General features: G+C 42.8%; 1 protein-coding gene across 1 annotated transcript; it reads left to right on the top strand.

Annotated features, from left to right (window-relative positions):
- The first annotated feature begins 22,162 nt into the window (after window positions 1-22,162).
- On the top strand, window positions 22,163-67,420 carry LOC145346462 (cytosolic non-specific dipeptidase-like). Its single transcript, XM_080193764.1, has 11 exons — window positions 22,163-22,283; window positions 26,482-26,625; window positions 27,637-27,799; window positions 47,043-47,131; window positions 49,684-49,884; window positions 50,571-50,655; window positions 51,378-51,538; window positions 53,786-53,950; window positions 57,096-57,237; window positions 63,683-63,830; window positions 66,171-67,420. The coding sequence occupies exons 1-11, from the start codon at window positions 22,224-22,226 to the stop codon at window positions 66,235-66,237; spliced, it is 1,425 nt and encodes a 474-aa protein (XP_080049890.1). The 5' UTR covers window positions 22,163-22,223; the 3' UTR covers window positions 66,238-67,420.
- Window positions 67,421-72,089: the final 4,669 nt, after the last annotated feature.

Below are 72,089 nucleotides of genomic sequence, written 5' to 3'. Positions count from 1 at the left end.
AACTTGCTTTTCCACTTACGTTTGTGTCATCTGCAAATTTGGCGACAGTATTTGTTTCTTTCCTCCAAGTCAGTGATATATATTGTAAACAGTTATGGTCGCAGCACTGCTCCCTGTGGAATCTCACTGGTTACAGGCTGCCAATCTGGGAAATAATCCTTCATAGAAATCCTATGGTGCAGAAAGAAGCCATCTGGCCCATCGAGTCTGCACCGACCACAATCCCACCCAGGCTCTAGCCCCATATCCCTACATATCCCGCCAATCTCTCTAACCTATGCATCTCAAGACACTAAGGGGCAATTTTAGCAGGGGCAATTTTAGCACGGCCAATCAACCTAACCCGCACATCTTTGGACAGTGGGAGGAAACTGGAGCACCTGGCGGAAACCCACGCAGACATGAGGAGAATGTGCAAACTCCACACAGACAGTGACCTAGCCAGAAATCGAACCCAGGTGCCTGGAGCTGTGAAGCAGCAGTGCTAACCACTGTGCTACTGTGCTTGTCTCCACTCACTATTTCCTGCCCATTAGCCAATTTTCCATTCCATTATACTACCTGTAACATCATGGGCTCTTATCTTATGACTTAACCTTTAGTGAAGTCCCTTGTTAAACATTTTAGGTGGATAGGTCAGCTATCAATTGTGACATTTTATAACATTGTGTTTTGTTATTTAAAGGAAATTATTCTCTTCTGAACTTCGAAAGCAAAACCATTTAAACATTGAGATAAGTATGTACATCCGCTCCAGAACGTGAAAGCATTTGTCCTAATACATGATGTGCAGTTTGATCACAATCTTACAATAATAGGCAGAGTGATTTTGACCTGTAGAACTGTCAAAAGAAAGAGATGAATGGGTTAAGGAGAATTCAAATGATCCAATTATGATCACAAAAAGCAGAGAGGCAAAAAACGGATAACTATAGGCCAATTGGAAGTCCATTTACAACACATCAACTACTTCCCCTCTAACCACTCTGGTGCGATTTCCTCAAAAACACAAATAAATTAGTCAAACATGATTTTCCTTTCACAAAACCATGCTGACTTTGCTTGATTAAATTATGATTATCCAAATGTGCCGCTATTACTTCCTTAGCGATTAGTAATCGATTCCAACGTTTTTTCAATCATAGATTTCGGGCCAATTGGCCTATAGTTATCTGTTTTTTGCCTCTCTGCTTTTTGTGATCATAATTGGATCATTTGAATTCTCCTTAACCCATTCATCTCTTTCTTTTGACAGTTCTACAGGTCAAAATCACTCTGCCTATTATTGTAAGATTGTGATCAAACTGCACATCATGTATTAGGACAAATGCTTTCACGTTCTGGAGCGGATGTACATACTTATCTCAATGTTTAAATGGTTTTGCTTTCGAAGTTCAGAAGAGAATAATTTCCTTTAAATAACAAAACACAGTGTTATAAAATGTCACAATTGATAGCTGACCTATCCACCTAAAATGTCAATCCATATTTCTATCAGACCATTTGTTCACAACAAGTTTAGTGTTTGCTTACTCGTAAAGGATCTTTGCTGAACACGGAGCAAAATTCAGGTTTAGAAACAAAGTATGACATGATTGGGGAATGAAATTGCACTTACAAGATTTCTTATTTAATGTTATTCCAATGTAATGTAGAATCTTGATGCTGGATTCAGGCTTAATTTACTCTTAAACACTAGCGTTTTTCCAAGTGAACACATTTTCCAGTATTGAGAACTCCTTGTTATAGATTAGTTATATTTTGCTAACAACACAAATGATGCATAAAGAGATTGAATGCATGCCAGTGAAATTAAATATCGTAGAATTCTGCATAACTTAGAAGTTGAGTAACTGCGTACATTGTATCTCTAACCATGTCTCCAACTATTTCTCCTGGCACAAGCGCACAGTGGTTAGCGCTGCTGCCTCACAGCGCCAAGGATCCAAGTTCAATTCCAGCCTTGGGTGACTGTGTGGAGTCTGCATGTTCTCCCCATGTCTGCGTGGGTTTACTCCGGGTGCTTTGGTTTCCTCACACAGTCCAAAGATTTGATTGATTGGCCGCACTAAATTGCCCCTTAGAGTCAGAGGGACTAGCGTTACGGGGATAGGCCCTGGGTGGGATTGTTGTCAGTGCATGCTCGATGGGCTGAATGGCCTCCTTCTGCACTATTGGGATTCAATGTCTGGCAGAGTACAACAGCTTGGGAAAGGGTGCTTATGTGGGCATCTTCTGTCAGCAACGGAACTAGTAATACTTGAAATCACACAATCCTACTGGTTGAGGTGATGTGTATTTTGAAAACTTGGACCAAGCAGATTCAATCAGCCAGTTAGCACGGCACTCAACAAAGAATTAGGGCCAGATTCTCTGACCTCGCTCGCAGGTAAAATTCCCTAGCCCCGCAGCCGTGAATGCAGATTTTACTGAGTGTCATATTCTCCATTCCCATTGATGCAAGAACGGAAAGTTCAGGTCTATGTATCCAGCTGTGAGTTAGGCCCTGCACCAGTGCTATTTAAGGGACCAGCGACCAAGCTGCAGTCAGATACTATTAATGTGCTATTCAGGTGAATTTGTTATAGCACTGTCTATGTAGTGCTGGTGCTTATAGTCAGGGAAGTTAGAGGAATACCTAACTAACAACAGTTCACTTTAATCAACCTTCTCAATTTTGACACTAGATGATGTCCCTATCCCAGAAGGAGCACTGCTACCATCAGGTGGCCATTCAGCCCATTGATATAACTTTGTGATGATGGAATTGTAGGTTTCCCCCAATTCCTTCTGTCGGTGCTCATCTTCATTCTTTTACAGCAGTCTGGTTTTGTCTAGCCAGCTGATAACTTCATTACATTTGTCCAGAATCGTCTGCTTATCATCATCCCAGCTTTTCCCTTTAGTTTTTCCTTAGTTGTTGTCTTCATATTAAAAACATAAGATTCCAAAGTACTCTGAGATGGTGGCTGTGGTGGTCGTTCCTCATGGTCTGCAACATGACTGAGAAATGAAGCTGAGGAAGCAAACAGTAGAAGCTCTAAGAGGGGGAGCTGTATCCACCAAGGACGTTTCGAGAGATATCCTCGTACCTGCATCTCACCTGAGGCGACAAAGGTTCAACAAAATTCAACTGACCTCAACAGGGTGAAAATGGCTCTGCTATAGTGGCCAGTAACTTGACTGCTGCACTCAATATTTTCGCTTCAGGGTCCTTGCAAGCAGAAGTGGGAGTTGTCATCAAATTTTTCCAGTACACCGTCCATCAGAGCATCGCATGTCTGAGGCCATCTACCCCTAATGAGGGCAGTTCATCGTCTCGTTACTGAGCAGCAACAGGCAGGATGAAAGAGTGTTTGGCTTTGCCAAGACAAGCAAGTTCCTGATGGTGCAGGGTGTTACTGATTGCACATACATGGCTCTGTGAGCAACCATGTCAATGGGGAGAGATTTAGAAACCACAATCATTTCCATTCCATAAATGTGCTGCAGGGGTGTGACCGTACCAAGGCCTACCCAGCCAATGTCTGCTATCTAGGCAGCAGCCATGATGTATTTATCCTCCACCAGTCAGCAGGGGCAAGTTATCATGTTAATTGATTGAAGGGACTCGATAATCAAACTGATTTAAGTGAAACAATTCCCCAGCCCATAATTGGCCCACCATTATATCGACCTGAGACATCAAGGAATAGTGACCCTTTGACCACTATCCAAAAATAAAAGCCATCAACCAAAGCTTATCATAACATCTTTATCCAGCATCAGATCCAATTATGCAAAGAGAAGTTAATGGTTCATCCCTGTGCGTTCCCTGAGTGCCTGTCTTGGGTGTCTTTAACCTGTTCTCGTGCTCCAATGCAGCACTACCTGTAGAACGGCTGGAGAAAAGCATTCATTAACTCATACTGCAGAAACCCAGAATGTGGCAGACTCGGAGCATGAGTTTGGTTCAAATCCCGGTTCAGTTGAACAACTCTGGGGATGGTTCAGGCGCTGAGTGGCTGATGTTGAAATTTCAGGGAGTGATCCAGTCCTGGGCCACAGCATTAGCTATGCAGAGATGAGAATCCTCAACATACTGGAGCGTGGAATGCTCACTGAAGCAATCCACCAGCTGGTTGACTTCTATTGACCAGAGAATGTTCTCTTATTGTTCCCGTTTCCTTCAATAGGAAAGGAGCATTAAGTGCAATCAATCCAATTTGCTAGACAGTGGAAAGTGCCATTTAATATTAGATAAAATAAATACATTTGATTTATTATTGTCACGTATTAATATACAGTGAAAAGTATTGTTTCTTGCATACTGCATAGACAAAGTATACCATTCATAGAGAAGGAAAGGAGACAGTGTAGAACGTAGCATTACAATCATAGCTAGGGTGTAGAAAGATCAACTTAATATAAGGTTGATCCATTCAAAAGTCTGATGGCAGCAAGGAAGAAGCTGTTCTTGAGTTGGTTGGCACGTGATCCCAGACTTTTGTATCTTTTTCCCAACAGAATAAGGTGGAAGAGAGAATGTCCGTGATGCATGGTGGTCCTTGATTATGCTGACTGCTTTTCCGAGGCAGTGGGAATTGTAAACAGTGTCAGTGGATGAGAGTCTGGTTTGCATGATGGACTGCACGTTGTTCACAACCGTTTGTAGTTTCAGTTGCCTTGTGAAATGTTTTGCGTTGAGTCCCAGAATTCTATATCCAATACTATGTCCAAAAGGAGATTGTCATCGACTTCAGGAAGTGTAAAGGAGAACATGATCCTGTCTACATCAATAGGGATGAAGTCGAAAGGGTCGAGAGCTTCAAGTTTTTAGGTGTTCAGATCACCAACAACCTGTCCTGGTCTCCCCATGCTGACATTATAGTTAAGAAAGCCCCACCAACGCCTCTACTTTCTCTGAAGACTAAGGAAATTTGGCATGTCAGCTATGGCTCTCACCAACTTTTACAGATGCACCATAGAAAGTATTCTTTCTGGTTGTATCACAGCTTGGTATGACTCCTGCTCTGCCGAAGACTGCAAGGAACTATAAAAGGTCGTGAATGTAGCCCAATCCAGCACGCAAACCAGCCTCCCATTCATCGGCTCTGTCTACACTTCTTGCTGCCTCGGCAAAGCAGCCAGCATAATTAAGGACCCCACACTTCCCGGACATCCTCTCTTCCACCTTCTTCCTTCGGGAAAAAGATACAAACATCTGAGGTCATGTACCAACTGACACAAGAACAGCTTCTTCCCTGCTGCTGTCAGACTTTTGAATGGACATACCTTGCAATAAGTTAATCTTTAATGACTGTAACACTACATTCTACACTCTCTCATTTCCTTCCCTATGAACGGTATGTTTTGTCTGTATAGCATGCAAGAAACAATACTTTTCACTGTACGTTAATACATGTGACAATAAATCAAATCAAAATCAGTGTAAGAATCCTAAAACCAACGCCATTGAGATCGGCAAGCTCTGTGCAGAGTGAGATTGACACCTTAGAGTCATAGACTCATAATGGTTTACAGCATGGAAACAGGCCTTCAGCCCAACTTTCCATGCCTCCCCTTTGTTTTTAATCACTAAACTAATTCCGATCGCCCGCGTTTGACCCATATCTCATAGAGCCACCTTATCCATGTAACTGTCTAAACACTTTTTAATAAAAGACAAAATTGTACCTGCCTTTACTACTATCTGATAGCTTGTTCCAGATGCTCACCACCTTCTGTGTGAAAAAAAAGTTGCACCTTTGTATCCTTTCGTATCTCTCCCCTCTCACCTTAAACCTGTACCCTCTAGTTTTAGACAGCCCTACCTTTGACTATCTATCTTATCAATGCCCCTCATTATTTTATAGACTTCCATAAGATCACCCCTAAGCCTCCTATATTCCAGAGGAAAAAGTCCCACTCTATCCAGCCTCTCCTAATAACTCAAACCTTCAAGTCCCGGTAGCATTGTAGTAAATGTTTTCTACATTCTTTTTAGTTTAATAATGTCCTTTCTATAATAGGGTGACCAGAACTGTACACAGTATTCCAAGTCTGGCCTTACCGATATCTTGTACAACTTCAACAAGAAGTCCCAACTCCTGTATTCAGTGTTCTGACCAATGAAACCAAGCATGCTGAATGCCTTCTTCACTACTCTGTCCACCTGTGACTCCACTTCCAAGAAGCTATGAACCTGTACCCCTAGATGGATACCTTTCTCGCCTAGTTCCATGTTGAGCAATACCTTTCCAATTCACCAGTGGGATACTGCACTAAAGCTCGTAGATAAATGCATTCGTGAGATTTGTAATATTATAATTGTATCTCAGTGTCTAAAATATTCCACATACACTTGAAAATCTCATTAATCCCAGTAACATGAATTACATTTACACAGTATTTTTATTAATTAGCTGTTTTATACTCCCAAAGGTGCACACTGGATCACATAGCATTATCCTAAGTATTTGACCAATGTTATTTTAATTGAATATTGATTTGTTCTGCCAAAATCCGCCTGTTAATACCCTTTTCTGACTGCGTGTCTGACATGAATTCTGCATGATTGAAAATTTTCTTCAGCTCGGTATTAGCACAAATAATCCATCCTATTGGGTTTATTCTGGTATGTAATTGCTACAAATCCATCAACCTCCCATTCAGGTGGAACAAGGTGGTTCAGAACCTTTGGTGAGCTGTTTGACCCGAAGCTGTTCATCTGATCACAGCCAGCATTGTAAACAACATATTTCCCCTTATCCATAACCATACTCATTTGTGTCCCTCAGCTACTCCCCTCCTCTCTGAAACCCTAACCCATGTTTTCATAAACTCCATGATTGATTTCTTAGATGCTTTCCTCAAAGTTTTCCTCTTTTCCATCCATCAAGCTTCAGTTGGTCCAGGATTGGTATATTAGAGCAAAGAAAATTACAGCACAGGAATAGGCCCTTCAGCACTCCAAGCCTGCACTGACCATGCTGCCTGACTTAACTAAAACCCCCTATGCTTCTGGGGACCATATCCCTCTATTCCCATCTCATTCATGTACTTGTCAAGACGCCCCTTAAAAGTCACTACCGTATCCACTTCCACTACCTCCCTTGGCAACGAGTTCCAGGCACCCACCACTTTCTGTGTAAAGAATCTGCCTCATACATTTCCTTCAAAACTTGCCCCTCGCACCTTAAACCAATGCCTCCCCGTAATTGACTCTTCCAACCTAGGGAAAAGCTTCTGACTATCCACTCTGTCCATGCCTCTCGTAATTTTGTAGATTTCTATCAGGTCTCCCCTCAACCTCCGTCACTCCAGTGAGAACAAACCAAGTTTCTCCAACCTCTCCTCATAGTTAATGCCCTCCATACCAGGCAGCATTCTGGTAAATCTTTTCTGCACCCTCTCCAAAGCCTCCACATCCGTATTCTCTCTCATTTCCATTGCAAACACTAGCGTCAACATATTGTACAGTATCTTTCTTTGCTTTTTAAAATTTAGGAGAAAGAAATGGGGAATATAAATGATGCTTTTGCTGCCTTTCTAGAGATGTGGATATTACTTGAATGATCAAATGTGTCACATTGGTGATATGCATGAGTCATATCCAGCTTTATATCCAGCCAGCTTTGCATACAGGTCTTCAATCCTTGGGATGGGACATTATAGGATATTTATCCAACTGTGCAGACTGATTAACAGTTAACTTATAATCACCATAAATGCGGACACTATTGTCCAGTTTCAATGCGGAAACAAAGGATGTTCCCCATTCCAAGAACTGAAGTGGCTGGATATAGCCCGGTTCTTCCAATTGCTTTAATTAAGTATCTACTTTCTCGCTTAAAGCATATAGTACTAGTCTTGTCCTAAAGAATCCTTTGCTCTCTAGGTCCATGTAGATCTTCATTTGTCCACACACCATTGTACCCCGCTCCCAAAACACACACACACACACACAGCCCCAAATTAGTTTTAAAATTACATGGATGTGGCTTACTGTCTTTTAAGCAAGAAAACTCAGTTGCTGTACTGCTGCTGATCTTCAGGCAGTTTCATGGTTTCTGGTGGGCTTTTGAAGAAGAAAATCAAAACCCTGAAGCAGCAAAGTACAAAAACTGAACAGTAACTGAGTGAAATTGATCTAAAACTGCTTCTGACCTTTAAGTGCTTCTTGGATCCAATTTTTAACCTTTCTGCCAAGCTGATCATTCATATTTTCATCATTTTGTATCTACTGCAGATACATGCTGGCACAAGTTGGTTGTTGTACGAGCAGGCAAGTTTCTATAGAATCATACACAACAAAGGAGGAGCCATGGTTACGAATCCATATTGATTATGTTGGTCTATTCATGGGCATTACCTCTCTGCTGTTTCTTTGAGCAATCCACAGTTAACCCCAGTGCCCTATTCTGTCTTCTTATAGCACTGTTTCATCATTTGCTTCAAACTTTTGTCCAATGTTCCTTTTAACAATGCTCTCTGCTTTGACTATTCCTTGTTCATTATGAGAAAGTAATCCATCCTCCAAGAGATTGACATATAAATGAATTTCCTGTAGTTCATCTCCTCAGTTTTTAGTAGTAACTTTATATTGATAACCACTCATTCGTAAAGGAATTGACCTTTTTCTGTTTGTTTTATTAAAATCCTTTAACAAAACTCATCTTGGTTTTCTTCACAGCAGTAAAGCTGTCCCAGTTTCTTGATCCTTCATGTCCTTTTGTACAAATATCAATATTCAGTTTACATAGTCCCAGGTAATTAAACAATTTTACATGAATTTAATTAATTATAAATTAAGTCTACCAGGGGTTTCCAGATTCTTGTGGAGCAACTCCTCTGTCTGGGGCGCTTCCACAGGATTGCTGTCAGCCAAACCACAATGACAGATGTATCTTCAGGCACAGGCAGTTCAGTTCTATGTGTTACCATGGAGATGTTGGTTGTACCTGCCACAGGATGACAAGGGACTTAAGGGCTATAACAGTTGGTAACACTTGCTGATAGTAATATACTTCCTGATGCAGAACTGGTTGCTGAGACATCTCTCTTTGTCTCAATGGCCTGTATGTTTTCAGGCAGTTTTTCCTTCTACGTCCACATGCTAAAACATGAATCTGGTTTCAGGGATAGTAATTCAATGAACCCAATTCAACCTATTACCAAAATTTCTCACATACGCTGTCATCCACCATAAGTGATTATCTGACATGAATCATGACTTGCCTTCTGGCCACTTTGTTGCATATGGAATGGTCTGGTAGCCAAAATGGAAGCATGAGATTCTGGTCTCCAGGGTTCCTTCTGACTGCTTCTTTAGAACAAAGAACAACGCAACACAGGAAACAGGTCCTTTGGCCCAACGAGCCCGCGCCGCCATTTTAACATTGAGTTCCCTCTTCCACCCGTGACCCTTGTCTACGCTTATGGCACTCCACATTGGAAACCAGATTGAGGGGAGACTAATTTAGGGACAATTTGTTACACCAATCAGCCTAAGAGCACATCTTTGGGGTGTGGGAGGAAACCGGAGCACCCGGAGAAAACCTACGCAAGCACGGGGGAATGCGCAAACTCCCACAGATACTGGCCCAAATCCATGTATCTGGACAGCAAACAGTGATAGTCACTGAGCTGTCGTGTTGCCCATCAGCTGGTCCAGTTTAAGCATACACAAACGATGTGAAATACTAGGCTACTCTCGAAACATCCAAGGGCAGACTTAAAAATTTGCATGACTTACTCAGCTAATCTGCATAGTTCTAATGTGCTTTATATCATTGAATGTGGTGAAGTTTTGAAACTCAGTACTTGTGAATACTGTTCCATTGTCAGATGTATGACTTCAGGCATTCTGTGGGTGAAAAAAATTTGGCACAATCTTTCAATAGTGATTTGCGGTGTAGGCGACTTCACCTCAAAATTGTCTACCCACTTAGAGTGTGCATCAACAATGAGCAGAAACACCATGCCCATGAATAGACCGACATAATCAATATGGATTCGTACCCATGACTGCCAGGCCATTCCCAAGGATGCAGTGGGGCTGCAGCGAACAGTGCCTGACTAGGCTCTCAATGTCGGCATCAATGTCAGGCCACCTCACATAACTTCCGACGAGTATCTTCCTCTTTGAGAGGCCCAGATAATCATCGTGTTAGAAGTGGCTCTCTGCCCGATACAGGGACAACTACTCTTGCTCACCACAGTATGATGCCAGACTAGCAATTCAATTCATCCTTGGTCTCATTTCTTCAGAAACTGGCTCATTGGTCCAATCTGTAAGTATCTTGTGTCTCACTTTGGACAGAAATAGACCCCGACTGGTCCAACATCTGATTTGCTTTGCTGAGACTGACATCTGGAAAATACACCATAATAATTTCCTCTGGTACTGGAGCAGCCATAACACTTCCTTGTAAAGAAAGGTGGACAAGTGCAACCCAGTTCTCTGTGTATTCCAAGCCACTATTGGAATGTATATTCGTAGGCGGACAGAATTAATGTCCAACATTGAATTCTTGCCACTGTGATTGACAGAACGGCCTTGTAGTTGTTAAAACATTCCAAGAATAGTTTGTGGTCAGAAACGATGGTAAAGTGCTATCATGTGAGTACTGGTGGAACTTCTTGACACCAAAAATTAATCCTAAACCTTCTCTCGCAATTTGTGAATAATCTTTTTCAGTCTCTGGGAGGATTCTTGAGACATAAGCTATTGGTCTTTCAGATCTATCATCCATCTCATGGGATAACACCACATCAATGCCATATGAAGATGCATCATAGGTCAACACCAGTTCCTTAGACAGGTTAAAATGTACTAACAAGTTCCAAGAATGCAGCAATTACTTTACTCTGTTGAAATTTTCTATCTGGGAAGTCTTCCAAGATCGACACTGATGTTTCTTTAGCAAAAAATGCAAGGGAGCAAATAATGTCAACAAGTTTGGTTAAAAAAAATTGTCCACAGTAGTTTACCATTCCCAAAAATGACTTGCGCTCAGATGTGCTTTTAGGGGCCAGTGCCTTCTTAATGGCCTTGACCTTGTCTTCCATGCAGTGTAATCCTTGTGAATCTCTATGGTACGTCAGATAGGTTACTCAGTGGCTTGAAAAGTACATTTCTCCTTCTTGATGTGAACTCCAGCTTCTTGAAATATCTTTAGCACATCTTCTCAGTTTGCAAGATTCTTTGCTTCTGTCAATCTAGTTATAAGATCATCAAGGTATACTATAACTCATGATAATCCCTGTTGTAGATTCTCCATTCTCCTCTGGAAAACAGCACATTCTGGTGTAACAAATTGTCCCTAAATTAGTCTCCCCTCAATCTAGTTTTTATTTTCAACCCCTGAATGCGCTTTCATATTGTTGCATCAGTTTAAGCAGTCCTTCTGCACACTTGGAAAATCTCAGTACAATTTAACTTGATTTCCTTAACCCAATCATGGCCAAGACGTCTTAATTCTTTGCCTGTCACAATGATCACTGGGAGTTTGGCAGACTGTTGCCCACTGTTTACATGTACCATTGCAGTGGCCACTATTTTTATTACTACTCTAGTATAAATTGTGAACTTGGCCACAGTAAGCTTCAAATTCAATGACTGAACTCCTTCCCTCAAGTATTGATATGTATGCTCATCTGTCACAGCAGCTGATGCTCCTGTATCACCTTCCATTTTGAGGCTTCCCATTCACCCAGAGCATTACAGTAATAGGGGCTATCTTGTCTGCTTTTATATTAAGCAGTGAGAATATTTAAATCTTTGGTGCTACACTCTTCAACATTATATAGTGGTGATGCATTATTAATCAGATACTCGGTACATTTGATATGTCTCTGTATCTATGCCTCCTACGAGAAAAAACACCCAGCCTCCTCATGCCTGCAGGATTCAAGAGCATAGTTAACTCCATATCAGTAACATTCCACTTCAAACTTTGCTGATTGATTGCCCCTTCCATATCTTCTTGTCTTATTTGTGGCTAAACTTGTTCTCCACTTCACAGCTACTTCTTCAGTTCTGGCACTACTGTTGACTGCAAGTTCCCACTCTAACTGATGAATGGCACTATTTTGTGCGCTTTGTGAATCGTATGCACCTTTTTCAGTGCTATCTCCATTGCTGATTTAAAATTTATATCAGTTGTACTCTGCAAGTAATCTGTGTTGAATCACCTGGTTATTCCCCTCACAGACTAATCTGTCCCAGGGCATGGTGGCACAGTAGTTAGCCCTGCTGCCTCACAGCGCCAGGGACCCGGGTTCAATTCCGGCCTTGAGTCACTGTGTGGAGTTTGCACATTCTCCCTGTGTCTGCGTGGGTTTCCTCTGGGTGCTCCAATTTCCTCCCATAGTCCAAAGGTGTGCGGGTTAGGTTGATTGGCCATGCTAAATTGACCCTAGTGTCAGAGACTTAGTAGGGTAAAGATGTGGGGTTACAGGGATAGGGCTGGATGGGATTGTGATAGATCCAGACTTGATAGGCCGAATGGCCTCCTTCTGCACTGCAGGGATTCTATTGATAACATATCATTCAAGGTGGCTGTAAAATTGCAATACTCCAATATCTGTTTCAATTTAATGATAGAAGTCACAATCGTTTCGCCTGAGGTTCTCCCCCTTGAGTTAAATTTGAATCTCTGGAGTATGGTTGATGACTCAGGCTGGAAATGCAATTTCACCAATTCCACGAGCTCTCTGAATGATATTGAGTCAGTGCGCTTGGGACTGTGGGACTGTGAATCAGATTATAAATTTTGGATTTCACACGCACTCAGGAGAAGTGACATGCGCTTTGCTTCTTCTCCTATTTGGTTTGTTTGGAAATAATACCCAAGGTGCTTTACATAGTGGGTCCTATTTTACCATTTTGATTCTAAGTGCTGGGCGGACTTGAAACTGGGAGTGTTTCAGGTCCGACTTTTAGACCCGTTCTCAGATGCCCCCATCTGCACTCTGCCTGCAGTTAAAATTAGCAATTCTGAATGGCACTGCACAAGCCTATGGGCAGGGCTTACACCCGAAACACTGCTGCTCCGATCGGCGCCTCCAACTGCGCATGCGCAGAAAAATGATGGAATGCTGCTCCCCTGCCACATCCTTTCAGGACCAGATAATGCCTCCCCCTTGCGCCCCCTCTGCAACATTATTGACTCCCTTATCCCCCCACCCTCTGCCATCCAGACCAATCGTGGGCCCCTCCTCACTGATCTCAGGCAGAGTGGCAGTGGAGCCCCCCCTTCCCCTTCGTTCATCTCAAGCAGAGTGGCAACAGAGTCCCCTTTCCCTCCACTGACCTCAGGCAGAGTGGCAGCGGACCCCCCTTCTCCTCCACTCATCTTAGGTAGAGTGGCAGCGGATCCCCTTCACCCCCCCCCCCCCTGCCTTTCCCTGCACTGATCTGAGGCAGACTGGCAGCAAACCCCCTTTTCCCACCACCGATCTCAAGCAGAGAGAGCCATCAGACACTCGGCACTTACCTCCTCACTAAGTGTAGTTCCTGAATTGGACTTGTATGGAGCAGGTATATTTCGTGCTGTTTCTGGATAGGCAAATGTGGTGGGAAAGAGGGAAGTGCCGGTAAAGTTGGTGTGCAGCCCATGAAGTCAATTTAAATGCATGCAAATGGCTGTCGTTTTTGGTGCGGTCCTGATTGCAGCCATTTTTGGGCCTTGGTAAAGGGGGAACCAGCATGGAGGTGGATGTGGGTCATGCTACTTGCCTCACGCCCGACTTTACCAAGTTTTTGCACCCAAAAATGGGTGCAATGCCATGGTAAAATCAGGCCTATTGTGTCCAATCCTCCACAGAGGTGTCAAATCCATTGAAAGAGGTGCATCTTGGTAAGTACTCGTTTCTCAACTTCATTGTAAACTGGATTCTCACATTCTGAGGATAGTTTCTTTTTTAATCTTTGTGACCAAATGTAAGGATGCTTGTTCACCATACTTACCAGAGTAATCCCACATCCTGTTCCCCAGTGGTTCCCTGGGTCATGTGCCCCCCTGCTCAGCACATTAATCCTTAAAGGGATCACCACACCAGCCTTTCTGTTTCCTTTCTGTAAGAAAAGCCGAGAGTGGATTTTTTTAAACAGCATCAGTTTACTGATGTCCCAGTTCTGATTGGTGCATTCTTTACTACCTGTGGGTTTTAATCTATTTTTACAGGCCTCAAAATGGAAAGTTCTTGGGTGGGGGGGGGGTGGCTAATTTACCTTTGTGATTTGAACCTATAATTCTATTCATCCCCGTTCTATATGAAGCTGAATTGCCAAGAATGCCATGCCTAGCATGAGTTGTTTAAGCTGAACTCTAGTTTGCATTTTCTGATGTCTGCTAAAGAGCCCAAAAGAACTATTTTGCACAACAGGGAGTTCTTCCTAAAACAATACCAACAAAAGAAGCAGTTTAAATAGTTCAGGGCAGGATGAATTCCATCCTGCCCTGTGTATAATTAATACCTATTATTACCAGCTACGTTGTAGTCACTGTGCTTTTAATGTTAATTTACTCTTTGAAGCATTATAAATGTTTCAAAGTGATGAGGTACTATGGTGTAATTGAAGCTGTTTAGTGTTTTGCAGTGCATGAAATGTATTTTCAGCTCCAAACTCCCTTTCGGTTCCTCTTCTTGTTCAACTTTGGCCAAAGTCTACTATTTCACTAGATAGATTTGCAAGTTACCAGAAAGTGAGAAGATTGCTTCATTTTCTTTCCAATATAAGTTTGTTCTGGTATCTACAATGTCTTTTCCAGTACTATAGATAAGGTTAGTAAAGCCGTCACTCCTGAATCCTGTTGTCAGTAGGCGATTTGGATAATTTTGTTTGGATTCAACGGCTAAGAGGCCATTCTGACTTTTATTGAATTATGGATGACTTGGCACCTCCTGCAGTTGGCTCCAAAGGACTGCTTTGTTTCTTCTTTACCTAATGCTGTGCATGATGTTTGTGTACGTGCCTGATCCTCTGTTAAACCCTGTGACATGTTTCTGTCATTTGATGAAAGCCTGCTACCGAAATTCTTCTTCATCTTGCTGCAGAGAAGCACTTGAGTTGCTAACTGGGTTCCTGTGCTTAGTATCTTGCAGTGGTCACCGAGGTGGCACTGACATGTCTAAAGTGACTGATCACCAGAGACCAAGGGATAACAATTTGTGTTTAGCATTGATGTGACACTTGATTTTTCACGAGTGTGTTTGTTATCTGAGCTAAGCTGATATCAACTGGTGAGAAGTTTTCTCAGCTTCAGAGCCACTCAACACTGCCACTGTGCTGCCTTAATTAGTAACTGCAAATGTGGAACTATTGGCTCTGATTCTCTGCCGACATAAAAGCTTCTAAAAAAAATTGCAACATTTAATAGTATAATCCAGAGAAAATTTAAATATCATTTTAAATTGTAAGTGAGAATTAGGAGATATAAATTCTATGCAATTAACCTAATCTTTTAACAATGGCAATTAAAAATTCAGTGCTCTTTAGCCATTGTTCAAAGGCAATAAAGTTCATTTTGATTTTTGCAGACTGTTAAGTTATTTTCTGCATGTACCTTATTTCCATTATCTTATCTTGCATGCTCCCGATTACAACTCTGATACCACTGCATGGACAATCAGTCCCATATGAGGAACTTTACTGCTCAACTGTAGAAGATTGAAGAACAAAAGATTCTTGTAATTTTAAGTGAGAATGTTAATTTCATTGTAACTTTGTGCAACTTTTTAAACGATTGTGGTGAAAGATATTGCAGTCCAATGCTTATGTATGCAGGGAGAGATGACAAGTTGATGATTCCAGAAGCACTTACTGTTTAACTTTCTAAATTACCCTTTAGAATGGTTTATTGATTGTGTGTTGACTTTCTTAAGGTGTACTTTAATCTGTTTTAAAGGTTGACTCATTTTTGAGAACTGTGCAGGTTTTCTATCAATGTTCATCCTTTAGTGGTGCTGTACAGTATTTACCCTTACACTCCCCATTTACATCTCCTACTGTCACCTCCCCCGCCACCCTCCCCACCACTCCCCCCTCAAAAGCTAAGCACAGTCTGAGCTGCTGAATCTTGTTCATAAGACTCAGAAAATATCTATAACCTTTTTATGATTTTCCTCTTGCGGATGATGGTGCAAAGACAACTAGAATTTATTTGATTGCTTGGTTTACTGACAAAAACAGTGCAAAAGGCCATGAATTTCAGTGCCTTAATTTACAACACAGTGAAGTCTGCAATATAGATTGCATCAAATTGGAGCGGAACCTATAGTGTACACCAACAAAAGAAAGAGATGAGCGCAAATTTAAGTTCAGCGCAAATCAAGTTTCCATGAAGTTTTGCTCTAGACGCTTGCCTCACTGACAAAGTTGGCTGCACCCTGAATCCAGTTAATCACCATTGGGAGTTAGCACTAATTGTTCCACTTTTACAAGCCTTTGAGGTTCATAAACTGAGTTTCCAGTGCAAGACATAACGGTACCTTTTATGAACTTTGAATGTAATTTTTATTTTGTGAAGACGCTGATACGGTACATCAATGGAACTAGCAAATTAGAATCATAGAATCCCTACAGTGCAGAAGGAGTCCATTCGGCCCATCAATTCTGCACTGCCACAATCCCACCCAGGGCCTATTCCTTTAACCCCGCATATTTACCTTGCGAATCCCCCAACACTAGGGTCAATTTCATATGGCCAATCAATCTCACCCATACATCTTTGGACTTGGGAGGAAACCAGAGCATCCAGAGGAAACCAACGCATACATGGGGGGGATGTGCAGACTCTGCACAGACAGTGACCCGAGGCAGAATTTGAATCTGGGTCCCTGACACTATGAGGCAGCAGTGCTAACTACTGTGCCACCCCAATTGTTTTTGTATCATTTCTAAAGTTATTTCAGTTAAGCATTAAATATTGTGTTACTCACAGATAGTGGATTAAACACTGATTAGGAATGCATATTTTTTGTGAGAAGCCTCTTTTCGATAAACGCTGCGAGCTGGCAAACAACTTAATTAACAAACTAGAACCTTTACAAGTAGCCACACTTCTAATCTGACACTGCTGGGGAGGGACCACTATGAAGTATGTACCACTTTAAATCTAATTCATAAACAAAGGAAAAAAGAGCACAGATTTTAATGGCTTGAGCGCACATTTTGAACTCCAACTAAATATTATTTATGAATGCCATGTGATCAATACTAGATCTCAGGGTGAAACAGAAATCATTGATCAGTGTGTGATTGCAGTAACACAACTTGCAACATCATGCAAATTCAGACAGTTAAATGAGGATCTGATTAAAGATCAAATAGGTTTAGGTACAGCCTGGTGAGAGACTACAGAAAGATAAGAAATTGATGCTCATGAAAGCAATAAATGTATGCAGAAATGCAGAAGTTTAAAAAAACATCAGCTACAGCATGTGTATGGCAGAGCAGACCAGGATGCTGAGAGACATTCCACGCTGAAGGAGTTGAGCAATCGTAGACAGAGGACATCATTCAAAGGAAAAGAAGATCCAGTACGGAGAAAGCTATATTTTAACTACAAGAAGCAGAATCATTACACAAAAGTGTTTGCAAGAAAAGAAAGCAACACCAGCCTATAAAGAAGGCCACTGGAGAGATTTGGGCAGAAAAATCTGATGAAGAACTGTGCATGATACAACAGGTTGGTTCCATCAGAGTTTGTATAGATATTTAAATAAGAAAAGAGTTAACAAAGTGAGATTAGTCCTATAGAAAGTGCACTGGGGAATTGGTAGTGGAAAGTAGGGCTACGGCAGATGAATTAAACAGGCATCTTCCATCTGTCTTCGCTATAGAGGACTTGCTTCGAGAGTTGCCTAGTGCTTCATGTCCATTAGTGTACGTTTACACCGGACCAATTGACGGGCAACACATCAGCTCAGTGACTATCACTGTCTGCTGTGCAGATACAGGGACCCAAGTTGGACCTCCGGCTTGGATCAATGTCTGTGGGAGTTTGCACATTCTCCCTGTGCTTGCATGGGTTTTCTCCAGGTCCACATCCTAAAAACATGCTTTTTAGGCTGATTGGTGTCAATAATTTGTCCCTGAATTGGATCTCCCTTAATCTGGCACACATATAACTCCCTAAATTTGCACCCCCTTTATTGTGGAGTTCCACTAGGGATGGACAAAAATGTCGACGATCAACGAAAGACTTGAATAAGGCACTCACTGAGTGTTAAAATGGGCGCTGCGGGCTTGTAGTGCTGAATGATGAGTAGGAAACTAAATTGTGAAGAGAACTTAAGGAGACTATAAAAGAACATAGATTGGTTAAGTGAGTGGGAAAATCTGGCAATTGGAGTGTAATCAAATGTGAAATTGTCCATACAGAAAAAAGAAGCTTTGTTATCTAAATGGTGAGAGATTGTAGAGCTCTGAGGTGCTGAGGGATCTGGCTATCTTACTGTTTTAGAAAAGGCACACAGAGAAGTTGTGACTGTGAGAAACTCCATTAAGGATCAATATGTAACCATGGACAAACATGAAGTACTAAAGAGGGTGTTGAATTTTATTTCAGGAAAAGTTGCATTGGAAATATCAGTAGCATGAAAGTGATGCACTGAAGCCCAGAGTGAGTTGACAAAAGGTCAACAAGACAATAATTAGTTGAAAGAACAGTTGATTGTCATTCAAGATTAAATGCAAGAGAATACATAACCCTTCAGCAACATGAAGAAATGAAGACTGATTTAAATAGCAGAATGGAAAAACAGCAGAAACAACTTAAGAAGTCATTATTGAATTGCAAGAAAGCTTGAAGTGGAGCAAGTGAGATTTGGGAGGGGCGATTGTCCCATTCCGCTGTACTAATTTTCTAGTGCACAAGGCCAGGAGAATCATGCAGAGGGAGGTGATTTCCAGGGTTCCCACAAGCCCTGCTAACAGCTCTCAGCACCGGATTTCCGGCACAGTCTGCTCTGTGCCAGAAATTGGCGGGGAGGCGGGGCTAGCATTTAAATGATATTTTAAATATTATGTGGACTACCCAGCCTTCAGGAGAACAGTGACCACGACACCACATACTCCTACCACAGCAACCTCTGCAAGACGTGCGAATCATCAACACTGATGCCATCATCACACATGAGAACACCATCCGCCAAGTGTACGGTACATACTCACACAACTCGGCCAATGTTGTCTACCTGATACGCTGCAGGAATGGATGTCCCAAGGCGTGGAACATCGGCGAGACCATGCAGGCGCTACAACAACGGATGAACAGATACCACTTGACAATCACCAGGCAGGTGTGCTTCCTTCCTGTTGGGGAACACTTCAGCAGCCAAGGGCATTCGGCCTCCAATCTTTGGGTAAGTGTTCCTAGACACACAACAACACAGAATTGCCAAGCAGAAACTGATAGCCAAGTTTTGCACACATGAGGATGGCCTCAACTGGGATCTTGGGTTCATGTCACACTACGTATAACCTCTTCCATTTTGGCCTGGGCTTGCAAAGTCTTACTAACTGTCCTAGCTTGGGACAATTTACACCTCTTTCCACTCGCATTATCTGTACCTGTAAAGACTTGATTACATGCAAACACTCACATTCCAACCATTATCTTGCATTTGAGTCTGTGTCTATATATGCCCTGTTTGTGAACCCAACTTTCCATATACCTGATAAAGGAACAGCACTCCAAAAGCTCTTGCTACCAAATAAACCTGTTGGACTTTAATCTGGTGTTGTGAGACTTCTTACTGTGTCTGAGACGTACTGAGAACCATTGAGTGGAATAAAATATTCGTAAGCTTGTCAAACAATTTGAAAGTACAACAGCAAACAAATGTTGGTTGAGATTGTAAACAATTGGAAATGAAGATTCTATTTGTAACATGCCAACGATTGGCAAGAACATGGTGGACGTGACAGAAAAAACATTCAAAAAATTTGAATACTTTCTAGGAATGAATGGAGTGAACATTCCCTTCAGAATGTAAGGAACAAAACAACAGTGTCTGAAAAAAGCAGACAAGTTGTTAATAAAGAGAAATGCAGCTCAAAGTAATGTAAAAGCAAATCTAATGGATAACCAAAAACATAGAACTCTGAAAAGGGATCATCCAGTCTCGAAACGTTAGCAATATTCTCTCTCCACAGATGCTATCAGACCTGCTGAGTTTTTCCAGTGTTTTCTGTTTCTGAATATAGAGTGCTGTTACCACGCCTCCACACCTGATTGACCAAAATGTAGATGAACTGTTAAGACTCAAAACCGTCTGAATTTATGAAGTCAGAGATTTAAGATGGGGGAGAAGGGAAAGCAAGCAAAGATTGTACTATAATAGCTATACTTCTCTGGAAGGGAGGAGAGTTTTTTTTAGGAGAAAAAAGGGGATGCTGTATGATTTTGTAAGTGCCTGCACGCTATTGTAATTTAAATGTGCTTAGCAGAGGAAAGGTTTACGTGGGACTGTAGGATTCTGCTGCTCACAGCATGATATATAGAGTCACATGGTAATAGCCTTGTGAGAAACACAGCTCACACTCAAACAATTTAGTCGAGTCAAGTTCCAAAGGAGCAAGATATTTTATTTAACGTTCTTGCAACACCAGGTGTCCAAAAGATAGGCACACCTTACATTGAGTTTAAGCAGGCTTTTTATACTATTTCTACAAGCATGTTAATCAATTACACAATACATTGTTCTCCCCTAATTGGTGGTCCCTATCCCATTTATGTGTTGTCATTCCCCTATTGGCTCAAGGTGCCCCTAGCTACAGGTTGTGCTGTATGTTGGCTCATGTCCCAAGCCCCTCTGCTCCCCTCTAACCATCTTTTTCTGTTATTGCAAGAGTGCATATTGTAGGGTTGTTTCAATATCCTTACTTGATTAGTTCTTATCTGATCCATCTGTCTTATCAATGTTCCCCGGAGAACTATTAACAAATCCAGTTCAGACCGGCTGTATCCAGTCTTCTGCTAACTTAATCGCTGATGTCCGTACTATTTCAGTGACCTTTTATTCCCCTGTAGTTAGAAGGTATACTCTGTTGCAGTAACAACACATCTTGCTTACCATTTGTTTCACAATTTGGACATTTTACATTCCTACAAGATGTGATGTACATGTTTTACTTCACACTGCACTTCTGGTGTTATCCCTACACAATAGGCAGTTTTCTTCACTGTCCTTGACTATAGTTCTGTCTAGCCTCAGCAACTTTCATCCCCTGTATTAGTGATTAAAACCACAGTTGTTTCCATAATGTGGATTGGCAATATGCCAATCATAGGTTTCTGTCCTGCTTAGTTTGTTCTTATGAGATAACATTCATTCCCCTTCATCCTTGCCCCATCCTGTGTTGTTTAAACTATGTCTGTTTGCTGTTGTACAGTTACAAGATCCTAATTCTATTTCTCAGTCATAATTTTGTGTTTACCACATTTTATATTCATCTCTAACAGCCTCAGAGAACATCCTTTAAGCAACCTGCATGGAAACAGCAGCATGCAGCAGTAACAATTAAATATTAGCAATAAATGGTTCACATTTAAATATCTAAGTCTCAAGATCTCATCACTGAGAGAAGAAATGAACCCATAATGCAACAAGTTGCCCTCATACGATGGCACCATAATAAAACATATAAGAAACATAAGAAATAGGAGTAGGCCACCTAGCCCTTTGAACCTGCCCCACCATTCAATTTAGTACTGATCTGAAGTGGATCAGTTCCACTTTCCCGCTTTCTCCCCATAACCCTTAATTCCCTTGTCTGTCAAAAACCCATGACTTAAATATATTTAGTGAGGTAGCCTCCACCACTCCAAAACAAATTCCGCCTCTGCACTAGAGCACACCCTTTAAAAGAAAGGGGGCCAGATTCTCCAACCTTACCCACAGCTGGGATTCTCCAGTCCCGCTGCAGTGAACAGAGATTTGGCCGAGCGCCAAATTCTCCGTCCTTGCTGTCAGCGGTGGCAGGATGTGCCTGGTTATACATGGCTGACATTGCAAATTTTTGACCAGAATTTTTTATTTAAAGATGTGACAAGGGGCAAATTAGCTCAATTACAACATGTCTTAATTCAAGGCCATGCAATGGTTGCAGATTTGGGTGGGTGGAGCTTCATGTTCAGCCTTTATAAACAGAAGATGCTGAATCCAGTTGGCATTACTCAGTACAATTCTCCTTTCAGAGCTCCAGCTGCAGTCTGCTAACCAGAGCGATGTCATACCTTCCCAAACTTTTCCAGCACATCGATGACAATCAGGACTTATACATCAAAGTAAGTTTTAACTGTTACTAATTCTTTACTATTTCTACAAATACATTTTATGTTGCAGTTTAAACAAATTTCAGAGCGTTAATGATCTGGGGAGAAAAAGAATGTTGCAGTATTGGAGCCGAACGTTTGATCAGTTGATCGCAAGTGACTGCTGGGAGTGAACTGGCCAGAGAAAGTGTTTGTGCAGTTTAATAGAGGAATCCTTGTCCTTTTTGAGAAGTTTAGTTCAGTGTCGGCACATAAGTGGGGCAATCTGGGCCCACTACCTTCTTATAATTGTAGAACAGACAACTTCATAATAATCTGTTTTAAATAAACCTTTTGCACTAGCTCATAGTCCAAAGTTACTTCCAATTGAGAAGACCGTGTGATCACTACCATAGTGCCAGGAGGCAGCAGGGCAAGATTTAGGGTGGAATTTTCCAATCCTGTCAGTGACAGCAATCCTGGAAGGCTGAGATATTAAATTTGACATGATGAAGAAAGTCTGTTTACGGCCAGTCGGAAATTAGTTTGGAATTTTATTTTCTTGTCTTTGGTGGGTTAAAGGCAGGGTGAGTTTCCCATTGATCTCTGCAAGGAACCATGTTTGGATTCATTTGTATCTCATGAATGCTCATTAAACACCAACACGTTGGAATTTTTCTTCCAATTTAAGAGCTGGTGGATAACTAGAACAGCCTTTTTTATGACTATATGAGTGACGTGCACGTAGCGAGCTTCACTTCATAAATTATTCAGAGACACATCGATGCCTTTACCAGCATTACTGAAAGGTCTCCAGTGCTTATGTCTAAAACTGTGCCAAGGCTGCATAAGGGAGGAAATACTAGCAGGGAGGGCAAAGACTGGGAGAGGACTCGAGGAAGGTGGAACACAAGAGACTATCTTGAGGCTGAGACCACATTGTCAGGACGTTTGGAAAGACTATCCTAGGGCAGCGCAGGCCATATTAGAGGACTGGAAGGCATGCACCTGAGACCATTTTAATCTTACCAGGATGAACTAAGCATCTTCTGGAATCATTTTAAAGGCAGCAAGTCATCATACTGGAATTCTTGCAACCTGACATTCTTCAAAACTCCACCACTCGCACAAGGGCATAGATTGTTTCTATTGCCTGTCTTCTCATCCAGTCTATTGTCCAGATATGAACAATGATATTAGAGTTGCCATTCGGAGTTGAGAGGCATGTCAAGGACACATGCCAAGTCAGCACAAAGAACCTCAGATTCTGCATGAAGTTTCTACTCATCCCTGGTCTGAAATCCATATCCGGTCTCTTTTGACTTCATCGTCATTGACCGCTTTACCAGTGCGTTTGTGAACACACTGAATTAAATCTGGTCTTCTTTCCATGATGGTTTTCCACACTTACTGTAATACAGAAGCTACAGTTTCTTCTTTAGTTGCTGGTATATGTGTTATGCAAAATGCACCTGACCAATTTGGAGAACATATCCAAGTTTGATGTCAGCGAATTCAACTTGTAAATATCTTCCTTTCTCGCTGGGCAGTCTGCTGAATGCATCCGATGCGAGCATGAAGTTAGCTGGCTTGTACCTAATGATTACTCAAATCTTTGAGTAATCATTATCAAACTCGAATCTTTATCATGAGACATTTCACAATCCAAGCTGTTCATCATGCCATACCTGTACATAATCTCGCTGCCACATTCAATAATTGCACAATACCTCAAGCACAGCTGTCGAGCACACTTTAAATGCTAATTTCAGTTTATTTGGTGTGCCTAGAGAGATCATTATGGATAATCGTCCAAAATTAATTGGTAAACCAATTCAGTGTGTGTGCAAGAAGTTGAATATCAATCCTGGTACTTCTTCTCATCACCCAAGATATAATAGCCCAGCTGAATGAATGATTGACACAGTGAAATCCCTAATTTGCAAATGTAGATAGTCAAAGCAAGATCTACACATTACAATGTTATATCTGAGAGCAACAACTTGAATCACAACCATTCCATCAGCAGCAGAATTGATGTTCAGTAGACCAGTGTGTCGCAATTTACCTTACCCATTCTACTCTCCCAGGGACTGGAGAGCAGGAGAATATGATCTATGTGCCTGCTAAAAATGCAGATATAGGATTACCAAGTTTACTGTTGGGAGAACAAGTTTACATCCGGATCCCACAGCAAATACATGGCAACCAGCCAAGGTAACAAGGAAGTTTTGGAACTAAGGTCTTATGCTTATGCAATGTGAGGTCTAACCAGCAATGGTGAAGGAACAGTGCAGATATAGGATTACCAAGTTTACTGTTGGGAGAACAAGTTTACATCCGGATCCCACAGCAAATACATGGCAACCAGCCAAGGTAACAAGGAAGTTTTGGAACTAAGGTCTTATGCTTATGCAATGTGAGGTCTAACCAGCAATGGTGAAGGAACAGTGATATATTTCCAAGTCAGGGTGGTGTGTGGCTTGGAGGGGAATTGCCAGGTTTTGGTGTTCCCATTCATCTGTTACCAGCTTGTCTTTCTAGGTGGTAGTGGTCATGGGTTTGGAAAGTGCTGTCTTAGATTCTTGGCGAGTTCTTGCAGTACGGTTTGTAGATGATACACACTGACGCCATTGTGCATCAGTGATGGGAAAGAGTGAATATTTGGGGATAGCGTGATAATCAAATGGGCTGTTTTATCGTGAGTGATATCAAGCTACTTAAGTGTTGTTGGAGCTACACCCATCCAAGCAATGAACAGTATTCCATCACACTCCTGATTTGTGCCTTGTGAATACAGGCTTTTGGGAGTCAATAGATGAGTTACACTCTACAGGATTCTTTGCCTCTGATCTGTTCTCCTAGCCACAGTATATGGCTACTCCAGTTCAGTTTCTGGATAATGCTAACTCCCAGGATGGTGATAGTGGAGGATTCAGTGATGGTAATGCCATTGAATGTCAAGGGGCAATCTTATGGTAAATGGTTACTTGTGTGGCATGGATGTTACTTGCCACTTTTCAACGTAGGGTTGGATATCACCCAGGTCTTGCTGTATTTGGGCAAGGACTGCTTCAGTATCTGAGCAGTCATGAATACTGTTGAACATTGTGCAGTTATCTGCAAGGATCCCCAGTTCCGACTGTGTGCGGAAGAAGCTGAAGATGGTTGGGCCTGGAAGACGAACCTGAAGAACTCCTGCAGAGATGTTCCACGACAGAAATGATTGAATCCAGCAATCAAGGTATGCTAGGTACGAATGCAACCAGTGCAGACTTTTTTGCCTAATTCCTATTCATCTGAGTTTAGATAGGGCTCATTCTTACCATACTGAGTCAACTGTTGCCCTGACATCTAGGATAATCCACTGTTTAGGAAAATATGTATCTCTTACATTCATTATTACATTAGTGGCTGTGTCACATGTATGAACTCTAGTTTTGGCCACTCCCACACGTGGAATTGTTTTCAGTAATTCAATGCAATTAAACCCTGTCATAATCTTGAAGGCTTTTATCAGGACATGCCTCATTCTTTTTTTTCGAGAAAAGAACCCCAGCATTTTCAATATTTTCCAACAAGTTCTCAATTCTTTTTATCACCATATTTCAACCTTTTCTGCATCCTCTCCAAAGTCTCTTTTTTTTAATATGGAGACCAGAGCTATTCACTGCCCTCCAAGAGTAGTTGAATCAAGGTTTGATATAAATTTAACATCACTTCTCTACTTTTCATTACTGTGTGTCTAGAAATGAACCTCTGTTTTTAGCCTGGAGATTGTGTTGTATGCCTGTGCTGATTTGATTCATGTTAATTCTTTCATACTCCCTTTTAGTTTCTGTGTTGCTCAGTTTTCTCAATAGAATCCTTTTTTATTATTTTAAAACATGCTTAAAACTGCATTTGTGCTGTAATTTCACTGGTTATCCATGGAACCGCAGTCATTCACTAGTTAAGGAGTGTGATCTCCTCCTGCTCCTGTCCCTTGTGTTCTTGTGATACTGGTTAAAATTGTTAGTGTGCCAGAAAAGAAGTAAAAATCCTGGATAATTAAATAGCTACAATGTGGACATAGTGTGTGTGTGGTTGTATAGATCAAATTTATATTGGGGAATGTTTGTAGAAAACAGCCCTCATCCGTTTGATGGCTAATTCACCTTTAACCTGTGGACAAAATCCCAGACGTCAAGGCAGCTTTTTAAATTTAGTTCCCTGTCTCTTGTTTCCATAGCGTCTGGCAGATTGGGTGGCAATTCAGAGTGTCTCAGGATGGCCAGAGAAGAGGGGCGAAACCAGAAGGATGGTGGAATTTGTTGGCAAAGAGATAGAACGACTGGGTGGATCTGTGGAAATGGCTGATATTGGACAACAAACGGTGAGAACCAATTGATCATATTGAAACTCCCTTCAATTTTATACATTTGTCTCTTTCGAATGTTCTTTCCTTTTCTCCTCCTCAGAATGTTGAATCTTGAGACATGGTTTCCTGAGGACTGACAACCCACTTCACATCTTTCGATAACGTGATAGTTTTATTTGTGTAATCAGTTCTTTGGGATTGAACATCTGAAATTACTAATGGGTGCTCTTTGCAATCAAGTTTTACAATCTTCCGCAAATCATAACTTTGATCTCACACAATGTGCTTCGGGACCTCGGGGTCCTTGTGCATGAGTCGCAAAAACCCAGCCTGCAGGTGCAGCAGGTGGTCAGGAAGGCGAATGGGATGCTGGCCTTCATAGCGAGGGGGATTGAATATAAAAGCAGGGAGGTCTTGCTGCAACTGTACAGGGCACTGGTGAGGCCGCAGCTGGAGTACTGTGTGCAGTTTTGGTCGCCGCACCTGCGCAAAGATATTTTGGCCTTGGAGGGAGTGCAGAGGAGGTTTACTAGGCTGATACCGGAGTTGAGGGGGTTGAGCTATGAGGAGAGGCTGAATAAACTAGGCTTGTACTCATTAGAGTTTAGAAGAATGAGGGGAGACCTCATTGAGACATATAAGATGATGAATGGGATGGATAGGATAGAGGTGGAGAGGCTCTTCCCGCTCAGAAAGGACAGTAGGACTAGAGGGCACAGCCTCAAGATAAGGGGGGGGAGCAGTTTAGAACGGAGTTGAGGAGGAACTTCTTCACTCAAAGGGTGGTGAATCTCTGGAATTCTCTGCCCGTTGAAGTGGTGGAGGCTGCCTCGCTAAATATATTTAATTCACGGGTAGATGGGTTTTTGATAGGCGAGGGGATTAAGGGTTATGGGGAGAGGGCGGGAATGTGGAACTGAGCCACGACAGATCAGCCATGATCTTATTGAATGGCGGGGCAGGCTCGAAGGGCTAGATGGCCTACTCCTGCTCCTATTTCTTATGTTCTTATGTTCTTATGTTCAGCTGCCTGATGGAACAAAGATTCCTCTTCCTCCGATCCTATTGGCCACACTCGGCAATGACCCAAAAAAGAAGACATTGTGCATCTATGGTCATCTGGATGTTCAGCCGGCCCAAATTGAGGATGGCTGGGACACTGAGCCCTTCACCCTGGTAGAAAAAGATGGTAAGGAGGTTTTAATTTGTCATTTGTAGTTAATAAGATTCAATTTCTAGCTTGAATTCTAGAATAGTTTTGAAAAGTGGAGGAAAGAAGGACGCAAAAGCAATAACCACCGTCTAGAAGAGCAGTGGGCAAGAGAAATGGTGTGAGAAGCTGTGAGACTGCAAAGAGCAAAGAGAGCTATGGGAAGAGTTTCCAGAGTGGAGGGTGCCGCATAGAGAGCTCCCACAGCAAAGGGAGCAGCATAGCGAGGTCCTAGATCAGAGGGAGCAACATAGAGAGCTCCCAGATTAGGGGGAGCAACCTAGAGAGCTCCCAGATCAGGGGCAGCAGCATTGAGAGTTCCCAGATCAGGGAGAGCAGCCTTAAGAGTTCTCAGGTCAGGGGAGCAACATAGAGAGTTCCCAGATCAGGGGACGCATCATAGAGAGCTCCCAGAGCAGAGGGAGCGTCATAGAGAGCTCCCAGAACAGAGGGAGCGTCATAGAGAGCTCCCAGAGCAGAGGGAGCAGCATAGAGAGTTCCCAGAGCAGAGGGAGCAGCATAGAGAGTTCCCAGAGCAGAGGGAGCGTCATAGAGAGTTCCCAGAGCAGAGGGAGCATCATAGAGAGTTCCCAGAGCAGAGGGAGCGTCATAGAGAGCTCCCAGAACAGAGGGAGCGTCATAGAGAGTTCCCAGAGCAGAGGGAGCGTCATAGAGAGTTCCCAGAGCAGAGGGAGCGTCATAGAGAGTTCCCAGAGCAGAGGGAGCATCATAGAGAGCTCCCAGAACAGAGGGAGCGTCATAGAGAGTTCCCAGAGCAGAGGGAGCGTCATAGAGAGTTCCCAGAGCAGAAGGAGCAGCATAGAGAGCTCCCAGAGCAGAGGGAGCATCATAGAGAGTTCCCAGAGCAGAGGGAGCAGCATAGAGAGTTCCCAGAACAGAGGGAGCGTCATAGAGAGTTCCCAGAGCAGAGGGAGCGTCATAGAGAGTTCCCAGAACAGAGGGAGCATCATAGAGAGTTCCCAGAGCAGAGGGAGCGTCATAGAGAGTTCCCAGAGCAGAGGGAGCATCATAGAGAGTTCCCAGAGCAGAGGGAGCATCATAGAGAGTTCCCAGAGCAGAGGGAGCATCATAGAGAGTTCCCAGAGCAGAGGGAGCATCATAGAGAGTTCCCAGAGCAGAGGGAGCATCATAGAGAGTTCCCAGAACAGAGGGAGCAGCATAGAGAGTTCCCAGAACAGAGGGAGCATCATAGAGAGTTCCCAGAGCAGAGGGAGCAGCATAGAGAGTTCCCAGAACAGAGGGAGCATCATAGAGAGTTCCCAGAGCAGAGGGAGCATCATAGAGAGTTCCCAGATCAGGGGAGCAACATAGAGAGCTTCCAGATCAGGGGGAGGAGAGGAAATAATGGAATGAGTTGTGGGGACAGAGGTAGCAGTGAAGTGAGTTTCCAGAGCAGAAGGAGCTGCGGAGAGTGTACCTGAACTTCCAAAAGGCATTTGATACCCTTCCACACACAGACTTTTGAGAAAAGTTATATGTTGTAGAATAAAAGGGATGGCAGCAACATGAATACAAAATTGGCTGGGTTAGTGGTCAATGAGTGTTTTTTTTGGCTGGGGTAAGGTTTGTAGTGGAGATTCTTAGGTGTAGGTGTAGACAACCTTGCTTTTTTTGGTTTATGTTAATGATTTGGACTTTGGTGTACAGGGAATAATTTCTAAATCTGCAGAGAATATAAAACTTGAAAGCATTTTAAACTGTAAAAAGGACAGCGTAGAACTTCAAAGGGGTGTAACCAAGTTGGTGAAATGGGCAAATAGGTGGCAGGTAAAATTCAGTGTAGAGAATGGTTAGGGTCTGAAATCCATCACCTGAGAGTGTGGTGGAGGTAGGTTCAAATAAGGCATTCAAAAGTGAATTAGATGACTGTTTAAAAAGAATCAAAGTACATATGCTGTAATATGCCTTTTACAGACTGCAGCATGACATCACTAAAAAGGAAGTGTGTCATGCCATCCAGTTTGGTTATGCTTTTGCTTTCAGCAGAGCACACACTCTCTGCAGCCCTGATGTGTCTTCAAGATTTATTGCTTAGTACAACTGTTCCCATGTACCTACCCTTGATAAATGAATCCACATTGTGCAATCTCTTCTTAGTGATTGGTGCTGTTATATCATTAGGAGACCACTTCATGATACATAGCAATGTTACCTTCTAAACAACATGATGCTCAGCCTGGCAGCAAAAGCCAAAGACCTCTTCATTGGCAAATGCAGAGAAAAGGGGATGCACTGTACTTTCTTAAGTTCAGAGTTAGCAGACAGAATTGTTAGTTGGCAATCACACTCATTCCCATGGAAGAATTCCAGAAAGATCTGCCAGGCAAGCCCAAGATGGACATAAGTACAAAGCAATCCACACACGTTGACATTTATATATCCAATTCAATCCAGTCAAAGTCTAATTCAAAGTCTCAACATTCCCAATCCAAGCTGTCAAGACCGGGCTCTCACCTCCTGTCTTGGGCTTGATCTACATGATCCAAGCTGATTGGAGTAGGCATTGCTCCTCCTCCAAGGCTTGATCTCATTTGCATCTTAAGCAAAAGGCCGAGACGCGGCTTTTAAAAATTACTTCAAATGAAGCTGAAATGTAACCTTAAGACTTCAACCAAGTACAGCATGTCAGTACAGCACTTGATCTTAGCCAAAAGGCCGAGAAGAAGCGAATAAATGATTCACATGGAGAACTTAATAATTCTCAAATATAAATAGATCATAGAACACAGAACATTGAACACTACAGCACAAACAGGCCCTTCGGCCCACGAGTTGCGCCAATCACATCAACACCTACCAATCCATAGACCTATCTATAACCCCCAATCCCATTAAATCACATATACTCATCCAGAAGTCTTTTAAAAGACCCCAGCGAGTTCGCCTCCACCACCACTGACGGCAGCCGATTCCATTCAGTCACCACCCTCTGAGTGAAAAACTTACCCCTAACATCACTTCTGTACTTTCCTCCCCGCACCTTAAATCTGTGTCCTCTCGTAGCGACCATTTCAACCCGGGGAAATAGCCTCTGAGAATCCACCCTATCTATTCCTCTCAACATTTTATAAATTTCTATCAGGTCGCCTCTCAACCTTCATCTCTCCAGGGAGAAGAGTCCCAGCTCCCTCAACCTATCTTCATAAGGCATGCCTCCCAATCCAGGCAACATCCTTGTAAATCTCCTCTGTACCCTTCCAATAGCTTCTACGTCCTTCCTATAGTGAGGTGACCAGAACTGCGCACAGTACTCCAAGTGAGGCCTGACAAGGGTCTTATAAAGTTGCAGCATTACCTCCCAACTCCTAAACTCAATGCCTCAATTAATGAAGGCCAGTACACCATGCGCCTTCTTGACCACATCCTCCACCTGCGAGGCCGATTTAAGAGTCCTGTGGACCCGGACCCCAAGATCCTTCTGCTCTTCAACACTACTAAGACTCCTGCCCTTGATAGTGTACTCATTCATCCCATTGGTCCTGCCAAAATGGACGACTACACATTTATCCACGTTGAAATCCATCTGCCACTTCTCCGCCCAGTCCTGCATCCTATTTATGTCCTGCTGCAACTTCTGACATCCTTCCAGACCATCCACAATACCACCGACCTTCGTGTCGTCGGCGAACTTACTAACACATCCCTCCACTTCCTCATCTAGGTCATTTATGAAAATGACAAACAGCAAGGGTCCACTGGTGACTGACCTCCATGCCGAAAAAGACCCATCCACAACCACTCTCTGCCTTCTGCAGGCAAGCCAGTTCTGGATCCACAAGGCCAAAGCCCCTTGGATCCCATGCCCTCTCACCTTCTCAAGAAGTCTTGCATGGGGGACCTAATCAAACGCCTTGCTGAAGTCCATGTACACCACGTCCACTGCACTTCCTTCGTCAATGTGTTCAGTCACATTTTCGAAGAACTCAACTAGGCTCGTAAGGCCCTTGACAAAACCATGCTGACTATTTCTGATCATGCCAAACCTCTCCAAATGTTCGTAAATCTTGTCCCTCAGAAGCCTCTCCATCAGCTTACCAACCACTGAGGTCAGACTCACTGGTCGGTAATTTCCCGGGCTATCTCTGTTCCCTTTCTTGAAAATAGGAACCACATCCGCAATCCTCCAATCTTCCGGAACCTCTCCCGTCTCCATTGACGATGCAAAGATCATCGCCAGGGGCTCTGCAATCACCTCCCTCACCTCCCACAGTAACCTGGGGTACATCCCATCTGGTCCTGGCGACTTATCTATCTTGATAGAATTCAAAAGTTCTAACTCATCCTCTTCCTTAATATCCACATACTCAATCTTTTCCATCTGCTGCAAATCTGTAGCAAAATCTCCCAGATCAGTTTCCACCGTGAACACTGAGGCAAAGTACTCATTTCTTCTGGTTCCACACAGACCTTACCCCCTTCACCTTTTATAGGTCCTATCCCTTCTCTTCTCATCCTTTTACTTTTCACATATTTACAGAAGGCCTTGGGATTCTCCTTAATCTTACCCGCCAAGGCCTTCTCATGACCCCTTCTGGCTCTCCTAATTTCCCTTTTAAGCTCCTTTCTACAATCCTTATACTCCTCAAGATCCTTAACATCTCCTAGCTCCCTGAACCTTTTGTACACCTTCCTTTTCCTCCTGACTAGGTTCACCACAGCCTTCGTGCACCACGGTTCCCGTGACCTACCAAAACCTCCTTGTCTCATCGGAACGTTGTCGTGCAGAGCTCCAGACAAACATTCCTTGAATATCTGCCACCTTCCTTCGGTACTTTTCCCTAAGAACGCCTCCTTCCAGTTTATTTGTCCAATTAACTTCCTGATGTCTTCGTATTTTCCCTTACTCCAGACAAACACCTTCCTAGCCTGCCTGATCCTATCTCGTTCCAATGCAATTGTGAAGGAGATAGAATTATGATCACCATTCCCAAGATGCTCTCCTACCGAGAGATCCGTCACCTGTCCTGGTTCATTCGCCAGTACCAGGTCAAGTACAGCCTCTCCTCTCGTAGGCTTATCCACGTACTGTGTCAGGAAATCTTCCTGAACACACCTAACAAACTCCTCCCCATCCAAACCCTTGGGATATTCCAATCGATGTTTGGGAAATTGAAGTCTCCCATCACGACAACTCTGTTATTAATACATTTCTCCAGAATCTGTTTCCCTATCTGCACCTCAACTTCCCTGTCACTATTGGGCAGCCTATAGAATACACCCAGCAAAGTTTTCGACCCTTTGCTGTTCCTAACTTCCACCCACAGAGACTCTGTAGATAGTCCCTCCACGGCATCCTCCTTCTCTGCAGCCATGACACTGTCCCTGATCAACAGTGCCACTCCACCACCTCTTTTGCCTCCCTCCCTGTCCTTCCTGAAGCATCTGAATCCTGGCACCTGAAGTACCCAGTCCTGTCCTTGAGACACCCAAGTCTCCGTAATGGCCACCACATCACATTCCCAAGCAGCAATCCACGCCCTAAGCTCATCTACCTTATTTACTACACTTCTGGTGTTAAAATAGATACACTTCAGCCCCTCAGTCTGGGCATTTCCCTTCTCCACCCCCTGTCTAACCTCCCTCTCATACCGCCTGCAGTCCTTCCCTACCTGGGAGCGAACCTCCCTGGGAGCTAATCAAGCAAGATCTATATTGCAATGTTATATCTGTGAGTCGCACCTTTAAGTGCAAGTGTTCCATTGCTGCCAGAGCCTTCAAGCAATTCCCCCTCTGGCTCTGCCCCGTTAGCACTACCCAGTGCCTGATGGGCATTGCCAAAGTGTCAGGCTGGAGTTCCAGATGGCACTGCCGAAGATGTACCTCCCTGCCCCCGACCTCCTGGGGGCCCTCGATGGTCTCCTGTTCTACCGGCGAGGCCATCATGTCTGATCCCTGTTGATGAAGAGACCATTCATGATCCTTGCTAGAGAGAACCTTCACCAATGAGACCACAGAGGTAAATGGGCCTGGATGACTGCAGCCCGGGCTCACACGTAATATTTAAATGCTATTTGCTATAGCTTTAAATATTTCAATCAGCCTTGTACCCTTTTCGGGAACAAGGCTGACCCCACCGGATATTTGTTGCTGGTAAGATTGCGAAAGGTGAGAAATTGAGCACGAACCCAATTTTCTCGGCTCTCTTTGCAATCTTAACAGCTCGTCCTGTCCATTGGCTGGTGAGATGAAATAGCAAGGTCACCTCCATAGATTCATCAGTTCTAAACATGAACATGTATTTTAAATTGTTAAACTTACTCCCCCCCACCCCCCGCCACCTTCCAAGTATCTGTAAAAAGAAAGAGGTGTGTTGTAATATGCCTTGAAAAGGATTGCAGCATACTATCACAAGAAAGGACCTATATGCTACTCTCAGCACTTTCTTTAGTCCTTAATGCAACATTAACACTCCCTTTGACTTGTATCCATGACATCGTTGTCAATCTCCTTAGCTCCAACTTATCTCTGACCTTCTATTCTGCTCCACAGTCTCCACCCCCATCTCCCACTATATAATCCATCATATTTCATCTCCTGTTCAGCTCTGAAGAAGAGTCATAATGAAACATTAGCTCTGTTTCCCTCTCCACAGATACTGCCAGACCTGCTGAGGTTACCCAGTACTTTTTGTTTGTATTTCAAATTTCAGCATTGTTTGATCACTGAAAATGCAGGCACTCATTCACCATGGATCTTTTGGTAGAACTCACCGATAAGTGAGAAAGTTTTGCATTTACATCCCATTTCAGAGATTTGAGCACATAATCCAGGCTAACATTTCAGAGGCTAAGTTTTCAGCTTAATTGAGGCCTTTTCTCTGCTTGCAGGTGGATGTTAAAAGATCTTATAGCGTGATCAGAGAACAAAGGAGTACTTCTTGTACTTTCACCAGACTTTAAACCTAAACCAACATCATCATCAAAAGCCTATTTTGTCTGGTCATCACTGCTATTTGTGGGATTGTGCTGTGTGTAAACTGGCTGCAGTGCCAGGCTATGAAACAGGAATAACTGCACTTCATTGTTTTCTGCACTTTAAAGAGCCCTAGGACAATGCCAGCTTTTGTTTACAAAAATTAAGTATTGTATACTGAAAATCAAAATGCTGGAAATATTCAGCAGGTCTAGCAGCATCTGTGGAGTTAACGTTACAGGTTGATGAAGGGTCGCAATCTGAGTTGTTAAGTATTCCTCTTTCCAGAGGTGCTGCAAGACCTGCTGAGTATTTGCAGCATTTTAAGGTTCCTTCTGTTTGTTCTCTGAGTGTGGGTGCCATCGGCAAGGCAGAGTTTATTGTCCATCTTTTCCTGAGGACGCTGAAGTCACACATTGAGTTCGGGATCAGAGTCACACATAGAGTACTTCCCTGAAGCACATTAGTGAATCCAGCTTTCTGATGAAAACTATCTTTATGGATTAGCTCATAAAGTACTCTGTCTACTGAACTCACTTTTAAAACTTGCAGTGAAATTTTTACTCTTGAATCTCAGGTTATGAGGCCAATACCACAAAGGGCATGGGTGAGAACTGGAGTACTGTATACAGTTTTGGTTTCCTGCAAGAAAGGATATAAATGCATTTAAAAGCAATTCAAAAAAAGCTTTACTTGATTTGATACCTGGGATGGGGGGATTATTTCATGAGGAAGGACTGGACAGTTACCTGTGGGGTTTACAAGACTGAGCAACGATCTTATTGAAACACACAAGTCCCTGAGGGGATTTGACAGGATAGACGCTGAAAGGATGTTTCCAATTGTGAGAGAGACTAGAATAAAGGGACACTGTTTAATTCTGGGAACTCTCCCAACCCGCTGCACTGCTCTCGCAATGCTAGAGGGACAGGGCCTGATAGAGGAGACTAGTGGGGATGGGGGGGTTCCTGTTCCCTCTCTGCAGTTGGGATTGTTGGCAGAGGGAGGGAAGGGACTGATCAGGGCTGGCCATTGGAGTGGTCGGGACTGCTGGTTGGGGTTGGGACTGCAGTGGAGGGGATTGGAACTGTGGGGAGGTGTGGGGGTTGTCAATTAAGAAATTGAGACTGAGGGATGTTGGTGTTGGGGACACCGAGGCAGGCCAGGGGTGGTGGAGTATGGTCGGGGCTGACCCGGAGAAGTCAGGGAGGCCATCGGTCAGGGGGTGTGAGGATTGGAGGGGCAGCAATGGGAGGTTGCTATGCTGGCCAGCGATTGAGCAGTATATTGTTTTATTACAAATTATACAGGATGTCCCTCAGATTAAATATTAACTAAAAGCGTGCACATGTGATAAGAACATAAGAAATAGGAGCAGGAGTAGGCCATCTAGCCCTTCGAGCCTGCCCCACCATTCAATAAGATCATGGCTGATCTGAAGTGGCTCAGTTCCACATTCCCGCCCTCTCCCCATAACCCTTAATCCCCTTGCCTACCAAAAACCTATCTACCCATGTCTTAAATATATTTAGCGAGGTAGCCTCCACCACTTCAACGGGCAGAGAATTCCAGACATTCACCACCCTTTGAGTGAAGAAGTCCCTCCTCAACTCCGTTCTAAACTGCCCCCCCTTTATCTTGAGGCTGTGCCCCCTAGTCCTACTGTCCTTTCTGAGCGGGAAGAATCTCTCTACCTCTACCCTATCCATCCCTTTCATTATCTTATACGTCTCTATAAGATCCCCCCTCATCCTTCTAAACTCCAACGAGTACAGACCCAGTCTATTTGGTCTCTCTTCATAGTCTAACCCCCTCATCTCCGGCATCAGCCATCTTTGCGCAAGTGCGGCGACCAAAACTGCACACAGTACTCCAGCTGCGGCCTCACCAATGCCCTGTACAGTTGCAGCAAGACCTCCCTACTTTTATATTCTATCCCCCTCGCTATAAAGGCCAGCATCCCATTCGCCTTCTTGATCATGTCTTTTCTGCTCATTCTTTCTTAAGTTGCAATATTCACTTCCCTAGTTGCCTTGAAGTAGTAATTGTGACATTGGGTTTGACCTGAGAAAATAAATGTGCTTTAATATTTTAACATCAACCCACTTCCTTTATTATTTTGTATCCCAATCATGCCCCAACAATTTTACATTTTTTGAAAAATCCTTTCAGTGGTTTAAAAGCACGAGAGAGAAAAAAAAGTCATCTGAAACTGAAAGCATTAAAAATCACATGAAGATTTGTCATTGGCGGATTGTGGTTATTTGAAAAAGTCAGCAAATTGTCAAAGAATGAGTTCTGCACAGATCTGAAAAATCGTCAGTCGCCAACTTTATTCCTGCTTCCTTTACACTGGTTTTATGAATTTTCTCTGCTCTACTCTGCCCATACTTTTGTATGGTCTTATATATACTACCCACCTTTATTGATAACAGTAATATCCCGACTTAGTATTTTCAGTTTTGAATGGTAAATTGTTCTTTCTGCAAATGTCCAATTGCTCAATGTTCCCATAATTTCCTTGTTTTTGCTTTCATTGTCACTGTCTGCTCTTGCTGTTCAATTTCTGCCCCTATTAGCCCCGAGTGACACAATTTCCTCTGTGCTTGGAGACAACGCTCCTAACTGTATTGGTCTGGATTGGACAATGGAGCAGGGCAGTTGGGAGATTTCCCTCAATATTTATTTCAGGTCATCCTGGATGGGGGAGACCCCTGTCAAATGTAAAGGGGATATTCAGATTATCATTCTGATTTCTGAGGTTACCCCTTGCTGTCAAAGTCATTAGCCAAATGAGTTGTTATTTTCCCCTCCAACCACGGGGGATATTTGTGGACCTTTGCTTGGACTGGAAGTCAGAATTAATTAAAAGTGAGGTTTTGCTATTTAAACTTTAAGAAATCAAAGGATGTTACATGAAGCTGCCATACATGAAGAGTGTATTTTCTGCTCTTTTGCATCTTCTTTGAGAAGTACTGGAAGAGTTGATGACTGGTGTTGAGAGCAAGCTGACCTCTCTTCCCCCTTTTTAAAAGCTACACAGAGGTCACAAATCATCCTCATCCATTGAGTAAAGTTAGCACCATGAATCTGATTATTCATGTTTGATGTATGGGCCTCATCAGATTTTGAGTTTTTTGTGCACAGTCTCCCTAATTGCTATACAGAGCCTTATTGCAAAGTGATTTGATTTATTTCTCTACTGATTCCGTTTCTGACCCAGAGCAGTGTTCCTGACTAAATTAGTTGACTATAGCAGCCAGGATAAATTGCATTGCTGGCGACAATCATGAAACAGTTCTTTGTAATTGAATATTGCACACAAAGGAAAAGGGATGGTGAGAATATTAAAACTTTACTTTGTGTATTACTTAGAGGGGGAAACTCGAGTTAAAAGTTCATGCATCTTTTCCTGGTCTCTGCCAATGCTACTCTAAGAAGGTGGTTCATAAGAATATAAGAAATAGGGGAGGCCATTCAGCCCTTTAAGCCTGCTCTGCAATTCAGTGAGATCATGCCTGATTTACTTCAAAACCATTTTCCTGCACTATCTCCATATCCTTTGATGTTTTTAATATGTAGAAATCTGTTGATCTCATTGTCGGTGACTGAGCTTCCACAATCTTCTAGGACAGAGAATTCCAAAGATTCACCACGCTCTGAGTGAAGAATGTCCAATCTCCACACAGACTGTGACCCAAGCCAGGAATCACATCAGGGTCCCTGGTTCTGTGAGGCAGCAGTGCTAACCATTGTGCCATTATGCCGCCCTGCTTCTCCACTTCTGGTAAACATGCCATGAGGGTGCCAAAAAATCCCATCCAAAGCATCTATTTAGTTTTTTTTGCCATTTCCTTATTCCCCATTTCAGGAAGAGCCTGGAGAATTAATAATGGACTCACTTTTGTTTTTCCTTTTATTTCCTTTTTGCATGCCTTTTGAAGCTTTTACTGTCTTCTTTATGTTTTTGACTAGTTTACTGTCGTCAATTTTCCCTTTCTTCACCTTTTTCTTCTTGGTCCTGCTTTACAGAACTTTAAAAAGTCCCCAGTTCTCAGGCTTGCCATTTATTTTACAACTTTATCCGCCTTCTGCTTTGACCTAATATAATCTTTGATTTCTTTCATTTGTCATTGTTGGAATATTTTCCTTGCTGAGGTTTTGTATGTATTTTTGAGATGTATTATAGAGATGTATTTTTGTTGTAAACTATGTAATAGTTAGCTAAATTTATCCTGGCTGCTACAGTCAACTAATTTAGTCAGGAACACTGCTCTGGGTCAGTGTAGTTTCCCAATCCACCTTAGACAACTTGCCCCTCATTGCTTCATATTTTCCCTAGGATTTTAAGGCCCTAGCATCTAATTGAACTAATCACTTTCAAACGTAATGTAGAATTCCATTATATTATGGTCACTCTTTCTGAAAAGGCTCCTTTAAAACTAGAATATTAATTAGGCCTTTTTCATTACTGTTTCCAAGTTGGTTACTCAATGTACTGGTCTAGAAAACTATCTTGCACACATTCCCATCTTCCACGATATTAGACTAATTAAATTTATTCAGTCTATATATAGATTGAAATCCATGATTACAGTATTACCCTTGTTACGTGCATCTCTAATTTCCCAATTCAAATTGCAACCTTATATTACCATTGTTGTTTCATGGCCAATAAACAAAACCCATCAATGCCTTTTGTCCCTGGCTACTTGTTTTACCCAAGCTAATTCTCTGTTTTGATCTTTAAAACTAATGTCACCTCTCACCACACTACCACTGTCCTCTTTAAATAACAGGACTACCCTACTCAGTTTTCTACCTTACCTGAGTTCCCAATTAGAGAGGGGGTCAGTTTGCCCTTAAACAGTTGTAATAACTAAAACAAATTCAGGAAGATTCCTGTATTTATTTCAATAATAAAATTTAAATTTGTTCATTTCTATCAAGCTCCAAATAAAATAATATTTTATTCAAGAAACACATTTGCAGTCCAAAGGCTGAATTACAGTGTGGTTACATTGAAAAATTAATCTGGAGACTAAATAATCAAGTTAAAATATGCAAATTATGTAGTGACAAAAACATGGAAACAAATTCAGCAATTAGCAAAGAAGTGCTGGGGAGGATACCGAATGCGGAACTAAAATTTTGCTCCATTCCTATATTACAGGCACAGAACTCTGTATCATTTAAAATGAGAAGGATTATCTGTTATTTTAATGAGAAATTATTTTTGGAATATCGTGCTTCCTAGATCTTTTGCAATTTCTTTCTAACCCCCGTAGTTGTGTTTAAGAGGAAGCTACATAAGTTTGTGCATGGACAAAGGAGCAAAAAGCAAAGAACAGTACAGCACAGGAATAGACCCTTTGGCCTTCCAAACCTGTGCTGATTATGATGTCTGTCTAAACTAAAACCAAATCATTTACAGAGTCCGTATCCTTTCATTCCCATCCTATATATGTATTTGTCTAGTTGCCCCTTAAATGCTGCTATTATACTTGCTCCCACCACCTCCCCAGGCAACGCATTCCAGACATTCACCACCCTCTGTGTAAAACAAAACTTGCCTCACACATCTCCTAAACCGTTTTCGGGCACACAAACTTGGTAAAGTCAGGTGTGAGGCGAGTAGCGCAATTTACGACTGTCTCAGTGCCCTTTCCCTCTTTACCAAGGGCCTAAAATGGCTATCGCTGGCACCACGCCCGATGCCTTTAAATTGGCTTAATGGGCTAGACACCCAAACTTACTGGCATTTCCCCCTTGACCACCACATTCACCCGTCCAGATTCAGCGCAAAACAGACATGGTTCGCAAAGGTCTGATTCGGGCACTCCAGCTTCTGAGGAGGTATGTTCAGAGCTTCCGGCGGCTCTCTCCGGGGTATGGGAGGCGGTCAAATCACTCTCTGGTGGAGGGGAGGGAGGCGGGTCAGATGGCTCTCTGGTGGAGGGAGGGGGAGGTGGAAAATGGGTTGATATTCTATAGCGTTTCAAAGAATGAGAAGCTGATCTCATTGAAACTTAAAAAGTTCTCACAGGGTGCTAAAGGGTAGATGCAGATAGGGAGAGGGAGGCGGGTCAGATGGCTGTATGGTGGGCGGAGGGCGGGGGAGATGGGGGTCCACTGCCACTCTGTGTGCAAGGGGGGGAAGGGGGCAGAGAGCCATGATCGGTCTGGGTAGTAGGGGGGTGGGAGGATAACGGGGACAGTTATGTTGTGGGAGTGGGGCACTGTCTGTGGGGGCCAGGGGGAGGCATTATCAGGTCTGGGAGCGATGAAGCAGGGAAGCATTTTTCTATTTTTTAACTGTGCATGCGCAGTTGAAGGTTCCAATTGGCGCAGCAGGCATTTTGAGTCCAATAAGCCCCAGCCACAAGTTTCTGCAGCACAAATCAGAATTCCTGATATTTTTTCAGGCAGAGTGCGTACGGGGGCACCTGAGAACAGATCTGAAACATTCCCAGATTCAGCACTCAGAATCAAATTGATAAAATCGGGCCCATAATCTTGTAAAGGAATAGAAGAATGTACTGATGGTGTGAGATGAAGTAAAATATGGAGGTTCGTGTGGAGTATAAACACACATAAGGACCATTTGGATTAAATGACCTGTCTCTGTGGTGTCAGTTCCATGTAATTGTGATGAGAATTTCACTCTCGACCTCTTTTTTTCCTTGTTTATCATAGCTAGATTTGCTAGAAGGTCTACTTTTAAATCACTCAATAGTGACATAGTGGCCTTTTATTGTGTTTCTGTTTATTGTTTTAAGAAGACCTCGCCTGTTCCCTCCAATCCACATAATGGTTTGTAGTTCTGATTAGAGAGCTCCAGCGCAGTCTTCAGCAAGTTCAGTTTCAATGTCTGACTTCCATTTGTTAACTCCCAAGATTCTATCTGAGTGTTGGGTTCTGCTGACTGAAATTTGTAACACTCATTAATGCTGTCGTCTGATGTTTAGCGTTCAGTTGGAGAAGACATGCCCATCTTGGAAATGTCCATTATTGATACAGGAATTGATTGATCTCTAACTGTCAGCCAGCGATTATTGGTAAAGTGGGAAGGTTGATCAAATATCCTGAATTGGGACACATCATCAGAACAATTTTGCTTAAGGTACTTTGGAAACTTTCAAATTTCAGTGAAGCAGTACTTCTATACATTAGTTTGTTGAGATAAAGCATATAATGTCAGTCATGTCTTAATTGTGATCATTTAACTAACATGATTTTAGGAAACATTCTCAGGCCACAAACCATGGTGGTAATTTATATGTGTTTTTTTTATCCTGTCCCTCTTAATACCCTCCTCTTAATTCAAAGCACATAGTTAGTGTTTGCACAATGTTTACAACATGAATTCAATAGGGTTGATCAAAAGTGCTGTTGTTAGTGATCTTTTATCAAAGGCTCCTCATTGTTAGACCAGTTAATTAGTATTTGTAACAGTTTCTTCGTATCTGGGTTAGTCATGATATTGCTTTATGCATTCATTCCCTTCCCATGAAGTACGCTTCTAATATCTCGCTTTGTAATAATGAGAACTCATTACTTATTTAAAAAGACTTGAAAAATCAATAGATGTGGGTTGTAATTGTAAGGGTTTTAAAATGTAGGTACAGATGAGAATGTTTTTTCTTCTATTCTGTAACTCATTATTTTGTTCCTCTCCTATTATCAGCAAACCGGAGGTTCAACAAAGGGTGCAGTAGAGCATTCTAGAAACAACATCACGAGTACCTAGAAATGAGTTGCCAACCCAGTGACAAGACTGGGCTCTATGCCTGCTAAACAGTGGAAATAATCAAAGCCAAATGATCCCACAACCAAATAAAATCAGATCAAAGCTCTGTATTCCTACCAAATCCAGCTGTGGTTTCTGGTGGACAGTTAAATGATAAAGAGAGGAGGAGGCTGTGCGTAGAACCCCAATGTAGAATTATAGAATCCCGAAGCAGGCCAGTCAGCCCATCGAGTCTGCATTGACAGCAATCCCACCCAAGCCCAATCCCCATAACACCATGTATTTACCCTGCAAATCCCCCTGGCACCAAGGGATAATTTAGCATGGCCAATCAACCTAACCAGCACACCTTGAATGACAGCAGAGCCCAGCAAGTTTCTATGGGAGATAAGGTTGAAATGTATACATCCATATCCAGCCAGAAATGTCAAATGGAAGACCTATTTTTATCTGCTCCCGAGGTACCCAGCAACATAGATGCCAGTCTTCAACCAATTTTATCTACATGTAATATTGGTAATGGCTATGTGACCTGCCTGTGACCAAGCAGCAGCCAGGATACTCCAGTATGGCTGCAATTGTAACATCTACTCGACAACGTGAAAAATTGCCCAGGTATGCCCTGTGCATGTAAAGCAGAATAAAGTCAATCCAGTCTTGCCCCATTAGTCTATTGTCAATCATCAGCATTGGTAGAAGGAATTATTAACAAGGCCATCAAGCAGCAAAGAACAGTACAGCACAGGAACAGGCCCTTCAGCCCAGCAAGTTGTGCCATTACAGATGCCTCGCTAATTAATATTTTCTTGCCTCTACGTGGTCCATATCCCTCTATTCCTTGCCTACTCATATATTTATCCAGATGCCTCTTGAATGTTGTTGCAGAATTTGTTTCCACCACCTCCTACGGCAACACGTTCCTGACATTCAAAATCCTCTGTGTAAAAAAAACTTGCCCCTTACATCTCTTTTAAATTTTCCCCCTCTCACTTTTAACCTATCGCCCTGAGTAATTGACCCTTTGATCCTGGGAAAAAGATTCTGACTATTCACTGTATCCAAGCCTGTCATAATCTTGTAAACCTCTATCCGGTCCCCCTTTACCCTCCGACGCTCCAATGAAAACAATCCAAGTTTGTTGAACCTTTTTTCATAGTCCATATCCTCCAAACCAGGCCACATCCTGGTAAATCTCTTCTGCACCCTTTCAAATGCATAAACATCCTTCTGGTAGTGTAGCAACCAGAATTGTACACAATACTCCAAAGAGGCCGAACCAAGTCTTATACAGCTGCAACACGATTTTCCAATCCCTACACTTAATGCACCAACTGATGAAGGCCAGCATGCCAAATGCCTTCTTGGCCACCTTGTGTCCTGAGTTGCCACCTTCAGGAAACTGGGTCTGCATGTCTAGATCCCTCTGTGTGATAATATTTCTAAGGGTTCTACCATGTACTGTATACTTTCCTTCTGCAGTAAACCTTTTATCGCTTTTCAGCCTTTTGACTAAGATCAAGTGTAGTATTGACATGCTGCGCTTGGTTGAAGTCATTAGGTTACATTTCAGCTTCATTTGAAGCAATTGTTAAAAGCAGCATCTCAGCCTTTTGGCTAAGATGCAAATGAGATCAAGCTATGGAGGAGGAGCAATGCCTACTTCAATCAGCTTGGATCATGTAGATCAAGCCCAAGACAGGAGGTGAGAGCCCGGTCTTGTCAGCTTGGATCGGGAATGTCCCAACTTGCTGAGATTCTGAATTGGACTTGATTTGATTGAATTGGAATAAAAACAAAAAAAACCTTTCAAATCACAGTACCTCACATTTATCCGGGCTAAATTCCATCTGCCATCTTTTGGCCCAAGATCTCCAGCCAATTTATATCCTGCTGTATTCTCCAACAGCCCTCCTCCTCCTCACTATCAGCTATTGCAAATTTACTGATCAGACTACCTTACCAGCAATTACCAATAACCTGCTCATTGGTTTATTATAGTTGGAGTCCTAACATGGACAACAAAGCTGATTTCTACAGGTTAGTTAATAGTGAATTAGTATGGCATCAAGGAACCCTGGTAAAATTTCTGTCAGTGAGAATCAGGAGGAAAGATTTCCACTGCTTTGAGTCATAACAGTAAAAAGGAAGATGGTTGTGGTCGTTTAAGGCCAATCATAGAGTCATAGGGGTTTACAGCATGGAAACAAGCCATTCGGCCCAACTTGTCCATGCCTTTTTTTTAAACCTCGAAGCTAACCCCGATTGCCCGCATTTGGCCCATATCCCTCTATACCCATCTTATCCGTGTAACTTTCTAAATGCTATCTAAATTACAAAATTATACCTGCCTCTACTACTACTTCTGGCAGCTTGTTCCAGAGGCTTACCACCCTCTGTGTGAAAGTATTGCCCCTCTGGATGCTTTTGTATCTCTCCCCTCTCACATTAAACTTATGCCCTCTAGTTTTAGACTCCCCTACCTTTGGGAAAAAGGTATTGATTATCTACCTTATCTATGCCCCTCATTATTTTATAGACCTCAGCCTCCTATGCTCTGGAGAAAAAAGTCCCAGTCTATCCAGCCTCTCCTTTTAACTCAAACCATCAAGTCCCAGTAGCATCCTAGTAAATCTTTTCTGTACTCTTTCTAGTTTAATAATAACCTTTCTATAATAGGATGACCAGAACTGCACACAGTGTTCCAAGAGTGTACTTACCAATGTCTTGTACAACTTCAACAAGACGTCCCAATCCCTATATTCAATGTTCTGACCCATGACACTAAGCATGCTGAATGCCTTCTTCACCACTCTGTCCTCCTGTGACTCTACTTTCAAGGAGCTATGAACATGTACCCCTAGATCTCTTTGTTCTGTAACTCTCCCCAGCGCCCCACCATTAACTGACTAAGTCCTGCCCTGGTTCAGTCTACCAAAATGCAACCCCTCGCATTTGTCTAAATTAAACTCCATCTGCCATTTGTCAGCCTACTGGCCCAATTGATCAAGATCCCATTGCAATCGGAGATAACTTTCTTCACTGTCCACTATGCCACCTATCTTGGAGTCATCTGCAAGCTTACTAACTAATCATCCTAGGACATCATTGCAGAAGTTCCTCAGGGTAGTGATCTAGGCCCAACTATCTTCAGCTGCTTCATCAATGTCCTTCCCTTCATTATCTTTAGGAAAGGGATTATCTTCAAATTTGCTGATGATACAAAGTTGGGTGGGAGGGGGAGCTTTGAGGAGAATACAGAGATGCATCAATGTGATTTGGACAGGTTGACTGAGTGGGCATATGCATGGCAGCTGCAGTATAATGTGGATAAATGTGAGGTTATCCACTTCAGTAGTAATAATGGAAGGTAGATTATTATTTAAATTGGTGTAAATTCAAAGTGGTCAATGCTCGGTGAGACTTTGCTGTTTTCGTGCATCAGTTGCCGAAAGTAAGCGCGCAGGTACAGCACAGTAAAGAAGGCAAATGGAATGTTGGCCTTCATAGCAAGAGGATTTGAGTATAGGAACAAGAATGTTTACGGCAATTGTACAGGACGTTGGTGAGGCCACACCTGGAGTATTGTGTGCAGTTTTGGTGTCCTTGTCTGAGGAAAGGTGTCCTTGCTCTAGAGGGAGTACAGTAAAGGTTTACCAGGCTGATTCCTGGGATGGAAGGTCTGTCATATGTGGAGAGACTAAGTCAGTTAGGATTGTATTCATTGGAATTTAGAAGAGTGAGAGAGAATTTTGTAAAAACTTCTAGAATCCTAACAGGATTAGACAAAGTAAATTCAGAAAGGATGTTCCTGATGGTGGGAGAGTCCAGGACAAGGTATCATATTTTGAGGATAAGTGGTAAACCTTTTAGGCCTGAGGTGAGTAAAAATTTCTTCACACGCAGAGTGGTGAATCTGTGGAATTTGCTACCACAGAAAGTAGTTGAGACCAAAATATTGTGTGATTTCAAGGAGAAATTAGATATAACACTTGGGGCTAAAGACATCAAGGAATATGGGGAGAAGACAGGATCAGGATATTAAATTTGATGATCAGCCATGATCAAAATGAAAGGCGGAGCAGGCTCGAAGGGAAGAATGGCCTACCAAATGGTGCTTCCAAATAAACCTTGTTGGAGTTTAACCTGGTGTTGTGAGACTTCTTACTGTAAGAGGTCAGGATTGGCAATGTTTGCTGATGATTTCACAATTCACAACTCCATTCATAGTGAGGCAGTGCATGGTTACATGCAGCAAGGCCTGAACAACTTACAAGTTTAGGCTAATATCTGGCAAGTAGTACTCACAACACACAAATTTCATTCAATTATCATCCACAAAAAAAATCTTACCACTTCCGTTTGGCATTACAGCCATTGCATCTGCCATCTCCAATATCCTGGTGTCACCACCACTTTCCTGTGGGTAATTGGAGATGGACTATAAATGTTGGTCTTGCAAACGTTCCCAAATCCTGTGAATTATTTAAAGACTACCATGTCTCTCTATAAAAAGAATTCTAATAATTGAAACTTTTATAGGAAAGTTATATGGGAGAGGTTCCACTGATGACAAAGGACCAGTGCTGGCATGGCTGAACTGTATTGAAGCTCTTCAAAAACTAAAGCAGGTAATAAACCTTACTTTTAGTAATCAATTTTTGTTCCATGTGATGTAATGCATTATCTCTAGAAGGCAAAGAACAGTTCAAAGATTTATGTTAACTGCAGTCTTTCCTTGCCAGTTGCTAAACCCATACTCTAGAAATTGGTGCAAAACTTAATGATGGGTCTTTGATGTAACAATTGCTATGTGGATTTGACTTGGAATGTGAACTTGCCAAGTTTTTAAGTAGGTTGGGGTATGCCCCTTTAAGGGTCAGGTGACCCAAGACTCAAGCTCCATCCATCTTGCCAGTCTTGTGCCTACTGTGCTGGAGAATAGACATGTTAATGAACATTTCCTGTGGTTTACTTCCACTTACCTTGTAGTCTTTTATTAGTCTCTATATCAAACCTTGTGCCTAATGTGGATAGATACTTTATTGCAGCAAAAGTGTGAATTTTGTTTGAAAGATTTGAAGCTCTAAATGCTGCATTCCTCTGAATTTATTTGTACTTTCATTGAATAAAGATTTGAACTAATTAAATATTTTACAGATTAAGATGTGAGCTTGTAGGCCAAGTTAACTGAATCTTGAAACATTGTTGATCAGAAACATTTTCTGAACACAAAAATGATTCCTTCCAGTTCAAAGTTTTGGAATTTTTTTTTCCACTCTTAGATACAGACAATGCAACTGTTTTATTTCCTCCCCTTTCTCCAACACCTTCAATTCTGCTTCTTTCTCAAATTCTGCTGGGACAGTTTCATGGGAATTGCCTCAGGAGAAAGACTTGTATTCCAGCATTAGAGGATCAGAATCAGTTTTAATCTTGCTGCAGCCAGCACACCTAAGTTGACAGTTGAACTCCTCTTGAAAGTAATCGTGAGCTGGAAGATTAGCCAGCGTTTTTTCTCCCAGCCCACAGATGTTGAAACTAGCTGAAAGTATCCCTCACTTACTTGTGATGATAGAACAATGCAGGTTGAACTGGAGCCCAGGGAACTTCTAGTTGGTTTGATGAAACTAAGTGATCTGCAACCCATTTTGAATCCATGGTTTACATTGAGAAAATGGTGCTGAGGTGAGGCAGGCTCCTGAAGAGAATTCAGTCTGGGTATGATTGGTGGGAGGACTCTGAATATAGAATGAATCTGATGAGGATAACCCTGAGGAACTCAATTCCTCCTCTATAAACTTGCAATAAGGCTGCATGGATTACCAGCTATGTTGAAGAGTTGATTGATGTCTCTATTATGTTTTAGTTTCTGACTCGCAGCAAGGATGAACGAAGTGATTTTGTTTTGCTTTGCACTTTTCCGCAGCAGCATTAAGCAGTTCAGGGAACATGGTAGTTATTTGTTTTTTCCTATTCATTCATGGGGTGGCACAGTAGCAAAGCACTGCTGCCTCACAGCGTTAGGGTCCCAGGTTCAATTCCGGCCTCGGGTCACTGTCTGTGGGGAGTTTGCACATTCTCCCCATGTCTGTGTGGGTTCCCTCACAGTCCAAAGATGTGTGGGTTAGGTTGATTGGCCATGCTAAATTGACTCTAGTGTCAGGGGGATTAGCAAGGTAAATGTGTGGGGTTACAGGAATATGCCTGGGTGGGGATTGTAGTCAGTACAGGCTCGATCGGCCGAATGGCCTCCTTCTGTAAGGATTCCATGGGACATGGGCGTTGCTGGCTAGCTGGCATTTATTGCCCGTCCCTAGTTGCCCGAGGGCAGTTGAGTGTCAACCACATTTCTGTGGCTCTGGAGTCACATGTAGGCCACACCGGGTAAGGACAGCAGATTTCCTTTCCTAAAGGACAATCGACAATGGTTTCATGGTCATCAGTAGATTCTTAATTCCAGATATTTTTTATTGAATTCAAATTCCGCCACCTGCCATGACAGGATTTGACCCCGGGTCCCCAGAACATGAGCAGAGCTTCTGGATTAATAGACTAGTGATAATACCACTCGGCTATCACCTTCCCATGGCACTGTGCACTGGAAACTGAAAGCTCTTGTTCGTTTATTAATTTATAGTTGTTAATTTATTGTAAAGATGCACTTTCAGAGACTCCATTAGTGAAAACAAAAAGGATTTGTTGATAAGAATTGTTCAGCATGGTGGCACCTAGATCCCTACATGTCTCTCTCTGCCTGAGGATTGTATCCCCTGGGGGTGATTATCCATTCTGAGTCCGAATTGGTCACTCAAGCCAGGTGACCATTTACTACTGTGTTGTCCTTAAAAGGACAATCACCATCAATCACCACATTTATTAGGTTATTTATTCATGGGTGAACAAATCTTGCTGATCAATAAATTTCATCTTTTAAATGCAATTATTAAGTGAATACTGGTGTGGTGTATTGAAGAGTCAAGTTTGATTTGATGAAAGGTTTCTTTCTTTTATTTTTGCTTTCTTTTCGTACCAGAGGGTTGGGAAATAAATGATTCTATGCTGAAGCTTTACTGGTGTCTTGTATTTCCATGCAACACATTTGAAGTGTCAAATTGTGTAAATAAAAGCAGCTAGTTGCTTGTTGGAGAGCTGTGACTGATCCCTTGTGACTTTTCTGTAGGATATCCCAGTTAATATCAAGTTTTGCTTTGAGGGAATGGAGGAGTCCGGATCAGAAGGTCTTGATGAGCTAGTGTATGCTCGCAAGGACACCTTCTTCAAGAGTGTTGATTTTGTCTGCATTTCCGATAATTACTGGCTCGGCAAGAAAAAGCCCTGTATAACGTATGGTCTCCGAGGCAGCTGCTACTTCAATGTGGAGGTACAGCTTGCAGTTTCTTTCATTTTGCATTTTGAATGGTCCTAATGTCTTCAAATGTTTAAAGATGAATTTTAAGCTTATTAAATTAAGTGTTGTTTCATTTCTATCCTGGCAATGTTTAAATTTCAGATTCGATATTGTTACATTTTAAAGATAGAAAATGCTGGAGAAACACTCAGCAGGTTGAGATACAGCTGTAAAGATAGAAGCAATTCAGATTGATGATTATGCCTCAGGACAGGAAGTTAGCAAGTTAACAGCTCCTAAGCAAGCGCAGAGGCAGGAAGAAATAGGGTTGTGGGTGGCAGCAACAGAAGGGTCGATTGGAGGGTGGGATTGATTAAATGAAGGAAGTGATAATACTGCAAGGCCAAAGAATGATTGGCATGGAATAGTAAAGAAACAGGTAAAATCTAAAAATGCTTTATATCAGAGTTCCAGCATCCAGCATGTTCCAGCATATTTTGCTTCATGTGTTTTGATTCTGGACCAGTGAAGTGAAGGCTTTAGTGGAAGAGCTCTGCTGGATGTCACTGTTTTAATACACCCTGTGCTTCAGGATCTGCATTTGAGCCAGACCCATAATCATGCTGTATTAGACTTTGCTGCAGTAGCCTAGCAGTAAGGAATGGAAATGTGCTGTGTAAATATGAAGTATTAGATGTTAACATGCTTTCAATGTCCAGGTTGAATGCTCTAATAAGGATCTGCACTCTGGTGTCTTTGGTGGTACAATACATGAAGCAATGACAGACCTGATATATTTACTGGGTAAGAACTCATGAACTGTTAACTCTACAATAAACAGACTAACAGTAATTAATTCAATTTTTTAAGAATGTATTTGCTGTAATACATTGGTTATTTAGATATATAGTTTCTTGAAATACCAGATCAGAATTTTTAAGTCCTTATTTATTCAATTTCCACACACATATAGGATATTGACATCCTTTCAGTGGGAGGAGGGAAACATTAGGGACAGTGGTCTTTTAAGAAATCGATACAGTCAGCTTAATGCATAGTCTTATCCTGGACTTCGTTTTCTCCCCCTGACAAGCGCCTTCAGTAGTAGTTATTTTTGGTAAGGACTCACATATAGAACCCTACAGTGCAGAAAGAGGCCCTTCGGCCCATCGCGTCTGCACCGAACACAATCCCACCCAGGCCCTACCCCCATATCCCTACATATTATACCCACCAATCCCTCTAACCTACGCAAAGGGCCAATTAACCTAAGCTGCACATCTTTGGACTGTGGGAGGAAACCGGAGCACCGGGAGGAAACCCACGCAGAGAAATGTGCAAACTCCACACAGACAGTGACCCGAGCCGGGAATCGAACCCAGGATCCTGGAGCTGTGAAGCAGCAGTGCTTTTAGCTCATTTGCTTGCTTGACATTTGTGGGGTGATTGCATGTGATTTGATGCAGAGACACTCGGACTTGTAGCATTTCACGCCAACAATCTAACCAAACTCCCGATTTGAATAGGCAAGTTGGTGGACAGAAAGGGAAAAATCCTCATTCCTGGTATTGATGAGTCAGTGGCTCCACTCACAGAGGATGAAAAGAAGTTGTACGATAAAATAGACTTTGATATGGAAGAATACTGTAAAGTCACAGGTGCCTGTAAGCTGCTGCATGAGACCAAGGTACACTTGTATGTAATTAAACTTTCCATAGACAGTTGTTTTAATCTTTTTGAATTGCATATTTCTCCTCTTTTTGAATACGCTTGATGTGAATTTATAGGGCGGGAATCTGAAGGGAACTGAAATTGCAATCATTAATAATTGTACATGTCTATATTTGCACTTGTTGAAATTGTTCACACTGGACTGGCTCTCGGAGTCTGTGGCAGATGAAGAGCACTCACTATGGCCCTTAACTTGCCCAGAGAATCTCTCTGAGCTTTTGCATGGGAACCTGCCATTGCATCGCAGCGCCCCCTGCAGGAGATGTCGAACCTTGTGAACAGGGGCAGTAACTGAGTGACTCCTTAACCAATTAGATTGAAGTTCCTTACGAGACATACAGGGCCCGATTTTACATTGCGTTTGCGCAGATGGCCATTTTACCAAGACCCAGGAATGGCCTCGATCTGATTCGCGCCCAAAATGGGCGCAATGGCAATTTAAATGCATTTGCATGCATTTAAATTGAATTAATGAACTGCCCGCCCAACTTTATCAGCATTTCCCTCTTTTCCGCCAATCCGAAATTGCGCCAAAATGGGCATACTGAATTAAAGTCTGTTTCGGAAGCTCCAGCTGCTCAAGAGGTAAGTTCAACACTTCCAACGGCTCTCCGACTCCGACTCAGATCAGTCGGGGGGGAGAGGCCCGACCATTCTGTGGTGGGGGGAGGAGGAGGGAGGCGGGTCAGATCATTGTTTGGTTGCGGGAGGCCCAATCATTGTCTGGTTGGGGGGGGGGGGGGGGGGGGGCAAGGTTGGAGGGAGGAGGAGGCAGGTCAGATGGACCTCTGGGGGGAGGGGGAGGGACGTGAGACCAGATCATTTCTGTGGGGAGGGGGTGGGGGAGGAGTGAGGTCAGGTCATTCTCAGGAGGGGTGGGGTTGAAGCCAGATCATTCTGTGGGGGGTGGAAGGGGAGTGAGGCCAGATTATTCTCTGGGGGCACAGCGGGGGGGGGTGGGGGCTTAGGGGGAGGCGGGTATGATGAATCTCTGGTGGCTGGAGAGCCCCGATCGCTCACTGGTTGGTGGGGGGAGGGGGAGGAGAGAACGGAGGCTAGATGGATCTCTGGTGCGGGAGCAGGGGGTCCGCTGCCACTCTGCGGGCAATCGGTGGGGAGGAAGGGGGCAGGAATTCACGATCAGTCTGGATAGCATGGGGGTTGGATACAGGGGACAGTGATGCCTGTGGGGGCCATTGCTCCCGCTTTTCACCCCCAGGCCACTTTATCCACTTTCTGTGGCCCGGGAGCGATCTGACACGGGCGCGCTTTTTCAAATTGTTTTCTAACTGCGCTTGTGCAGCTCAGAGCTCCGATTGTTTCGGACGCAATAAACCCCACCCACAGCGCGATTCAGACTCGTGATGTTTTCTTCAGGCTGAGTGCGTATGAAGGCTTCTGAAAGCAGATTTCCAAGTTGGATCTGAATTGCGCCCAGATTCGGCACTTAGAATGAAAATGGTAAAATCAGGCCCATGATGGAGTTGTGGCTAGTGGTGGGGCCGGCCATCAGACGGCCAGCTATGTGGTGGGGGAAGGGGGTGGTGCGGAGGCGTGGGAGGTTTCAGGCCAGCGATGTCTGGGTGGGGGATGTCAGATAACCTGATGATCCCCCTGAGCGCTCTGTCACCAGTCTTTCCAGTGGGTTTAGGCTCCGCCCCCTCCCCCCACTGGCATGAATCACCTGACAGTACCTGTATTGCATAGAGTGCCGTAAATTCATTTCACTAAACTCGCCAGAAAAACAAGAGGAAATCCTCCCAGTTTCCCACCCTTTGGACACTGATTTTTTGGGGGGAAAATCTGTTTCCCCCCCCCCTTCCCCGTATTGAAAATAGTTTGAGACTGAAGATTTCTGTAACTACCTCTGGCTTCAAACCTACAAAACGAAACACTGAATTTTAAAAAGTTGAAAATGGATGCTGAATTGTGAACGTTACAATAAAGGTTGATTTCTGCCACTGGACTTTGCTGTAAACATTTAAGGAGCTTTTCTGAATCTTTTGGCATGAAATCCGATGTTGCAACTTGAACCAGATCAATATACACAGAAATCAAGAACAAGCGTGCCATTTACTCTTAAATATGTCTGACCTGATAAACATCATCGTTCACGAGGCCTATTTTAACTTGTTGAACATCCTGTATGCTTTGATGCTCGCTTCTGTTAAACTGTGGGATCCCCTCTGATTATTGTTCACAGCAACAAATTCTGATGCACAGATGGCGATATCCATCTTTGTCTTTACATGGAATTGAGGGGGCTTTCGCTGGTTTCGGAGCTAAAACTGTCATTCCGAGGAAAATTATCGGGAAGTTTTCCATTCGCTTGGTGCCTAACATGGATCCAGCGGTGGTTGAGAAGCAGGTACTGAGTTTTTTCCGTGGAACAAACAGCCACTTGTTTTATTCTTGCACTATATCTGCCTAGTTGTACTTTTATCAGCCGGGCACATTTTGCTTTCTCCTTAGACCTCTGTATTCACTTGTACATGCTGCTAAGACATTGTATATCCTCAGAAAAATTCTGGTACTTTTAACTCCTGAGCTATTGGAATATATTCATCAAGTTATCCAATGATGAATGCAAGAGTGTGTAATTTTAGCACTTCAATCAGTTTGATCACAATTAACCGCTTGGTTACTTGAAGCTGGGTGACTTGAAATGTATTCACAGTATGTCCTTTGACCTGGGGCGTCCTGATTCAAAACTAACCATAACTGATGAGATCATAGTCCCCACTTAATATAGACAAGGTTGGGTACTCAGCTCTTATGTCTAGGTCGAAATGAGAATAATAATAATGAATAATCAACATGGATTTCAAAAGGGGAAATTTGGCGTGATCAGCCTTCTTGAATTCTTTGAGGAGACAATGGTAATACAGTAGATGTAATCATGCGAATATTTTAGCCCTACACAATGAGCTTGTATTTTCCATTTTGATATGGCAGTTTACCAAATGCCTCTAAGTACAGTTCAACTACTAATTGCCTTTTATCTATAGTATGTGTGACTCGAGGGACTGATCAAAGAACTCCAAAACATTGGTTAAACATGATTTCCTTTTCACAAATCTGATTTGATTCTTCCTGATTGCCTTTTGTTTTAAGTGCCCCGCTACAGCCTATTCAGTAACAGCTCCTAACATTTTCCCTATGACAGATGTTAGGCTAACTGGCTGTAATTTCCTGCTTTCTGTCTCCATCCCTTTTTGGATAAAGGATTTCTATTTGCAATCCAATGGAACTTTTCCCGAATCTAGTGAATTTTGGAAAATTAAAACCCATGTATCAACAGTCTCATTACCCAGTCGAGGGACTGATCCAAGGACAGGATATCAAGATCAGGGGACCTTCTGGGAGTCACCCCAACCACTGCCCTTGTTATCAACTCCTTGCCCCCTCACCCTGCAACCTCAGCTCGGCAGAAGTCCTCCCAACATTACTTACCTCTGGTCTGGGATATTCGGCAATCCTGTAACTCTAGAGCCGGTCATTTCAGCAGTAGCCAACACCTCCCCTATGGGATTTCTGAGCATGAGTTGCTAAACTCTGGCCTGCGGCTCTTATTGGCAAAATTTCCAATTTTGGTTTCAGGGGAAGGCCACTGGCTTTATTGCTGTCTGATTGGTTCGTCCTTTGGTAGGCCTTACCAGAAGTAGGCAATGCAGATTTCTTATTCGCTCTAAAGCCAGCAGGCAAGACCTCCACCATCACATCAACAAGATTCAACCCAATGTGACAGCAATGTCTATAACATCTACAAGATGCACTGCAGTAACACATCAAGACTGTACCAACAGAACATTCCAAACCAACAGTCTCTATCACCTTGAACAATGAGGAGCATAGGTGTATAAGAACACTACCACGAATTTCCCCTCCAAGTTACATACCATCCTGATTTGGAATAAGTTAATGTTTTTTAACTGTCGCTGTTAAGTTAAAAACTTAACTTAACAGTGACAGTTAACTGAAAGCGCAATGGGTATGCCTGCAACTTATGAACTGTAACAGTTCAAGAAAGCCCACTACCAAATCTTAAAGGCCATCTACAAAATGTACTGTAGAAACCTGCCAAGGAAAGACCTTCAACAGCATTTCCCAAACCTGCAATCAGTACCATCTAGAAGCACAAAGACAGCCGATGCCTGGGAATGCCACCACCTTCACGTATCCCTCCAGGTCACACACCATCCTAACTAAGAATTATATCACAATTGCTTCATTGTTGCTGGGTCAAAATCCTGGAACTTTATCCCTACCATCGCTGTGGGTGTGCCTACATCACATGGTTCAAGAAGTCAGCTGACCTTCTCAAGGGCAATTAGCGATGGGCAATAAAAATGGTGGCCTAGTTAGTGGTGCCCATGCTCCGTGAAAGAATGAAAACAAAAGCAATTAGTCATAGTCTGCCTCTGACAGCTCATTCCAGACACTCATCACCCTCTGTGTAAAAGAATTGCCCCTCTGGATTCTTTTGTATCTCTCCCCTTTCACCTTACACCTATGCCCTCTAGTTTTAGACTCCCCTACTTTTGGGAAAATATGTTGACCGTCTAGCTGATCTGTGCCCCTTATTATTTTATAGGTCTCTATAAGATTACCCCTTATAGAAAAATGTCCCAGTCTATCCAGCCTCTCCTTACAACTCAAACTATCAAGTCCTGGTAGCATCCTAGTAAATCTTTTCTGCACTCTTTCTACTTTTATAATATCTATTTCTATAATAGGGTGACCTGAACTGTACATAGTATCCCAAGAGGGGCCTTACCAATGTCTTGTACAACTTCAACGAGACGTCCCAACTCGTATATTCAGTGTTCTGACCAATGAAACCAAGCATGCCAAATGCCTTCTTCACCACCCTGTCCACTTACGACTCCTCTTTCAAGGAGTTATGAACCTGTACCTCTAGATCTCTTTCTTCTGTAACTCTCACCAATGTCTACCATTATTTGAGTAAGTCCTGCCCTACCAAAATGATCTACCAAAATGCATCACCTCACATTTATCTAAATTAAACTCCATCTGCCATTCATCAGTAATTAGGGTTGGGCAATAAATGCTGGCCTTGCCAACGACCTGTACATTCAATGAATAAAGGAAAAGACAATGAATAAATGAATAAACATATTTTAAAGTATGTTAAAGCTAAATCATTAATTTTGAGATGTCATTGTTTATTATAGGAAAATCAGGAATCCAATCTATGCACTAATATGTTATGCAAACAGCAGTGAGGTGAATTGCCTTTCTTGCCTAATAGTACACTGGTTAGAAATATGTATTGGGAGTAGTGTTACGTTGGTCATTTGCTTTCTTCTGTTTCCCCTTTTTAAATCCCATGTTCTATGATAAAGTGGAACCTGATTATAGATTATTGTGGAGCAAAGATTATAGAGGAATTTGAATACTTTCTATTAAACAAATTGCAGTTTTCCAGCTTTTTCTCCCTCTTCCGTTTCCCCTCTCCATTTTATTTATTTGCTTTTTTTCTTGCTCCTAAGGTAGTGGATTACATCAAAAAAACTTTTGCTGAATATGGGAGTCCCAACACATTGAGGGTAAAGATGGTTCTTGGTGCCAAGGCTTGGCTGGCAGACTATAACCATCCTCATTACCTAGCTGGCAGGAAAGCAATGAAAACAGGTTGGTGAAGGAATCTTGCTCTGTATTTATAGCAACTTTAACATGCTAAAGCTGCTCAAGTCATCTATATGTTATAGCTAAAGTTTTATTAAAAGTTACTTTTCCTGATGGGTACGGCAGAGTTAACAATTGAGACAGTTTGTATCTGAATGGTACGGATTCAGGTTACAGCATGAGTGCTTGTTCATCAATATTTTCCTCATATTCATTGTATGCGTAGGACTGTGTACATTGTAATTGCACTAAATTACTGAAATACGCAACCAACCGTTACCTACAAATAATTTTAAAATCTGTTTAATTTTACTATTCTGTTCTCCATCTTTTTACATGTTGAACCCTTTTCAATCTGAATGGAAAGGGTTTCAAAACAACTCTGCATATATATGTTTACAATAGAAATGTCGTGAAAGGAAATTGGTGTATTTTCTTATTCCACATCAGTTCCAAGGTTGAACAAATCTTTGGTGTAAGTATAAGCCTGAAAGTCTTTGCTACCAGATAACAGCTCCACAACTCAACTTCACTAACATCCCAGGGAACAATTAACTAATTCTACAAAACAATATGAAACATCTGAAGTTGACTAATTGTGACTAGCTTTTTAATAGTGAAGTTTCATATTCTAAAATGCTAAAAAAAAGCTAAATTCTAAGCTGCTTCAAACCACGTGTTTAACAAACTTGCTTTTAATGTATCTATGCTTCTTCCCTCAATTACCTCTTGCATTACGCATTCTTTGGTTTAAGACATTTTTTCCAGAATTCCCTTTTACCATAGAACCATAAAATCCCTATAGTGCAGAAAAAGCCTTCTGGCCCATCAAGTCAACACCTACTCTCCAAAATAACATCCCACTAAGGCCTCCCCCTGTGCCCTACTTGATTTGATTTATTATTGTCACACGTATTAGACAAAGCATATTGTTCATAGAAAAGGAAAGGAGAGGGTGTGCAATGTAATGTTACGCTCACAGCTAGGGTGTAGAGAAAGATCAGCTTAGTGCAAGGTAGGTCCAATCAAAAGTCTGATGGCAGCAGGGAAGAAGTTGCTCTTAAGTCGGTTAGTACGTGACCTCAAACTTTTGTATCATTTTCCCAACGGAAGAAGGGGAAGAGAGAATGTCTGGGGTGTGCGGGGTCCTTAATTTTGCTTATATAGTAACTCTGCGCATTGAGCATGACCAATCTTCCTATCCTATGCATCTTTGGAGTGTGGGAGGAAACCACATCACCAAGAGGAAACCCACACAGACACGGGGAGAAACTGCAAACTCTACACACTGTCACCCAAAGCTGGAATTGAACCCTGGTCCCTGGCGCAGTGAGGCAGCAGTGTCAACCACTGTGCCACCATGCTGTGAGGGATTATAGAATCATAGAACCCTACAGTGCAGAAAGAGGCCCTTCAGCCCATCAAGTCTGCACTGAACACAATCCCACCCAGGCCCTACCCCCATATCCCTACATATTATACCCACTAATCCCTCTAACCTACGCATCCCTGGACACCAAGGGGCAATTTCTTAGCATGCCAATTAACCTAACCTGCACATCTTTGGACTGTGGGAGGAAACCCACACAGACACGAGGAGAATGTATCTCATATTAATAGTTTGACTTTTTTTTGTCCCCACAAATAGAAACATTTTTACTACGTCTACTCAATCAAAAACGTTCAAACACTTTATTTTAAAAAGTTTTTATCGAGTGAAAAAAAACTCTAGCCTGTTTGGTCTTTTGCGACTGTTATAACGTCTTATTCTGGTAACATTCTTGTGAATCATTTTGGACCTTCACTGATGTCTATTACCCTCTCTATCATATGAAGACCAGAACTGTGGCTCCTACTCCAAAGTGTGGCCTGAACCATAGTTCTATACCAGTTTGACATGACTTTCCTGTGTATCTATCTCTTTCTCTGGAAGCAAACTCCATTACTTGGTTTATTTTTTGTTGGCTTTATTAACCTACATCATTACTTATAATGATTTGTGAATCTATGCCTCTGGCTCACTTTGTTCCGCTACTCTATTTGGACTCTTCTTTTTCCAGGTGTATGTGACCTTATTTTTCCTACCAAAATGCACCATATCACACTTATCAATATTAAAATTCATCAACCAATTAAGCATCCATTTGGAAGTTTATTAGTGCATTCCTGTATTTTATTGTAATTTTCCTTTGTATTAATTAACCACAACTCCCCACCCATTGTCCTTTCCCAACCCAAACAATTTGGTATTGTCCACAAAATTAGAAATTGTTGTTCTGATTCCCAAATCCAAATCATTGCCCATTGTGAACAACAGTGGTCCCAGCACCAATTGCTGTGGAACACCATTGCCCACCTTTTGTCAGTCTGTGTAGCTGCTCTTAACCCTGATCTGGTTTTCAGTTTTGTAGCCAGTTTGCTAACCAATCTCTGTCCTGATTCCCTTGTTCTGACTTTAGATATAAATCTAGAGTGCGATCTTACCAAAAGTCCATAACGAGCGTGAAACTGGGAGAGTTTCATGGTGACCAGTTGAATCTTATGCATCCTCTGCAATAAAAATCCCTCATCCAAATATATATTATCCTGTCTATCAACTCCAGGTAATTCAATAAGATTACCTTCTGGGAAGGTATGACCTTCTGTTTCAAACTCTGTTCTGAATAATCTTTACTATATTTTCAGTTTATTGGTGGCTTTTTAAATCTTTGAGTAAAAGTTCTATTTTGTTTTTCTTCATTGTGATATTCATTTAACAATTCTGTAGTTCTCTCGATTTGATCTATTGCCCTTTTTCCAATAATATTGACTGCTTGCCAATCATCTGGCGCTACTCCCTTTCCTAATGAGTTATTTAAGTGTAATGGTGTCTCTGCTATCATTTCCCAAACTTCTTTTAATAAATGTGAGTGCAATCTATTGGGCAGGATTTTATCCTTTCCAATACCAAGAGCAAAATACTGTGGATGCTGGAAATCATGCTGGGGCAGCACGGTGGCATAGTGATTAGCACTGCTGCCTCACAGTGCCAAGCATCCCTGTTCAATTCCCAGCTTGGGCCAGTGGAGTCTGCACGTTCTCCCTAAGTCAACAGGAGTTTTCTCCGCGTGCTCCAGTTTCCTCCTACAGTCCAAAGATGTGCAGGTTAGGTGGATTGATCATACTAAATTCTTCCTCAGCGTACCCAAACTGGCACCAGTGTGGCGCGACTGGAGGGTTTTCACAGTAATTTCATTGCAGTGTTAATGTAAGACTACTTGTGACACTAATAAATAAACTTTATCTGAGAAACAAGCAGAAAGAAAACTGGAAATATTCAGCAAGTCTGACAGCATCTGAGTTAACATTTCAGGTCAATGACCTTTCATCAGAACTAAGAGGAGTTAGAAATCTGATAAGTTTCAAGCAAATCACGCGGAGCTGGCCAATGATCAAGCTGGCCAGCAATTGGGAGGCCATCAGTGTGGAGTGAGAAAAAAACAGAAAAAATCTGTGGTAGAGTGGGAGATAAGAGTTTGTAACAAAGCCAAAGAGACTGAGTAGTAAAACAATGTCTAGAGGAAATATGAATGGTAGAGTATGAAGGGCTACTTTTGAAAGCAAAACAAAAGGGAGAAAAAGAAGGTTACTACAGGTTATTGTTGTTGCATTATCATCTGAATTTCATCCTGACCCACTAAGTAAATATTTGAAACTCCGCAATATCCCCCAAAAACCTTGCAATTTACTGGTTAATACATGGTACCAGACAAATAACTCTATGGTTACAGATACATTGTATTCCGTTTAAAGTCTACAACTTATTGTAGTAATCCACATTCCTTCATTGCAGCAGCCAAGAGCAGTACTATCTGCACTGGAAAACACTAAGAAATCCCAATTTACAGTCGGCTTCATTCCACCCTCTCTATTAAACACAGAAGGGACTCAATTGCAATTCAAAATCCTGTGTTAATCTGCCGGTCCTTACCAACGCAGAATAGCACAATTGCATCTTTTAAAATATTGAACAAAGAAAATTACAGCATAGGAACAGGCCCTTTGGCCCTCCAAGCCTGCACCAACCATGCTGCCTGACTTAACTAAAACCCCTTACCCTTCTGGGACCATATCCCTCTATTCCCATTCTTTTCTTTATCAAGATGCCCCTTAAAAGCTACTACTGTATCTGCTTCCACTATCTCCCCTGGCAGCGAGCTTCAGGTGCCCAAAACCTGTGTAAAAAAAAGTATCATGAAAATTAATCCACTTACAAATCTTTGAATCTTTGACAATGTACAGTTGGGACTGTGTTGCCATCACCCAGTTTAGCTTAGCCCAGTATATCATGTAATGATGTCACATGTCTACTTATATTTTTCCCTTTACATTTCACTAATAATTCAGTTTTTGTTTAATACTGTGAAAACTATACCTGCAATAAAATGGGTATAATTAGATCGAACACTGATTTCTCAAGTGGGGGGGACTTGCAGAGAAGTTTCCTTTTGCCCGCAGAAATCCTGCAGTACCTGCTGGAGTTTGTACCTCCGCTCCCAGTGGGTGATGCTCTGCACCAGGAATGCAAAGTGTAAAATGCAGCCTACGTTGTTTGCTGAAGACAAGACAGGGAAATGTACAAGCAAAGTTAGAAAAAGGGTAGCAGATTAAACATAGGTTCTGAAACATAAATTCCATTTCCCTCTCCACAGATCCTGCCATAACCTGCTGAGTGTTTCCAGCATTTCCTGTTTTTATTTCAGATTTCCCGTATCCACAGCATTCTGCTTTTTAGATTGCTGTCGGATAAGTCTGTGACAGTGAATTTCAATTTACTATCTGGTTGGGTAACGGATGATCAAAAGTTTACATTTTTATATATTGTAGCAACACAGAAATAAAGAAGACAAAGCAAATATATTGGCCGCGGGTCTCCCATCCCACTGCGCTAGTTTTTTGGCGCAGCGGACCGGGAGATTTTTGCGGGACTGATTTGTGGGGTTCGCACAGCATTTGCGCCCTGCTAGCTTCTCCCACTGCCGGATATCCAGCGGCATCAGATCAGCGCCAGACATTGGTGGGGAGGCACAAAGATCATTTAAATGTTCATTTGCATAAAATTTACATATAATTAGCAGGCCCAGGACTGAAGTCTCCAGGCCCACCAGCATCTCCGCCCCCTGCCCGAGTGGTTCACTCCAGCGGGGTTTAGACTAACTCCACTAAAGGAGTGGCTGGACCCCGCTGGCATGCAGGGGAGGCAATCAGGCATGGGGCAGTGCCATGGGGGTGGAGCAAGTGGAGGGCAGGATCTGATGGGTGGGGTCTAGGGCCGATTGGTAGGGTGGGCGTTCCCACTGTACTCTGCTTAGAGATTGGTGGGGGGAAGGAGGGAGGGCAGTGATTGGGGTGGGCTGGAGCGGGGAGTGGGGTTCAGCCCTGGCCGGTGGTCAGCTGGGAGGGCCGGCACTGCAGGGGGGAGGGGTTGGGACTGTTGTTGGGGGGGGGGGTGGTGTGGAATCGAGGGAGATGGAAATCGGTGCAAGCTGAGAGGGGGGGTTGGGGGCTGGCCGGGGGGGGTGGGTGGGGGGCGGGGGGGGGGGCGTTGCGGTGGAGAGCTGGCGTTGCGGGGGTTGCAGGACTGGCCAACGATCGAGCTGGCCAGCAATTGGGAGGGCCATCAATGTGGGGCCACTGCACATGCGCCAATCTCGGCACTGACAGATCAGCACACGTGCAGTAACCCGCTCAGCACACTGATTTCTCTGGAGGGGATAGGTCCCACCCCTAGTTTTTAATAATATTCACACTGGTGGCCTCTGCAGTGCACAGAATGTGGGGGATTCTTCTCTGAACTCCCACTGAAGAAAAACAGCGTGAATTACTCCAGTTTTCATGCAAAATCGACACTTCGAATTTTTGGGGGGAGATTTCCATCCATCTTCCCTTTCGTAGACTGACGGAAGTCTACAAAATTATGAGAGGCTGGCAGGGTGGACAGTGTCACTTATAAGGGGGCATAGGTTCAAGGTGAGAGGGGGAAAGTTTAAGGGAGATGTGTGGGAGAAGCTTTTCACTCAGAATGTGGTGGGTGCATGGAAGGCGCTGCCAGATGCGGTGGTGGAAGCAGATACATTACCAACGTTTAAGAGGCATCTGGATGGGTGCATGAATAGGAAGGGAATAGAGGAATATCGTTTGAGGAAGGGCAGAAGGTCTTTGTTTAGTTTAATGAGGGCACCATGACCGGCACAGGCTTGGAAGGCCAAAGGGCCTGTTCCTGTGCTGTACGTCTCTTTGTTCTTTGGGGTTTTTTGGATTTGAGGTTGGCAGTATTAATCTGAGCACAGCGGCACCACTTTACGCAAAGTTTTTTGCAGCCAGAATTCTGGTAGATGATTGGAGCATGTAATTTGTATACGTCACAATGTATTTTTAATCTCAATTTCAAATAAATTGATTTCCTGTTTAGTATTTGGACTTGAGCCAGATATGACCAGAGAAGGTGCAACCATTCCAGTTACCTTGACATTCCAGGAAGCTACGGGAAAGAATGTTATGTTACTGCCGATTGGAGCTGCAGATGATGGAGCTCATTCACAGAATGAGAAAATCAACCGGTAAGAGGCAATATTCTGCTTAAACATTGCTCTTGGGAGTCTGGTTTGATTTTATTATTGGCGCGTGTATTAGTATATAGTGGAAAGTATTGTTTCTTGTGCTCTATACTGACAAAGCATACCATTCATAGAGAAGGAAAGGAGAGGGTGCAGAATATAGTCTTACAGTCATAGCTAGGGTGTAGCGAAAGATCAACTTAATATGAGGTAGGTCCATTCAAAAGCAGGCAGCAGGGAAGAAGTTGTTCTTGAGTCGATTGGTACATGACCCCAGACTTTTGTATCTTTTCCATGTTCTCTTCAACATGTCCGGGGTGCGTGAGGTCCTTGATCATGTTGACTGTTTTTCTGAGGCAGTGGGGAATGTGGACAGAGTCAATGGATGAAAGGCTGGTTTGAGTGATGGACTGGGCGTCATTCACGACCCTTTGTAGTTTCCTACGTACTTGGACAGAGCAGGAGCCATACCAGGCTGCGATACATCTGGAAAGGATGCTTTCTATGATGTATCTATAGAAATTGGTGAGAGTTGGAACAGACATGCCAAATTTCCTGAGAAAGTGAAGGTGTTGGTGGTCTTTCTTAACTATAGTGTCAGCATGGAGAGACCAGGACAAGTTGTTTGTGGTTGGACACCTCGAGTACTCCTGATAATATGTGAATTGATATAACTACATCCTGTAAAATAATTTTAAGTTCTTCCGATCCACAGTTTTCTTCCCCAAAGCTCTCTCTCTTTTTCTCTCATGTTGGACTGAAGTCCATGGTTTTTGCTGCCCTCTATTGGGAGGAGAAAGGGTAGCACCAGTGGCTTTTGCTACCAAATAAACCTGTTGGACTTAAAGCTGGTGTTGTGAGACTTCTTACTATGTTTACCCCAGTCCAACACTGGCATCTCCACATCATGACTGTGGGATGCTCACAGTAAGAAGTCTCACAACACCAGGTTAAAGTCCAACAGATTTATTGGGTAGCAAAAGCCACTAGCTTTTGGCGTGCTGCCCCTTCATCAGGTGAGTGGGAGTTCTGTTCACAAGTAGGACATATAAAGACACAAACTCAATTTACAAAATAATGGTTGGAATGCGAGTCTTTACAGGCGATCAAGTCTTAAAGGTGCAGTAGGATGCTCACATTGGTCTGCAGAATAGTGGGAATATCAGATCTTCTTTATTCTCTGTTAACCCCCCACTTGTCCAACAGTCAAATGCCAGCATCTCCACATCATAACCCCCCACTTGTCCAGCGACCAAAGCCCAGAATTTGTTTTATTACCATATTAGTCCATTATTCTTCAACTGTGCACAAGCACACCATTAATTCCCTTTCGCAACTCCTGATGATAATCTCTCTACCTTTACAAAACATGCATGAGGGGGGATACGGTCATTTCCCTTTCTTTTGAGGGATCAAGCCACATTTAGCAGCTTACTGTAATGTGTGTGTGAGCTCTCTGCTGTACTCTGCAGGATGTGGAGATGCCAGCGTTGGACTGGGGTAGACACAGTAAGAAGCCTCACAACACAAGCTTGTGGGTTTACTATCAAATAAACTGGATGGACTTTAACCTGGTGTTGTGAGACTCTGCAGGAACAGTCAAAATACTGAGAGGAGCTCAGTGGCTCCAAATGGATACAAGGTTGAAATTTCTGTTCTCAGAACGGGAACCCTGCGCTTTAAGAGTGAAGTTAGGGATGTGGCTGTAAAATAAAAGTACAGCACTGAATTTACAACACAGAAACAGGCCATTTGGCCCATTTGGTTGCTGCTGGTCTTCATGCTGCTGAGCCTCCACCCATTCTTCACCTAAACCTGTCGGCAGCCCCTTCCATTCTTTTCCCCACTCACCCCATCAAGCATCCTTTAAAGTGATACAAATAAGTGTTGGTTTCAGTTTGCAGCTTATTCCATTTTCAATCTGCCCATTCAGTTTTATTGTTTAACCTGTTTCAGCACTAAGACTGATACTTGGCAGAATACTTTGGAAATTACAACAACAACTTAGATTTATGTAGCACCTTCTAATGTAGAAAACGCTCACAAAGTATTTGACCCGAGGAGGAATGAACGAAAGAACGCTGAGCCAAATTCAGGATGCCCAAAATCTTGTAGATGGATTTCAGGGAAGCACAGGGGGGTTTTAGAAAGAATTAGAGCTTGGGGCTGGATACAGAAGGCACTGCTGCCACTGGAACAAAGACAGGAGGAATCCAAATGAGGAATACTGAGTTTGAGGAGTAGTGTGCAAGCTGGAGATATTGCTAGGAATAGGGAGGAATGTTGCCACAATGGAGACTTCAGTGAACAGATTTTTAAATATTGTTGTTGTTTCTCCAACAGGACCAACTATATTCAGGGAATCAAGGTGCTTGGTGCTTACTTCCATGAAATCTCTTTGCTGAAGTGAAAAGGGTGCCAGACTGATAGAATTGCTGAAGTGATTTCTAAAACTGTACATCCAGTAGAATTACTTTAATTGTATACTGTGTGATGACAATTACTGGATAATGTGTTATGTAGCAGATACATAACTGCACAATCAAAGTGTAAATATTAAAGATCCTGACTTGGTTTCTTTATTGCTGAACTGTAAGATTACATTTTGAATATGCTGAATAATCACTTGTCCAGTTCAGTTGTTCTTGTGAATTATTGTACCATATTGTAAATGGTGCACTGACATGGCTGTGATTAAAATTTCAAAGCTCCAAATATGGAATTTCTGTTTGACAATAATAGGAATGCAAGAGGTTTGATTCATTAGAAATAAAATTAGCTTCACCTTTTGACTAAAACCTCCTCAATTGCAATGTTCCTAGCCACAGAATCATAGAATCTTTACATGCAGAAGGACGCTATTCAACCCATTGAGCCTGCATTGACAACAATCCCACTTAGGCCCTATCCCCATAACCCGACGTAAATACCCTGTTAATCCCACTGACACTAAGGGCCAATTTAATGTGGCCAATCAACCGAATGTGATGCCAAGAAGCTGTAGCAAAATTGAAGTCAATGGAAATCAGGGAGTATGCTGTCCATTGTTTGGAGTCATACCTAGTATGTCACCCAATAGCTATGTGGATGTACCTGAAGCACATAGACAACAGCAGTTCAAGCAGGGAGCTAATCACCACCTTCTCAAGGGAAATTATGGATGTGCAATAAAGGCCGGTCTAACCGGTAAATAAAATTAACTACAACATTTGTATCATATGCAATTTTCTTAATCATATCCTCCACTTTTAAGTTTGCATCATTGATCTATTGTACAGAAAGCAAGTTATGGAGCCCTGTGGAACCTCAACTGGATATAATTTTCCAGTCACACAAGCACCCGTCTGCTGTTATCTTTTGCTTCCTGTCACTAAGACAAATTTGCATCCAATTTACCACCTGCCTTTCTGTAGTGTACATGGTCCAAGATGGCGCCTGAGCGAAGCGACTTCTTGCAAGCTGTACCTTCGAATTAAACTCTCTCCTTCTCTATGAATGGTTATATTTTCTTTGTATAACACACAAGAAACAATACTTCTCACTGTATGTTAATACGTGTGACAATAATAAATCAAATTTTAAAAAATCAAAAATGGTGTCTGTCCTCTTTAAGATAGTACAGCAGAAGTTAGTCACCTGGTTTGAGAGACCACTGGGAACTGAGAGTGAATGACCATACCAGAAAGAGAGAGGCCGGAAGTTTACCATCCTGCCCACCGCGGGAATCGGAATGGAAATGTCTGTTGATCTTGGGCAGGATTTTACAGTTTCGGGACAAGCGAAGCTGTAAAATTCCGCCCAGAGGGTCCTCTCTTGGCATTTTACTTCTGGAACCACGTTGGAATCATGTAGGACTGGAGCTGTGCTCCAGGGCAGCCTTCATACTGTATTAACCTGCTATACCTAAGTTTCTCTTATCAATAAATGCCTTTCGTTTCTAACACAGTCTGAAATTTCTTGACATACCATAACAGTGACAACATAACATATTGGTGACTAAATAGAATCAATTCAATGGCACAGCCTACCTGTGAGTATCCAGTTTAACTGAAGTTGAAAATGAGGGATACTTTTTGGGATGAATAGACTCAGTTGAGCTGCTGTCAGACCCTGAGGGGCAGCTGAAGTAACGAATCCCATGTGACCAGGCAAGGAAAAGAGATTTGGAATTTTTTTTTAATATACTGAAGAGCAATTGCATTAAGGTGTGAAAGAAAGACTAAAGAAAGGACAGGGCTTTGAAGTTAAAGGAAGCTATACCCGACTAAAAAAAAAGCCATGTTTCAGATTTTAAAATAATCTGGAAAAGGAAGACAGATTCTCTCCAGTTGAACAAGTTCAGAAGGGAAAAAAATTGCCTCAAGGAGCTGCAAGAGATTGATGCAATCATTTTTGCATTAATGGAGCAACATCAGCTATTTCAGCTGCGAGATGCCAGTTTGGAATGTGAATTAACCTGCATAAGACTAAAACAAGTTTCTACTGACAGCATCTTGGTCTCCAAATCAGAAATAATACTATATCACTTTGAACAATTAATCCATCTGAGTAGTAACAATAACATTTCTGTAGAAGTGAACAAAGTTTGTCCTGTTCGTAGAATTAGAGAATCCCTACAATGCAGAACGAGGCCATTCAGCCCATTGAGCTTGCACCAACAGCAATCCCATTCATCCCCTATCCCTGTAACTCCATGTGTTTAGCCTGCTAATTCCCCATCATCTGCACATCCTGGGACACTAAGGGGCAATTTAGCACGGCCAATTAAGCTCATAGGGGTTATGGAATGCTCTGCCAAGTAAGGTGGTGGAGGCAAACACGCTAGAGTCCTTTAAGAGTAACTTAGACAGGCACATGACTGAGTTGGAGATGGGTGGATATAGGAGAACCTTTAAATAAGGGTCATTAGCATTGGGGTATCCCTAGAAATGTAAATGGGTATAGTATGATGATAATGTTTTTCTCTTTTCATTCACAGGTTTTAAGTCGGTCCACCTCGTGTCCAACAAAGGACATACACGCGATGGGTCGTACTGGGGCTGCTCTTGGTTGTTCGAGATTGGCCTAGTGCTTCATGTCGTTAGTGTGTGCCTAAACTGGACAAGATACTGGGCAAGACGACAGCTCAGTGACTATCGCTGATTGCTGTGCAGACACATGGATTTGGGCCGGTGTCTGTGGGAGTTTGCGCATTCTCCCCGTGCTTGCGTGGGTTTTCTCCGGGTGCTCCGGTTTCCTCCCACACCCCAAAGATGTGCTGTTAGGCTGATTGGCAGGAATAAATTGTCCCTAAATCAGTTTCCCTCAATCTGGATGGCCATAAAACATTAGATAGGGGTCATGGGTAGAGAGGTGGTGTTGAGATGGCGGCGTGGGCTCGTTGGGCCGAAGGGCCTGTTTCCCGGGCTGATTTTGTTCTTTGTTCTTTGTTAACCCACACGTCTTTAAACCATGGGAGGAAAACGGAACTTCCGGAAGAAACACACACAGACACGGAGAATGTGCAATCTCCATGCAGACAGTCACCCGCGTCTGGAATTGAACCCAGGTCCCTGGCACTGTGAGGCTACAGTGCTAACCATCACATCCATTATGTTCATCTTTAAACAGAAACTGTCCCAGAGTAAAAGCTTTGAATCAAACTAGTTGCCATATATCTGCATCTGATGTATATTGCTGACTACAGCAGCTATCATTGTATGCACTGTCCACATTGCCTGTTCCCTGTCAATTAATAATAATACATATCACCATCTGTCAGGGAGTTAACGCTAATTCACTGTCTTCAAAACCAGCCAGACAATTATTAAGCTATGGTGAATTTGATACTCAACAATCCCTAGAGAAACTTATTAATCAAATCTTCTTTAATGACCTGACAATACCAGAATAGAGGTACAGTGCATGGAGTGCAGAAACAGGAGAAGGCCACAAAGGGGACTGCAAACAGGCTCCATTGCAGAGAAGAAGAAACCCTCTGATGCGTCTACATACAGCGGATGAGTTACCTTCAGCTGTTACTGAAGATTGCATCTCTCCTGAAAGACCATTGCAGATCTTTGTGCCAAGATGGAGAAAGAGGCCTATTGGCAGTGGTGTTCACTTGATTCCAGTGGTGGTGAAGGTTCCCATGGCCCTGAATTTCTATGCCTCTGATTTATTCCAGGGGCCCATTGGCGACGTGTGTAATATCTCCCAGTCAGCAGCACATCACTACATCAAAAACAGATGCCTTTTGCAAGGAAGTCAACCAATACTTTCATAATCACACTGATTTTGAAACTCACCTGACAGAATCAAAGGATCCAGAGCCATTGTTGGATTCCCTCAGGTGCACAATGTGATTGAACGCACGCATGTGGCCATCAAGACTCCCACAGGGCAGCCAGTGGCCTTTGTTTAACAGAAAGGATTTCCATACCCTCAACCGTCAGCTAGTCTGCAACCACTGCCAACATATCCCACGTGTGTGTGTGTGTGTGTGTGTGTGTGTGTGTTATCCTGCAAGCAGCCACCACGCCTATCTACTTAGACACTCCCAAGTGTTGGGTAATGGCTGACCGTGGTTACCTCTTAGATGGTTTCTGTCTCCAGGTGAGGAATCCTAGGACTGAAGGAGAGGAGAAATACAACACTAGCCACACAGTGACCTGAGCCACCACTGAACAGACCATATATCTCCTAAAGATTAGATTCAGATGTCAGGATCATTCTGGTGGGGCACTTCCATGATACAGGAGATGCTTCTGGGGCATTTTGTAGGCTGCACAAACTGGAGCTGGAGAGGACAGAGGCTTTGGTTAATGAAGATATGGTAGAGTGTGAGGCATCCTGAGACAAGGAGGATGATGAGGAAGCTGATGCTCAGCTAGAACAATGGAAAGACCTTAAGGCCCACATGGAGGGCACAATGACATAGAAACATGAGAGGTGGGGGAGGCCTCATGCACGCACAATTCAGATATTCCTTCCCTCATCATCCAACCAATCAAAGGAGGATTCGCCTTCACCCTCCACTGTTGCCAATTACCTCAAGTACAAGCTCAGAATCCCTTGTCCTACTCCACCTGGCACTTCTGTACAATAAAAACATCTCACATGCTATGTTCCATCCAGAACAGCCTTTGGGAAAAGTTATGTCACTTCTGCGATTCCAGACAGCCACCAACAATAGATAGAAATGCAGGAAAATAAAGAACATCTTGACATAAACAAAAGGGCTCTGTAGCATGGTGGTTAGCACTGCTGCTTCACAGCTCCAGGGACCTGGGTTCGATTCCCGGCTCGGGTCACTGTCTGTGTAGAGTTTGCACATTCTCCTCGTGTCTGCATGGGTTTTCTCCCACAGTCCAAAGATGTGCGGGTTAGGTTGATTGGCCATGCTAAGAAATTGCCCCTTAGTATCCAGGGATGCTTAGGTTAGAGGGATTAGCAGGTAAAATATGTAGGGGTATGGGGGTAGGGCCTGGGTGGGATTGTGGTCGGTGCAGACTCGATGGGCTGAAGGGCCTCTTTCTACACTGTAGGGTTCTATGATTCTATGAAAAGCAGCAGGACCATCTTGACTCTTTGTTCATGAAGCCCATGTACATTCTCACACTGCAGCTCACACTGAACTTGCAGCATCTTCTGCATTCCCGATAACTCCAAGGGCATATCATCAGCCAAGAGCTCAGCATCAGCCTGGCCTCCCATTCTCCTCCAATGTCAGTAATCTCAGCTACCATAGATTCCAACAGCACCAGTGTGTGCTGCTTTCACAGGGTTGTGACCCCAAATCTAAGCACAAATACATACCCACTGACAGGAAACTAATCTGCACCGGTGGGGGTGTGGGGAATGATGCACCCTGTTCCTCAGAGATGGACAACCTTCTGCGAAAGATGGCGGCTCTCTGATCTTCTGGTTGACAGGTGTGAAAGAACAGAAAGATCAAAGGGCTTTGCCTTTTCAAAAATGAGCAACCAGAACCAGCTGGGATTTGGATCAATGTCTGTACAATGAAGGACACGGCAGCACCATCAGTCATGCTTGCCACAGGCTCCGTCGCACCCAGTTATTAGGCTACTCACCCTCTTGTACCTACTCAGGACAAAAAATGGTATGGTACATTGATACAGAGTCCTGAAAAGTGATAGGATTTTTGGATGAAACAGTCTTTTTCAAACTTCAAGATTGAATGTTAAACAAACCCTCAGTCAAATACAAAGTCCATCAGAAGTAAAAGCTACAACAAATTATAATTTTAGAGGTCTCTGAGAA

Source organism: Carcharhinus amblyrhynchos, chromosome 8, assembly GCF_965287045.1.
Source record: "Carcharhinus amblyrhynchos chromosome 8, sCarAmb.v2.hapA, whole genome shotgun sequence".
NCBI classification, from domain to species: Eukaryota; Metazoa; Chordata; class Chondrichthyes; order Carcharhiniformes; family Carcharhinidae; genus Carcharhinus; species Carcharhinus amblyrhynchos.
The sequence above is the reverse complement of the archived record's forward strand: the minus strand, read 5'-3'. Positions and strand labels throughout refer to the sequence as shown.

What these genes read in the sequence shown, in the direction of transcription:
- LOC145346462 (XM_080193764.1), top strand. Translation starts at nt 22,224, where the DNA reads ATGTCATACCTTCCCAAACTTTTCCAGCACATCGATGACAATCAGGAC. An exon ending in AGACCTGATATATTTACTGG is followed by an intron (nt 50,656 to 51,377) that starts GTAAGAACTCAT and finishes CGATTTGAATAG; the next exon opens with GCAAGTTGGTGGACAGAAAG. An exon ending in CAGGAAAGCAATGAAAACAG is followed by an intron (nt 57,238 to 63,682) that starts GTTGGTGAAGGA and finishes TTTCCTGTTTAG; the next exon opens with TATTTGGACTTGAGCCAGAT.